The sequence below is a fragment of the Gymnoscopelus microlampas genome (genome assembly GCF_963454915.1).
Source record: "Gymnoscopelus microlampas genome assembly, chromosome: 23".
NCBI lineage: Eukaryota > Metazoa > Chordata > Actinopteri > Myctophiformes > Myctophidae > Gymnoscopelus > Gymnoscopelus microlampas.
The window spans coordinates 19,589,599-19,661,687 of record NC_139960.1 but is presented as its reverse complement, the minus strand read 5'-3'; the positions used below and the strand labels follow the sequence as shown (position 1 = coordinate 19,661,687).

The window sequence follows — 72,089 nt, the reverse complement described above, 5'->3', positions numbered from 1 at the left end:
AGTTCAATTCAAAGTTTCAAATTAAATGGTGCATTTATCTATAGTACCTTTAACCAAAGCACTTTGTAATGTGCATTACATTCACCAACATACTTAGCAGGGGGAGAGATAGAGAGATGAGGGATGAAGAGACAGAGAGAGGGATAGATAGAGAGACTCGTATAATTTACATCATTTGTGAACGCTTGACATAAATCATACGAGGCGCATATGACGCAATGGCAGCAGCATTCTTTGTTTCATGTTCTCTGCATCAGTCTCAGTCCAGCATCTGTCCATTTTCTTCATTATTCTCCGGCCAAATGACGAGCATTGTACGCAAACAACGTGAAACGAAGTCCACATCACATACTGGTCATACGGTTGTATGTATCGTTTATATTATATTATTATTATTATTATTATTATTATTATTATTATGTGATGTGGATTGACGTGATGAAGCTTTACTCGCAAATGACGGCACAAATAACGAGTAACTATACGTGATGCACATGCCGACATCCGTCAAACACCTTCACATCACATACTGGTCATATGCGATGTGGATTGGCGTGATTAAGCTTTACCGCAAATGACGCAACGCAAAATCAATTGTGCCAATATTTGTCAGCAATACAGCAACAGCATGAATGACATTAGTACACAACACTATGAATGACATTAGTACACAATATACAACACTATGAATGACATTAATACACAACATACAACACAAGCAACAGGAATAACCAAAGTCATTAACCCTTTAAGACCTGAAGCCGATTCTACATGTCTCCTAAATCCCAACAGTTTTCTGAAAAACATAATTTTCTATATCAGTGGTTCTCAAACTTATTCATGTCAAGGACCCCCAAAATGATATGTATTTGGCCGCGGACACCCATCAAAATATTTTGTTCCAGGGACCCCCCTCCCCCCCGCAGAAGCAAAGATTTGAGTTAAAAAATATTTGCTTTAAATATATATATTCAAAGATTTGCACACATTTTCACGAATTTTCAAAAACAACAGATCTACAAGCTCATAGCGCGGCACTCTGTGCTGCGCTATGAGCTTGCATATCTGCTATTTTTGAATAGCCAAAGTGTAAAATAAAGCTTTTTAGCTCAAATCTAAAAATGACACAGTTCCAGGTCTTAATGGGTTAAATGCATATGATATGAATGATGGCCCTACATCTCTCCCTGTTCTGACCTACTGTAAACAACGGCGTGTACCTCGCCTAAAAGAAAAAATTGCCGACCGATGTGAATGACGAGCTATCCGCAAATGTCGTGAAATAATCACAAAATCACATAAATCCACATCACATATAACCCTAACCCTACGACCAGTAATGTGATGTTATTATTATTATTATTATTATTATTATTATTATGTGATGTGGATTGACGTGATGAAGCTTTACTCGCAAATAGCCTGAAACGGTACAACGGCAATAAAATTACGCGAAACGACACACGACGTAAAGGACGACATGCATCACATACCTCCACATATGTTCATATGTGACGTGGACTAACGTGATGATGTTTTACCCGCATATGTTGTGAAATGACACAACACATACATCACATCAATGCACATCACATACGGCCCCCGTGTACGGTCATATGTGATGTGGGCTGACGTGATGAAGACTTACCTGCATATGACGGAAGCGACGTGAAATCAAATGTAATTTTTACCCGCATGTGTTGTGAAATGACAACACATACATCACATCAATCCACATCACATACTACACTACACTACACCATGGACTTATGTGATGTGGGCTGACGTGATGAAGACTTACCTGCACGGATATGACGTGAAATCCTGAGACGCGACGCAAATCAAATTACTTAACGCAAATGACGCGAAATGCTACGAGACATAAATCACACAAACGCTGGCCGTGACCCAATAATAAAAAAAAATGGTCCAGTCCCTTACATATTCTTCACGAATGACGGGCATTGAACGCAAACGACGCAAACCGCTGGCCCGCCACCCGTTAAATGACGCAACGCAAGCGGCGCTGATAGTGCAAATTTTACAGTTAAAGCTAAAAAAATGTTTAGTTGATACTATGACAGGGCAAAAAAAAAGCTATATTTTTAACTTTATCAAAAATAGATAAAGCACAAATAGGTTTAACTATGTGAGTTTGCTATGTGACCAAGAGCCACATATACTATACCCTGTCACTATATTATACAACCTAGTATACATATACTGTACCCTGTCACTATATTATACAACCTAGTATACATATACTATACCCTGTCACTATATTATACAACCTAGTATACATCTACTGTACCCTGTCACTATATTATACAGCTTAGCGTAGGCCTACATATACTGTACCCTGTCATTACATAAACAGCCTGGATACGTATACTGTCAGTACTACGAATAGAACCAAATGGACCAGTGACGGGTCCATTTGGTTCCATTTGTAAAAAACTCAAAGACACACTAGAAGGAAAAAAAGTTATAACTTTATTCAAGCAAATAATGAAGAGAAAAGAGGGGAAGTTAAAGTATGGAGGTCAGGCAGAAACCTTGTATGTCCAAAATTGTTACTTTTTAAAATGGACACAAAATAACCTGTGTTCCAATGGATCCAATATAATTATCATGATCTTTGCGTTGTGAGCTTGTAGATCGGCTGTTTGTACTGCTTTAGTATGTGACACTGTCACACGGTATGACCAAGTAAAGAAATGTCTTTACGACAAAAAAATAATTATATATATATATATATATATATATATATATATATATATATATATATATATATATATATAGTTTCTGCCCGACAACCAATGATAGACCGTGTCACTACTTTCACTTACCTTGAACAGCAGCCACGACTCAAACAGCAGATGAAATTAAAAAAACACTAAGAAGCAAATGACACCACGCACATCATTTGCTTTCTCTTTTAGTTTGCACAGACCTACAGCATAGATGACTGTTAACACAGTGTTAATGGGGCTACATGCTACCATAATGATACCAGACATAAATCACATAGCTCCACATCACATACATTTGTACACACAAACCACTAGTGAAGAACTAGTGCAATAGACAGGCAAGAAGAAAGAAATGTGTTTGTGAAAAGAAATATAGACAAAAATAAAAAATCGATCAAATAACTCAGACACAAAAGTAAATAAAAACAAATAATCTTGTTATTGCTTTATTAAAGCAAAGAATAGAGAAAAAGAGGAGAAGTTACGACCACACATGTGATGTGGACCGATGTGATCAAAGTTTTGGGCGCAAATGACGTGAAACAATAAATAAAATCACATTAATCCACATCACAGAAAGGCACATGGTCCTATGTGATGTGGACCGACGTGATGAAGCTTTACCCACAAATGACGCGATGCAAATGACGTGAAACGATAGACGACGCAAATTACCACATACATGGTATGGTAGCATGTAGCATGTAGCCCCCTTAACAAGCAGCAGCTGCAATCAAAAGGTTCCTACCTTCCTGCCATCTTCACTTACGGACGTCTACTTCTTGTCATCTTCGTGTTCTGTAAAGACACAAAAAAGAAAACAAAAACGTTGAGTTGAGCAGGCCTTACAGGGTGACATTTTGGAAGCCAAGATGGTCTGTAGAGCCATAAGCTGGTCACTGACAGGGCTGTGTCACCATTATGGCATTTTACTTGAGTAATTGTCACAAATAATTGTGATTAAGGATTTAATTGTATTGTACATGAACATTGAACATGTTTGAAAATAAATCAACATTTTTGTAACTAGAAGAGTGGGCACCCGGGAAAAGTGGGCACTTCAATGTGTAATTGGCCATTTCTATTCCTCAAAGTAAGTAATTAAGTAACTTAAAGGAGTAGTTCACCCACAAAATGACTTATTTTCTATCAATTGCACACGCCATGAAGCCTTAATTCATGGATTTGTTTTTGTCGCATTCCTATGCCAATAATTAGATTCCCGTCTCCTACCGGCTAATGTATCTGGTAGGAGACACAAAGTAAATTATTTGTGTCTCCTACCGGAAATACACCCGGTCATCAAATGATTGGCTTAGTAATGAGACAAAAACTAAATCATGAATTCAAGGCTTCATGGGGTGTGCAATTTATAGAAAATAAGTGATTTTTTGGGTGAACTACTCCTTTAAGTACATGCTTTGAAGATGCTTGACTGGCCTACAGCCACTGTGGGCATAAAACAATACGTTTTAGGTCTGATAATGATGTACCCACCCGTACATGTTCACATCATGTATACTTTACATTACTTAAAAAGGGATAGTTCACCCAAAAACATACTTTTTTTCGATTAGTCACCCCACGGAGCCTTGAATTATGGACCGGTAGGCACAAAGGAGACTCTTTGTGTCTCCTACCGGAACCGCTGCCGGTCATCAAATTATTGGTTCAGGAATGAGACAAAAACAAAAACATATTCATGAATTCATGTCTCCATGGGGTGACTAATCCATAGGAAAAAGTGTTTTAAACCGTTGGTTCTCAAAGTGGGGTCCGGGGACCCCCAGGGGTACTTGAGGGGGTTCCAGGGGGTCCCCAGCTAAATGATGGACAGGAACCAAATGGACCCTTATGGGTCTGTAACTCAGAGAGTGTACAAATGGAACCAAATGGACCCGTTACACTCTCAGAGTTAAATTGACATTGGTTTTACAATGTGAATTGGGGTCCCAGAGGTATAAATGCCACTAGATGGGGGTCCGTAGCCTAATGCATGTCAAACTGGGGGGTCCTTGAAATGAAAATGGTTGAGAATCACTGCTAGAGAGCCGTAAAAACCTTCTCTTATTGGGGTCCCTGGCTTATCTTACCAATACCAAATGCATAGAATTTTGGGGGTCCTTGACATGAAAAAGATTGAGCACCACTGATATAGAAACATAGGTTTTTCAGAATACTGTTGAGATTTAGGAGACATGTAGAATCGGCTTCAGGTCTCAATGGGTTAAGTTCTCCTCAGCAAAGGGATGCTAGGGTTCAAGTGGTTAATGTAAAAAAAGATTTGGCGGACCCCCTGTAGTAACTCTGGGTCCCGGACCCCCTGTTGAAGACCCCTGCTTTAAGAACATTTTGCAAATTCTTCATTTGCTTTACATTTTGGGAGAAACATTGCCAATTTAGCAAAGAGGTGCCGTCTATTCCTGTATCAAACACCATGTTCAAGTAAAGTATAAAAATAAAAATAAAAAAAAAACATCACCACGTCCAAATGTAAATAACAACCGTTTGTTTATGAACAGAGCAACTCTGTTCATGAACTAACAGCAGTGATTTACTTTGGATGTTTGACATGTGATGGACACTATGGACACATCTTTTGCCAGGTCACCAATTTCTCCATAACACTGGAGGAGGCAGAATGTTGAGGGTTGGGATTCGGCTTGAAAATAAAACCACAGACGTCTTGGTTCAGCTCTCAGCCGCTAGACCAGTGGCTCTCAAAGTGATGTCTGATACCAGTCATCAGTTACCATGAGTATAAACCCTAGGGTTTATACTAGACCGGTCACAATTATTACGCAATAGCCTAATTGCAATTATTTGAATTTGCAATTATGTTTTGCATAATCGTCATAATCATTACCATGTTAATAATGTTCATATATTTTCAAACATTTTGTGGAAATAGCAGATCTACCAGCTCAAAACGTGTTGCGATGCGACACGTTCTGAGCTTGTAGATTGGCTATTTCCACTCTGCTAATCCCACTATGAATGTATTTGTTGTAATTAAATGATGTATATTTATGTGTCATATCTACCTTGTGCAACTTTTGTTTACGAAGCCCTAAAAGCCAAAAATAAATTACATTTGTATTCATAATGTTCCCATGCTCAACGTCAAACACAATTAAATCTTTGATCGCAATCAATCATGTGACAATGAATCGTCAACTTCCATTTTGTAATGGTGACACAGCCCTAGTTTATAATGGCCAGCAGTGGTGGAAGAAAATACTGATTTGTTTTTACTTAAGTAAAAGTATCACTACTGCAATGTAGAAATACTCTGTTACAAGTTAAAGTCCAGAATTCAAAATTCACTTGAGTAAAAGTACAAAGGTACAGGTATCAAAATGTACTTGAAGTACCAAAAATAAAAAGTACTCATTATGTAGAATATCCTGTTTCAAAAGTTTTCAAAATATATTAAAATCTTTTAAAAATAGCCGATCTACAAGCTCACAATGCGTCGCATCGCATTGTGAGCTTGTAGATCGGCTAATTTCAAATGGCCAAAATGTATATAGGGCTGAAGTGGTTAATAATTGTTTTTCTTAATTATAGTAAAAATCTACAAAGTAACTAAAATAAAGTTTTCAAATAAATGTAGTGAAGTAATAAGTACAATATTTGGATCCGAGATGTAGTGGAGTAAAAGTAAAAGTATTGAAATTTGGAAATACTCAAGGAAAGTACAAATCCCTTGAAATTGCACTTAATACAGTACTCAAGTAAATGCACCTAGTTACTTTCCACCACTGCTGGCCAGGTGTGATCCAGGTACGTACCGTGTGGGGCCTCCCGCCGCGTAGTTGAAGATAGCTGGTATTAATAGAGCCGCGTAGGTTGTATGGCACCACGTCCCGAGCACCGTACGCCTTGTATCTCAAACGGAGAACGTTCGTTGGCACCGTTATACGTTTCAGCTCTCAGGGCCTCGTTGTTGCGTCAACGCCATCGAGGTTCCATCTTCAAGCCCCTTGTCCTGAGTTACAGACACTCTATTACCAGCTATCTCCTGATGACTCCATCCATCCTTTGAACCTTCCCTGAAGCATTCATACAGTGAGTCAAACGCTGAGTCATAGCTAGGAGCCATGACTCAGCGTTTTTAACTCACTGTATGAAGTAGATTTAGTCCACTCTGCAGAAGGTCACATGATTAACCTGCAAGACACAGATATATACCAACATTAAATTTAATATATTGTATAATAATAACAATAATAATAGAAAATACAGTTTTTAAGTAGGCTATAGTGCAGGGGTGATACAACTTTGATGGTGTATAGGGCCACTATATTTCCACACTCACTCCAGAGGGACACATTGCATATTATTGTTACTGTCGGGCAGACGCCTCTTATCTCCATATTTTTACTTTTTTTGTAAATTAAATTTGTCATTCTAGTATGTCACACAAAAGTAGCAAAAAATAGCTGATCTACAAGCTCAAAGCGCGTCGCACCGCGACGCGTTTTGAGCTTGTAGATCAGCTATTTTGGAATTGGAATCCTGACAGTTTTTTTTTAAATTTAATTTCAAACGGATTTGCTTATAATTAAGTTAACTTTATGAACTTAAATACAAATACATTGGATATAAAGTCATTGAACTAATAATATAGACTGGAGTAATTAAAGCGGGTCATGATTGCATGTTTGGAATTGGAACAGCTGAAATCAATAACATATATCACTATTAACCTGCGGGCCGCATTAAGTTAAGGTGAGGGCCGCGTGTGGCCCCCGGGCCGCCAGTTGCCCATGTATGCTATAGTGTTAACCCTTTAAGACCGGGAACGCGTCAGTGTAAACACTTTAACCATTATCTTACACTTTGGCTATTCAAAAATAGCAGATCTACAAGCTCACCGAGTGCGGCGCTATGAGCCTGCATATCTGCTATTTTTTTTAAAATTGTGAACATTTCTGAATTTCTTTTACTCAAATGTTTGCTTCCGGGGGTTCCCTGGAACAAATATACATATCATTTTGGGTGGTCCTTGTCCTTGACAGGAAAAAGTTTGATTATAGCAACATACGTTTTTTTCAAAAAACTTATGATTTAGAACATTGGTTCTCAAAGTGGGGTCCGGGGACCCCCAGGGGTACTTGAGGGGGTTCCAGGGGGTCCCCAGCTAAATGATGGACAGGGACCAAATGGACCCTTATGGGTCTGTAACTCTGAGAGTGTACAAATGGAACCAAATGGACCCGTTAGGGTCCATTTGGTTCCATTTGTACACTCATCTAAATTAACATTGATTTTACAATATGAATTGGGGTCCCAGAGACATGCATGCCATTAAATGGGGGTCTGTAGCCCTAATGCATGTCAAACTGGGGGTCTTTGAAATTTAAAATGGTTGAAAATCACTGCTAGAGAGCCGTAAAAATCTTCTATTATGGGGGTCCCTGGCTTATCTTTTCAAATGGGGGTCCGCGGGCTAATAAATGTCTATTTGGGGGTCCTTGGCACAAAAAAGTTTGAGAACCACTGATTTAGAAGACATTTGTAGAATCCCCCCAGAAGCAAATATTAGTGTTAAAAATGTTCGCTTTAAAAAAACATATTGAAAAATGTGGACACATTTTCAAGTAGTACCATCAACAGTAGCAGATCTACAAGCTTGAAACGTGGCACAAAGCAACACGTTTTGAGCTTGTAGATCTGCTACTTTTGCCATTTTTTAAATCCTGAAAAGTAACAGTTTGGGACATTCTATGGTTTCCTCCCGATAGAGACGATATAATAGTTTCATCTTAGCCTTAGATCAAGACTCAGATTTCTTATCGATTTTGATATCGATATTTAGTTTAGATTACTTATTATCCTGCCTGAGTGTTATTTATCTTATGTTACAATTTAGCTCAGTTTAATCTCTATCCTTAGGCTTTTACATTTGTTTTGTTCTAGATATTTCATGAAAAGTATGAAATGTGAAAAGTGCTGTACAAATAAAATGACATTATTATCATTATCCTATCTTTTACATCCTTAACACTCTCCAAAAATAGTGTTTGTTAGTTGGTTCCATGTTAAAGTCTCAAACATCTTGATAAATGTATGTTACTCTAAATATAACGTGTTTATCCCAAAGCCACAGATGTTATCCCACCATACAGACCCTTTATGTTCGGTAATATTCCGCATTATTCGATAAATAAATGTTTCAATCTGGTCTGTCTGAACATCACTGTATATATCATTCAATGGGTGTAAGTGGCGCTGTTGCAGGTGAACACCGGTATTACACCCCATGTAATCCAGGAAATACAATGACGTTCATCCACAGAGGGGATTAAAACACTTCTTTATTAATCTATACTGAACATTAACTGAACACCAACACCCCGTATGTACGGATAACATCTGTGGCTTTAAGATAATCACTTTATATTTACAATGCATACATAAGTATAGACGCACGAGCCTTAAACACAGAACCACAAACGATTTGGTAAAGTGGCTGTTGCAGCAGGTAAATGTCCATGTAAATGTGGAACTAGAACGGCGTTCAGACGCACACGGGACTAAGACGCGTCTTTATTAAACTCTACGTAATATTACGGAACACAACAGACCCGTATGGACGGGTAACATCCGTGTCTTTGTGTTTAAACACTTTATATGTTGGATTGGGTTCATTTATGAGGATTTATGATCCGTTTAAAACTACCAACAAACATCAGACTCGATCACCATAAATAATACAATCCCTGACGGGCCGTCTTGATCCAAGACTAAAGTAGATTTATAAACACACATGAACATATGGCAGGGTTAGATCTACAGAATACAAGAAGACTCACCTCAAGACAAACTCACCTCAACTGAAAAAGGAATACTCACCTCGGGGGTAGGAACAGTCACCCCGGGGGGTGGGTAAACTCACCTCAGGACCTGAGAAAACTCACCTCGGAACACTCACCCCGGGGGTAGGAACACTCACCCCGGGGGTAGGAAAACTCACCCAGAAAAACTCAATGGTGTAATGTACAGTGAGTTTTTGTTTTGTGGGTGGGTTTAACCTTTCCCCTCTACACCAAGTCTGTATGTTTAAAAAAGGCACATCTACCGGCTTGTGAGCTTTCCTTTTTCACAGAATGCTTTCATAATGAGACACGTTTAATCCATACTGGATTAAATTCTGTCTTTGAAGGTATAGAATTACCAAATTATGTTGTTCAATGATATATTTGTGTTTAAAATACACACACACACACACACACACACACACACACACACACACACACACACAAAGAGTAAGGCATCAAAATGTACCAAAAGTAATATTTCTAAAAACTAAAGTTCTCAAACAATGCATGTGTGCAATGCAATGTTCTATGCTGTTATCATTTATACCAGCAAAGTAGTAGGTAACTAAATATCCTAGGTAAAAATAGGGAAAAGTGTTTAATGCATGTTTTACAATAGTGAAATGTATATCTAATAGTAACTAAAGTTCAATAATGCTTACTATAGTGAAATGTATATCTAATAGTAACTAAAGTTCAATAATGCTTACAATAGTGAAATGTATATCTAATAGTAACTAAAGTAACTAAAGTTCAATAATGCTTACCAAAAGCTTTTCTCACAAATGTGTTCACACAGAAAACAAAACATTATACCTGTGTTTTACCTTCACTGGAGTTTTTCTTCATTTTTCTTAGTTAAGTAAGTATTTGTTTGCATTATACACATTGGAATGTTCACTTTTCTGATGAAATCTACCTTGTATTTAAAGCACTTTAATTAGCTAAATGTAATTTAACAACATACATTGACATTGGAATGTTCATTTCTCTGGGTTCCTACCTTTGTTTGTTTGTTTGTTTGTTTGATGGGGGCACAGGAGTGAAGGGGAGGAGGGGGGTTGACCACTTAACACTAATATCCCATTCCACTTAATGATTCATTGTTTGATATCTAATAGGTGGATGGGGCAAGGTGTGGAGCTGGAGACACATAGCAAATGACCATGCTATTTGCTATTTGCATTCCTTGTTCACTTTTCTGATGAAATCTACCTTTCATTCATTCCGTGAAAATGGAAAGCTCACATTATGAAAGCATTCTGTGAAAATGGAAAGCTCACAAGCCGGTAGATCTACCTTTTTACCTTTTCTGATGAAATCTACCTTGTATTTAAAGCACTATTTAAAGCACTTTATTAATTCTATACCTTCAAAGAAAGAATTTAATCCAGATATGGATTAATCCAGATATGGATTAAACATCATTATGAAAGCATTCTGTGAAAATGGAAAGCTCACATTATGAAAGCATTCTGTGAAAATGGAAAGCTCACAAGCCGGTAGATCTACCTTTTTTTAAACATTGGGGTGAGTATTCCTACCTCTGAGGTGAGTCTTCCGAGGTGAGTTTTCTCAGGTCATGGGGTGAGTGTTCCTACCCCCCGAAAATCTTGGGGGTGAGTATTCCTACCTCTGAGGTGAGTCTTCCGGGGTGAGTATTCCTACCTCTGAGGTGAGTTGGTTTTGAGGTGAGTCTTCTTGATACCGATCTACAAACCCCCACACAGTGAGTGTTTAAACTTTAGATATAAATCAAACATTACCTTCAGCAGAGCGGCGCGACATTGTGCAAGCTAAAATGTTTGAAAGCAGACGTAGTGCTGCATGGGTCTGTTTTAAATCCGTATTCACATCCGGTTTAAAGCCCCGCCTACTGGATCCGGTGCGTTGAACACGTTCAAACGAACGTCACATGGACAAACCATTTGCGTTTTCTGACCGGATCTTCATCCTGCAGAGTGAATAGATCCCCACAGACTGCTTTTTACTCATCAACACTAAATCATCTTCACCTGTGCAGAGCAGCGGTGTAAAGTAACTAAGTACATGTACTCCTGTACTTACGTACAATTTTGAGGTATTTGTACTTTATTTGAGTATTTTCAATACTTTTACTTCTACTCCACTACATCTCAGAGGCAAATATTGTACTTTTACTTCACCACAATTACTTGAAAGCTTTAGTTACTAGTTACTTTATAGATGTTTAATATGATTACAAAACATGCATTAACCACTACAGTCCTATGCATACTTAGGCTATTGGAAATCTACAAGCTCACAATGCGTTGTGAGCTTGTAGATCTGCTGTTTTCAAAGCATTTTTACACATTTGGAAACTTGTGAAATGGGATATTCTGCAAAATGAGTACTTTTACTTTCAGCACTTAAGTATATTTTAATGTGAATACTTTTGTACTTTGCATATGTGAATCGTGTATATTTACATATTTGAATAAATTGTCTATTTAAAACCAGTATGTTTTAAAACAAAAAAAAAATCGATTCAATTTAAAATACAGCATCACAATCATTTTAACCACTTTATCCATATTTTATACTTTGGCCATTCAAAAATATCAGATCTACAAGCTCACAGCGCGTCACTTCGAGGCGGCGCAGCGAGCTTGTGCATCTGATATTTTTAAAAATGTTTGAAACATCTTGAAAATGTTTGGAACATTTTGAATGATGTTGAATTTCTTAACATAACTTTTCTCTTCTGGGGGTCCCCTGGGCTGGCACTAAATATTTTTCAGATGGGGGCCCCTGGGCCAGGGGGTCCCTAGGGGTCCGTGGCCATAAAGCATACGTTAATGTGGGGGTCTCTACTGATTTATAGCATCCATAACTAGACGCGTCGCAATTCTGGGAAATTGCAAAGTGTGGTTGCGCCGACCGTATCACGACTCGAGGGATACGCCGGGAGGAATACCGTCGGAGGCCGTGCGACGTGCCATTCGAATCGGGTGCCGATCGGATCCTGCCTTCGTGATACCGTATCACGAAGGCGAATTAAATACTTTTTTCAACTCGTTGGATAGATTTTATTGTGCGCTAGAACTTAAAATATCTGAGAGAATGGCGGAAAACCTTTACTTTTTGGATACGATGTGCAGAAAGGGGTAAGAAACATGTGAAGTGGAAAATGTGCGACAATGTCCTGCTAAAACGGCACCGAGAAACGAGGAACCTCATCTCGGAGCTATACAGCGGAGGGAGAGGTTCCGTAGGGGCTATCTAACTTGTTGACTGATTGGTCTTTATGACGGTCCATCACTTTTCCAAGCATATGATTGGTTGGACGTCCTGTGATGTGTGTGTGCTTAGCCAATTTTAGAGGGAGTGGTTTTGGTGTGTCTGAAGGACTCACATAGTGTATTTAAACGGGAGTATTACGTGACAATCGTAGCACTTAGTGCATAAGTGATGAATGAGGCTATTATATTACTATATTTAGGCTATTTTGTCTTCACCCAAATGTATTGAGAAAGTAGCCTAAGTTAATGTGCCTCATGTTTAATATGTAATAGTGAGCAGTATAGCATTCATGTGCAATGGGCTTCCATAACATTTCTGGAGCAGGTAAGTTATTTGGAAGTAGGCCTACAGTTTGTCAGAAATTAGACTAATAATCAGCGAATATTGATATACAACGAGCATGCATTCTCCTTTCATGACGTTAGCATGGACTGTCTGGTGTACAATTTACGGTACAGTTCTGTAGTAATGAGAAGTAATTTGTTCCTAATAACAACATAATAATTCTTATTAAGCAAAAAGGTATAGGCAGAAGTATAATGTGTCATGACGTTAGCACGGAATAGCTGGTGTACAACTTACGGTACAGTTCTGTAGTAATGAGAGGTAGTTTGTTCCTAATAACAACATAATAATTTGTATTAAGCAAAAAAGGTAGGAAGAATATAATGTGTCATGAAGTTTGCCCGGAATGGCTGATGTACAATATACGGTACAGTTCTGTTGTAATTATATGTAAAGTTTGATTGATTGATGTACTTTATTTAGTAAGACATGAGAACAACAGTACATGGAAGTACAAATTCACATTCCGAGGTCTACTAAACTGGAATACTCATAAAAGCACTGAGCTTGTTTCAAATGAGTTCCCCATGCACACAAATCATGGTGACATATAAGAGACAGACAGTTATACACAACTACTATAGAATGTCATACAATCAGTTTACAGGTTACTGGTATAAAGAGTGAGAAATATGTACAAAAGAAGAAGGAGAGGGGGGGGGGGGGGTAGGTAAGGTTAGGACTTAGACAGGGGCCATTTTCCAATTGCAGCCTCCTGAAGGTGTATCTTTAGGGCAGTTTTGAAGGAGAGTAGGGTTTTACACTCCTTTACTCCTTTTGGTAGGGCGTTCCACATTTTTGAGGAATAGCATGAGAACGAGTTACTTCCCTTTGTTGAGCCAAAAAAGGGTTGGACAAGGTTTGTGGAGCTGCCTCTGGTAGCTCCACAAACCTTGTCCAACCCTTTTTTAACTTGAAGTAAGTGGAAATAACATTAAATAAAGGCCTAATAAAGAACACATTTGTTCTAACGAAACCCTTACAGTAGACTAATAGTAGCCTAACATCACATCGTGTAGTTAGTAGTTGCGGGGTTCTTATTAGGCTTTGTTAGGTCTTATTAGGCTTTATTAGCCTCTAGGAATTATGTTCCATAATTAGAGTATAACTGTGTTTGTTTCTGTCTAATAGCAGAGAACACCATTTCTAATAACACATTTTATTACTTTTCATTAATTTTCTAATTAGAACATAATTAAGGGATAATAGTGGACAATAAGGGTATAACAACGTTTGTTTCTTAATAATAAAAAAACATTATTGCTAATAAGAAACACATTATTTGTAATAACGGCTTATTATGTCAAATTAGTGTACCGTAAATTGTGCTGCGACCCTCTGTCCTCTAGCCTGAGCCATCAGACCCTAGCAAAGTGAGCAGGGGTTAAATGAGTTGTAGCTGTAAGACCAAGAAGTAGCCTTACCAGTTTGTTTTGGGATGGCTAAAACAAATAAGTGTATGAATAAACAAGATCCAATCATATAGTTGTAAATGTAAATACACCGGATTTAGCAAAGATGCTAATTTGTGCTGAGTTAATCTTCTTTAATAGGATCAAAGATCTGATCCAGCAGGCACAGTTGGGTTTGTAATAGGCCTAAATCAGTCAATTCTGTGTGCAATGTTTTATAGTTCAGCTGTATGCAAAGACAGAGATGTAGGCCTACTAATCAGAGGGGTTCTCTTTGCAATATCATTAATAAAGTTTGCATAACCTTGATGCTTGCGCTGTAGCCTGAAACAGTAAACCACACCATGTTTACACTAAAACTTCATTTAATATATCTCTTAGGTCAGAGAGACCTCGTGTGTAAAGTGTATAAAGTAGTAATAACCAGACATTTTTTAGCCGGAAAAGAAGAAAGTAGTCTATATGGTAGATGGGATGTATAATTTTGTACAAGTTTTATGAATCACACACTTCTAGAGGCCAAGAAGAAATTCACGAACTGTAATATTACACTGCAATTAAAATGTATTCAAATATTTGAAAATAGTTGATCTACAAGCTCACAATGCATTGTGAGCTTGTACAAATGGCCGAAATGTATATAGGGTTGAAGTGGTTATTGTATGTTTTGTAATAATAATCAAAATCTACAAAGTAACTATAACTAAAGTTTCTAAATAATTGTAGTGGAGTAAAGGCCTACACTATTTGCCTCTGAGATATAGTGGAGTAGAGGTAAAAGTACTGAAAATTGGAAATACTCCAGTTAAGTAAAACAAAAACAAAACCTCCTAATTGTACTTAAGTACAGTAGCCTACTTGAGTTAATTTACTTAGTTACTTTACACCACTGGTGTGTGCTACTATTTTCTAACACTAGAGGGCCTCACACGCCACCATATCACGAGGACTGCAACGGTATGCAGCACTTCTACAGCTCAGTGCAGGGTGGAATTCAGTGTTGCCATGTCCGCTTATTATAAGCGACTTTGTGCTAGTTTTTCTGTAAACGTTTCTTGTGGTAGTGGAGGGTTGCAGGTGTTTTGGCGCGTGTCTCTAAAGTGTTTTGCTTATTTGGGCTTGTTTTTAAAGTGTAGTTGTTTATTTGGGCTTGTTTCTAAAGTGTTTTGCTTATTTGGGCTTGTTTTTAAAGTGTAGTTGTATATTTGGGCTTGTTTCTAAAGTGTTTTGCTTATTTGGGCTTGTTCCTAAAGTGTAGTTGTTTATTTGGGCTTGTTTCTAAAGTGTTTTGCTTATTTGGGCTTGTTTTTAAAGTGTAGTTGTTTATTTGGGCTTGTTTCTGAAGTGTTTTGCTTATTTGGGCTTGTTTTTAAAGTGTAGTTGTTCATGTGGGCTTGTTTCTAAAGTGTTTTGTTTATTTGGGCTTGTTCCTAAAGTGTAGTTGTTCATTTGGACTTGTTTCTAAAGTGCAGTAGTTTCTTATTTGGGCTTGTTTCCTCATGTTCCCCATTTTTTCCCAAAAATGTCTTCAATATTTTTTTTATTAAATAGCTCGACGCATGTGAGCTTGTAGATTGGCTGACCTCAAATGTCACCAGACCTGTCGACCCAAGACAGGTCGACCCGGACCGGTCGACCCGCTGTCGACCCGCTTGGACCCGACAACTCGACCCAAATTCGACCCGGACCGAGAGAGAGAGAGAGAGAGAGAGAGAGAGAGAGAGAGAGAGAGAGAGAGAGAGAGAGAGAGAGACACAGACAGACACAGACAGAGACAGACAGACAGACAGACACAGAGAGAGAGAGAGAGAGAGAGAGAGGGAAAGAGACATAATAATAATAATATGTACATTGATTTACCAAAGAATTATTATTTGTCTGTCAAGGCTTTCAAGCAAGCACAGCCATTGAGATAGACACCTCCTTACCTCAAGCCCTATTGTCTTCTTGATGTGATAAGGCTTTCAAGCACAGCCATTAGACACCTCCTTACCTCAGCTCTAAATCCTTACAGTGTGTCTATTATCAATTGGTTCAGCCTGGCGATCCTCAATCTGTGTTGTCTGACAATTATTCTTGCACTCACTTTATTCTCCCCTTTTCAGGTAAAGTGCAAAGTTGCCATGTTATAATACGTTTCTATGAATGCTTTAGCTTCAAGACTGTATTGGTGTGGGACTGTTGGTGTTTTTGTTGCACTCGTTACAAAGCTAATGGAGGCTAATGGAAGCTAAAGGGAGCCACCCAGAGGCCGTTTACAGAACATCATAAAGTGACGTTCAGTCTACACATTAGCAGCAGCTCAGTCAGTGTTGTCGTATATGAGATGCAAATATTATAATTGGGATTTCATTTATATTGCATATTTCATCTTACTTACATTTTGTTTACAAGGTGAATATGTATGCTACACAGCATATGACCGTGTCCTTGTTTAAGGAAGGATAGGCTATCATAAATGTTTAGCTTCAGCCTATTTCCTTTTGATCACCTCAAACACTGATGGATGTAAGACTTGTATACATGTATGCTTGTACTGTCACAGCATAGCAGAGTAAGACCTGTCCTAGGGGTTTTGTGAATAATCACATGAAGTATAAAAGTCTGATATATAAGAAGTTATAGTTATAATGGTAATGCCTTTATTGATTGTATGCTGTGCTTTGAATACACTATATTATTTGTATGTGTTATGGAAATGATTATTTTGTCATTCAGTCATAAAGTGACGTTCAGTCTACACATTAGCAGCAGCTCTGTGTTGTCTGACAATTATTCTTGCACTCTATTTCCTTTTCATCACCTCAAACACTGATGGAAAGTAACTAGTAAATATAGCTGCAAGCAGCGATAATACGGGGCCAGTGAATAGAGAGAGAGAGGGAGACATGGAAACGGAATAGATTGAAGAGAGAGAGAGTGACATGGAAACAATAGATTGATGAGAGAGAGAGAGATGGAAACATAATGGTTTGATTGGACATCTCAACCTACTGTCATTAACAGGATTCGAACTCTCAACCTTCAGACTAATAGGCTGCAACACTACCTATAGTGCTATAGCTTTGTCCAGGCTGATATTGTCTGTTGAAGATCATAAACTCTTGCCTTCTTTCATGAACCAAGCCCCTGTTTCACTAACACTAAGATCACTCGTTCACAAACCATTTACCAATGAAGAAATTGTACATCTCCTCAGAACCAAAACTAGTGAAAGTAGCCGATCTACAAGCTCACAAACCATGAAAAGTTGTGAGATTGTAGATCAGCTATTTTCAGATAAAGTATGTCATACGTTGAAAAAACGTATTCTCAAATAAGCTATTTCAGATTATCTTTACCATTTGCACATGTATTCATTGATACAGTCATGTTGTTTGCAATTCAACTTAAATTAAGTCTGCATCAAGTGAGGCTTGAACTGGCGACCTTGAGATTGTGAGGCATTCATTTAAGGGACACGCCATTGGCCCAACAGATAAGTAATTGTGAAAAAGGAGATGACACAGATGATACAGTTTCACGCGAATAGCTGAAAAATCCTGGGTTTAAGTGTTTTTCAAACTGCTCAAAATTGCGGACAATCTAAGGGCGGAGCTTACTGGTCAAAGTGATAGATGTGTTCCTCATGAGTCAAGGCACATGTGTAAGCAAGTTTCACGACTTTCGGCCAAACCAGGCATGACTTATGCCTTTTTAAAGTCTGCCTTTTCAAAAAATTGCTATAGCGCCCCCTTTTGGCCAATTGGAGTGAGATTGGTTTCAGTGATATTTGGAATGACCCTGTACATTTCTGCAAAGTTTCAAAGAAATGTGAGTCTGCATGTATGTTTTAGGCACAGATGAATAATTTTCATAAAACTGTAATAGTTCAAATCTATCTCCTCCTGGGATTTTTGAGCAATCTGCACGAAACGTTTAACACTTGAACTTTGGACCACTGCCTACAAAAATTTCCAATGGATTTTCCATAAGTGAAAAAATGCAGAAGTTAGGAGCCAATGACTGTTTTACATATAATTCAAAATGGTGGGCGATCTAAAGGTCAGAGGTCAAAAGTCAGACCACAAAAGTTGTCGGGCATGAAGAGACGCATGTGTGTATCGAAGTTTCATGGTTGTAGGTCAAACAGGGCATGAGTTGTACCTGTTCAAAGTTAGCACTTTCAATTGAGTGCTATAGTGCCACCCTTTGACGAATGAGTGTGAGAATTATTTCTTGGTAGTTTTTCATGAGCATCTACCATATGGCTGAGTTTCGTAAAAAGCGTATGCACGGTTAAGCCAGAACTGGCAAAAACAAGTATTTTTCAAACTGCTCAAAATTGCGAAAAATCTAAGGGCGGAGCTTAATGGTCAAATCGATACGTGTGTTCCTCATGAGTCAAGGCACATGTGTAAGCAAGTTTCACGACTTTCGGCCAAACGAGGCATGACTTATGCCTGTTTAAAGTCTGCCTTTTCAAAAAATTGCTATAGCGCCCCCTTTTGGCCAATTGGAGTAAGATTGGTTTCAGTGATATTTGGAATGACCCTGTACATTTCTGCAAAGTTTCAAAGAAATGTGAGTCTGCATGTATGTTTTAGGCACAGATGAATAATTTTCATAAAACTGTAATAGTTAAAATCTATCTCCTCCTGGGATTTTTGAGCAATCTGCACGAAACGTTTAACACTTGAACTTTGGACCACTGCCTACAAAAATTTCCAACGGATTTTCCATAAGTGAAAAAATGCAGAAGTTAGGAGCCAATGACTGTTTTTCATATAATTCAAAATGGTGGGAGATCTAAAGGTCAGAGGTCAAAAGTCAGAGTGTGAAAGTTGTTCATCATGAGGAGACGCATGTGTGTATTGAAGTTTCATGGCTGTAGGTCAAACAGGGCATGAGTTGTACCTGTTCAAAGTTTGCATTTTCAATTGAGTGCTATAGCGCCACCTTTTGACGAAAGATTGTGAGAATTATTTCTTGATAGTTTTTCATGACAATCTACCATATGGCCGGGTTTCGTAAAAAGCGACAGCACGGTTAAGCCAGAACTAAGATTAGCCTTGAATTGAGAGGGAGCGAAAAACAATTCGTAATATAGCTGCAAGCAGCGATAATACGGGGCCAGTGAATAGAGAGAGAGAGAGAGACATGGAAACGGAATAGATTGAAGAGAGAGAGAGTGACATGGAAACAATAGATTGATGAGAGAGAGAGATGGAAACATAATGGTTTGATTGGACATCTCAACCTACTGCCATTAACAGGATTCGAACTCTTAACCTTCAGACTAATAGGCTGCAACACTACCTATAGTGCTATAGCTTTGTCCAGGCTGATATTGTCTGTCGAAGATCATAAACTCTCGCCTTCTTTCATGAACCAAGCCCCTGTTTCACTAACACTAAGATCACTTGTTCACAAACCATTTACCAATGAAGAAATTGTACATCACCTCAGAACCAAAACTAGTGAAAGTAGCCGATCTACAAGCTCACAAACCATGAAAAGTTGTGAGATTGTAGATCAACTATTTTCAGAATGAAGTATGTCATACGTTGAAAAAACGTACTCTCAAATAAGCATTTCAGGTTATCTTTACCATTTGCACATGTATTCATTGATACAGTCATGTTGTTTGCAATTCAACTTTAATTAAGTCTGCATCAAGTGAGGCTTGAACTGGCGACTTCGAGATTGTGAGGCATTCATTTAAGGGAGACGCCATTGGCCCAACAGGCAAGTAACTGTGAAAAAGGAGATCACACAGATGATACAGTTTCACGCAAATAGCTGAAAAATCCTGGGTTTAAGTGTTTTTCAAACTGCTCAAAATTGCGGACAATCTAAGGGCGGAGCTTACTGGTCAAAGCGATAGATGTGTTCCTCATGAGTCAAGGCACATGTGTAAGCAAGTTTCACGGCTTTCGGCCAAACAAGGCATGACTTATGCCTGTTTAAAGTATGCCTTTTCAAAAAATTGCTATAGCGCCCCCTTTTGGCCAATTGGAGTCAGATTGGTTTCAGTGATATTTGGAATGACCCTGTACATTTCTGCCAAGTTTCAAAGAAATGTGAGTCTGCATGAATGTTTTAGGCACAGATGAATAATTTTCATAAAACTGTAATAGTTAAAATCTATCTCCTCCTGGGATTTTTGAGCAATCTGCACGAAACATTTTACACATGAACTTTGGACCACTGCCTACAAAATTTCCAACGGATTTTCCATAAGTGAAAAAATGCAGAAGTTAGGAGCCAATGACTGTTTTTCATATAATTCAAAATGGTGGGCGATCTAAAGGTCAGAGGTCAAAAGTCAGACCACGAAAGTTGTCGGGCATGAAGAGACGCATGTGTGTATCGAAGTTTCATGGTTGTAGGTCAAACAGGGCATGAGTTGTACCTGTTCAAAGTTGGCACTTTCAATTGAGTGCTATAGCGCCACCCTTTGACGAATGAGTGTGAGAATTATTTCTTGGTAGTTTTTCATGAGCATCTACCATATGGCCGAGTTTCGTAAAAAGCGTATGCACGGTTAAGCCAGAACTGGCAAAAACAAGTATTTTTCAAACTGCTCAAAATTGCGGAAAATCTAAGGGCGGAGCTTAATGGTCAAATCGATACGTGTGTTCCTCATGAGTCAAGGCACATGTGTAAGCAAGTTTCACGACTTTCGGCCAAACGAGGCATGACTTATGCCTGTTTAAAGTCTGCCTTTTCAAAAAATTGCTATAGCGCCCCCTTTTGGCCAATTGGAGTAAGATTGGTTTCAGTGATATTTGGAATGACCCTGTACATTTCTGCAAAGTTTCAAAGAAATGTGAGTCTGCATGTATGTTTTAGGCACAGATGAATAATTTTCTTTAAACTGTAATAGTTAAAATCTATCTCCTCCTGGGATTTTTGAGCAATCTGCACGAAACGTTTAGCACTTGAACCTTGGACCACTGCCTACAAAAATTTCCAACGGATTTTCCATAAGTGAAAAAATGCAGAAGTTAGGAGCCAATGACTGTTTTTCATATAATTCAAAATGGTGGGAGATCTAAAGGTCAGAGGTCAAAAGTCAGAGGGTGAAAGTTGTTCAGCATGAGGAGACGCATATGTGTATCCAAGTTTCATGGCTGTAGGTCAAACAGGGCATGAGTTGTACCTGGTCAAAGTTGGCATTTTCAATTGAGTGCTATAGCGCCACCTTTGGACGGAAGATTGTGAGAATTATTTTTTGATCGTTTTTCATGACCATCTACCATATGGCCGAGTTTCGTAAAAAGCGACAGCGCGGTTCAGCCAGAACTGCGAAAAGTGGCAGAAGAAGAAGTGACAGAATAATGCGAATAACAATACGTGTCCAGAGCAGAGCTCTGGCCCCGTAACTACAGTTACTATAGGCTTTTTTGGTTGGTTATATCATTTTAGTTGACCTTGTAACAGTAAACTCATGTACTGTACTGGTACCTTTTCCTGTGCAAACTTCAATCAATCTAAAGGATCTGGTATTTCTATTATTGGCATATCTTTTTAATGTTAATAATGAGAGCTATACATTTAAGGAAGGATAGGCTATCATAAATGTTTAGCTTCAGCCTATTTCCTTTTCATCACCTCAAACACTGATGGATGTAAGACTTGTATACATGCTTAATGTCCCTTTAAAGTTAAAACTGTATATAGAATGCAGATATATGCAGAGAAACACAGAGACACTGGCCATCAACAACATCAATCATATTCCTAAGGCTAGCACCCATCATCAGCACCATCATTCATCCCCATAGCTTGATGGATGTAAGACTTGTATACATGCTTAATGTCCATTTAAAGTTAAAACTGTATATAGAATGCAGCTATATGCAGAGAAACACAGAGACACAGGCCATCAACAACATCAATCACATTCCTAAGGCTATCAGCCATCATCAGCACCATCATTCATCCCCATAGCTTGATGGATGTAAGACTTGTATACATGCTTAATGTCCCTTTAAAGTTCTTTTGACAAGATCATTTCAAGATTAGAATTGTTAACCACATTTTTACAACTGAGGGAAAAAGGTTTGATTGGCCCATACTCATTGTGCTTGAGAATGGAGGTTTCCCAGTGATGAGCAATGGTCATCTGATGCTTTTTAGCCAGTGATTTTGTTATGTTTTTGAATTTTTTAAAATAATCTTTAAACATCTTGTGTTTAGCTTCAAACCTCATACACCACATATGTAGTAATGGGCCAATTTTCCTTATAGCAGATGGATAATGGATCATAAAGTGATGCTTCAGTATTACATTTCTGTGTGGATACAAATGCTTAAATAGTGTGTGGTGCTCCAAAATCAAATGCTTTAAATATGTTGTCATGCCTAGAGTGAGAGAAGGTGAAAACACTATGTTCATTATTTGAGGTAGCAACAGTAACAAATTCCAGTTTTTGTTCCCTGCAGGAGTAATGTCACCAAACAACAGTGGGATGTTTTTCACAAGACACAATGTCTGAATAGAATTCAAACCAATGCCATTGCCAGCACTCTCCAAAATAATCTTTGTGGGACGGTTCTTTCGTTCTAAAAATCCATAATCAAATGAATAAATCCTGCAAAGTAAATCCTGTTCTGAAATAGTGTTGTGTGAGATATCCAAAAAGCAACTTCATTTCGTACTGAGTAAAATGTGTGTTGCTGAGGTGAACACGATGCCACACGGGGTCGGACTGGCAAGAGCGGACAGCGAGGTCTAGCCTGGTCTCCTTTCTCTTTTTTATTCCCCCATTTTTTGTATATAACTATTTTTGATAGTTTGATAGTATGACTGAAATAGTGCACATTCGATCAGACTCAGCCTTTTTGTAATATACTACTATTTTTGACCTTTTTTTCAATCATTGAAATTGTTTTGATAGTATGACTGAAATAGTGCACAAAGACTCAGCCTTTTTGTAATATACATTTTATTTCACATTTTTTTGTATATACTACTATTTTTGACCTTTTTTTCAATCATTGAAATTGTTTTGATAGTATGACTGAAATAGTGCACAAAGACTCAGCCTTTTTGTAATATACATTTTATTTCACATTTTTTTGTATATACTACTATTTTTGACCTTTTTTTCAATCATTGAAATTGTTTCACACTGCCCTGTTTTGTCAAATAAAAGAACAGTTACTTTAATTCATTTCACCTCTTGTGTTGTGTTTAATGATGGCAACTAGTGTAGATCTGCTACTTTCAAATGATTTTAGAGGAGAGGAGGACAAAACAGGCTTACAATATTTACTCTTAAATATACTATAACACTTCTTAAAAAAAAGTATGCAACTGGGGGAGCATGCTTACAATATTTACTCTTAAATATACTATAAATATACTCAGGACCTCCCTCACCGTCACCTTGTACCTTGTACTCTACTACCCTCTAGGGGTTACACAGAGCTACTACTTCAGACAACCAGACCCGGTCGATCTGGGTCGAGCTGTCTCAAAATCGCGGCTGGTCGACCTGTCTTGGGTCGACATGTCTGGTGACCTTTTCAAATAGCCAATGTATCATGTTTAAAAGGCGAAGGGGCCGGCTCGCTTCTTTTGGGCTTGTTTTCATAGACCATGCAGGTTCCTTGTTGTTTTCATGGGCTTATTTTCATGGACCTGGTTGCTTGTTTCTCTCGCAACATCTGGCAACGCTGGTGGGAATTGGCTCCACGCTCCTGTATATTTGGACGGATCTCTCCGTCTTGAATGATCATTGACAGTTCAGTCCAGCTGCCGTTCAGTCCGTCCGTCTGCTCCGAGTCCGGTCATTGTTGTGGTCACTAGGAGGTCAGGTGTGTCCACTTGCACAGCTGTCTCTGCATCTAGGCGCGTCTGACTGAAGGTCAAGCACACCATCGTCTGACCACCAGTGTCAACTTCTGTATCCCTGCGTTCAGCAATCGGGTTCATTCAATCGTTTCTGGTGAGTAAATAGAGGCGACGCATGTTTAGGCTTAGCTCTGGTCCAGAGCGTTAGTGAGTTCTCTCTAAACGCTCTGCTTAGGCGCGCTGCTCTGCACGTAGACTGAAAATTCAAGCCGTGCGAGGTCTCCGTCTTTAGTCGAAATAAACAAAACTACTTCGCTGCTCACCGAAACAAAGGCTGTTTTGTGTTGTTGAAAGTCTATTCTCCCGGGTGGGAAGACTCTCAGGACCCCACCTTCTCTGTATAGTACACTTTTTGTTGGGCAGAAAATAAAATATGTCCGCAAGATGGAAATGATTTGATTTATTCCACTGCGCCCTCTACAAAGCTGGTCAATGGTAATTTATATTGACCAGATCTGTAGAGGGCGCAGTGGAGTAAATACAATAATTTCCGTCTGGCGGACATATTTTATTTATTTTTTATTTTCTACCCAAAAGTGATTTTTTCAGAAACGGTGGGGTCCTGAGAGGCTTCCCACCCTGGAGAATAGACTTTCAACAACGCAAAACTGCCTTTGTTTCGGTGAGTAGCGAAGTGGTTTTGTTTCTTTTTTACTAAAGTCGGAGACGTCGCACGGCAGTGGAATTGTGGCTCTATGAGCAGAGCAGCGCGCCTGGCAGAGCGTTAGAGAGAACTCACTGACGCTCTGGACCAGAGCTACGCATGTTTAGGCTACAGGTCTGTGTTTAGAGATCATCATCACTACAAAGTTGATAACACTGTTGCTTCCACGAGATGTTTTCCTACTTGTAGCCTATACTAGGTCTAGTCTCTGACAATAGCCTACACATATTACCTTAAAGGCTCACCAAAGTTTATCTGTTAATGTTATCCCGTTGGAAAATGAAATGGAAATCAAATCAACAAGGCAATTTGACTTCATTGCATTACTGCGTGATGTTCACATGATCATCTACTGTCTACTCCTATTAGCATAGTATTTTTCTTCTTCTTTTGCAATAGCCTACACAAAGAGCAGCCTTTGCTATTTAATTTGTTATAAATTATCGTTACATTTGAGCAGGGTTCTTGTCGTGGCATTCAAGCCGTCGATCGTATGCCTTCTTGTGCGTGTTGGTGTTGCGTAATAGACCAATTATTTGTTTACTAACATTGAGACTGGACGCACAGCACATGCAATCAATTCTCAACCTGTTGTTTTGGGGGTGCGCTGGTTTCAGCACACCGCACAACCCCCGTGTGTTGGCTGGTGAGGCGCGTCCTAGCGAGACCTGACAGAATGGGTTTCTTTTGCAACCAGTATGACGCTTGCAACCAGTGTGACGTCGTCTGTTAAGGGGTCTATAGTCTTGATCTCTCAGCAAAGTAGGGGTCAGACATTCAGAGTAGGAGTCACTCAGGGAGAGGTGCGACTGCGAGGAGACCTGAGATTGTGGGAGCATTTTGTCTGTCCCTCCCCAGATGCAGTTTCAGGGCAGTGGGATAACCTGCTGAAAATGCTAATTTTAAAGACTTGTATGGATGGCACTGTGTTTTGTTACGTTAACTCTTAAAAAGTATGATTTTAATTTGTATTCGTTGAACCATGCATTTATTGAATGGGATGGTGTTTAAGAGCGGAATAAACAAACGTGACATCTAAGAGAATCCACCAAACTAAAGGTTATTGTCCAGTTGTCCCCCCGCCCCTTCTTCAGAGGACAGGCAGGCTGTGGTCTGTGAATGTCTTTCTATAGCGTGTGGTGCACCGTGCAGCCGGGTCCTCCCAGGGTTTGGAGCTGGTAGCTCTGTAATCTGTCCCTGAACCACATGCAGCACCACCCATATTCCTTCTGCATGCCGCTGACTCAACACAGGAAAATGACACAAAGCAGTGCATGGGCACACACAGAACGTTAGTTTTGGTGTGGAAAGAAAAATAAATGTGCTCAGTTTGGGTGTTGTTGGACAGTGTCCAGGTAGAACCGTAGTATAGGCTTTTGGTTACACCAGACCAGTGTCCCCCGAAACGCCAGAGGATTCATTCCACACAAACCAAGCTGGGTCTTTGTGTTTTGTTCCAGGTTCTGGACAGGTCCATTTTTAATGCCTCAGGTTTTGTGTTTTTCCAGCTGAACTGTAATTTATTTTTTATTGCCCCCTAGCAGCATGTGAGCACAGATTTAATCACAAGACCAATGTTTGCACCAGGAAGGCGTACAATAGTTTATGCTGTGCATGTCATGATGTAAGCGCTAGAAAATGAATTTAAACAGATGCAATGAGCGTATACTGTAGTATATACATAGCATGCACTACTTATTGGCAACTTGTTCTAAACACAGATGCCCGTGAAAGCCTTTTATGGAATTTTGGATATGTAGGTAGAAACAGAACCATCTTACGGGGCTCATGAGGTTCTCTGCTTTGGAGTAATCGCAAGTCATCTCAAATTATGTCACATTCCAGATGGCCTAAAATGCGGGCTGATGTTTGATATGGAAGCACACGCACGCTAGCACACACACACACACACACACACACACACACACACACACACACACACACACACACACACACACACACACACACACACACACACACACACACACACACACACACACACACACACACACACACACCACTTTGTACAAGCTAACCGTGGAGGAGTGTGTACAGTATGTATTAGTGTGTGTGTGCCTGTGTTGCAACTTTGTCACTCGTCAAAAATAACTAGTTTTAAACTGAAAAACACGTAAGATTGTGCAATACATTTTTTCCTTTTTGCTATGAAATATATATATTTCAGTGGTGTTAAAAAGCCACATCCAGATGTGTTAAACTTTGTCGCCGTGATGCAGGCTCTGACTGATCTCTCCGGACCACTTAACAGCCACTTAACTCACTCCATCTCAGGCCTCATGGAAGCCATTCATCTGATGAGCTCCCCTTCAGGTGACTTCATTAGATGACGGAGGACGAGGGGTATAGACTTGAATTAAGTCCATAAATGGCAAAAGGCCAGAGGAATGATGGCAGTAGAATACTGTAGTCCTGTACCGTTGGAAACAGATTCCTCTCCATGTCTCTCTGGTTCTGTGTGGGTGGGAGATGAATTACTGTGTCATTGTGTGTGTGTGTGTGTGTGTGTGTGTGTGTGTGTGTGTGTGTGTGTGTGTGTGTGTGTGTGTGTGTGTGTGTGTGTGTGTGTGTGTGTGTGTGTGTGTGTGTGTGTGTGTGTGTGTGTTCGCGCGCGCAGATCTTTTTAGTCAGTTGTTCTGCCAGCTTCCTTGACAAGAGAGAGCCTGTTGAGACTAAAAGATTTTAATTCTAATTGATAGAGTGAAAGAAAAAAAGCGATATAGTCTGTTTTTTTTCGTTTGTTTCGGGGCATGGGGGTGGGGGGGTAGAGAGAGACAGACAGCCAGGCAAAGTTCAGAAATCCTGTCACTGGAAGGTCATGTTCAAAACCTAACTGCAAGATGTCCCAGGCTCCTGGCACTGCTCTGTGATCCCAGCATGGATGGAGAGGTGAGAGAGAGAGAGAGAGAGAGAGAGAGAGAGAGAGAGAGAGAGAGAGAGAGAGAGAGAGAGAGAGAGAGAGAGAGAGAGAGAGAGAGAGAGAGAGAGAGAGAGAGAGAATAGCTGGAGAGGAAGAGAGAGAGAGAGAGAGAGAGAGAGAGAGAGAGAGAGAGAGAGAGAGAGAGAGAGAGAGAGAGAGAGAGAGAGAGAGAGAGAGAGAGAGAGAGAGAGAGAGAGAGAGAGAGAGAGAGAAAGCAAGGATGTAGAGGTGGAGAGAGAGAGGGCGTGGATGGTTTGGCAGAGAGAAAGAGAGATGACCTCATCCATGTTGACTGAGGCACTCGTTTGCCACTTGAGCCCCAGCGGGGAGGTTTAGGACGGGGCACATGCGGGACGTGTACGACCATGCCATATATGGGTACGTGTGTTGGTGGTAAAATAGAAAGGATGGGAGAAATAACTGTGTGTGTGTGTGTGTGTGTGTGTGTGTGTGTGTGTGTGTGTGTGTGTGTGTGTGTGTGTGTGTGTGTGTGTGTGTGTGTGTGTGTGTGTGTGTGTGTGTGTGTGTGACGATGAGGATGACTGCTTGGATGTACGCCACCTCATAACTTCAGCCAGTGTGAAGTCCGGTTTACATGAAGTCTGGGTCATGTTTCTGACACCTTCTTGGCCCCATACAAGTTTTGTGGAACCGTGGCAGCGTCAACTTGTTGTTGTGGGAAATGTTCCTAATTTTTCCAAGGAAAACAATTATATTTACTTGATTTACTAGGATATACAGTGTTGTTTTTTTTGGGGTCACCTCTCTGCCTGCCTGCCATTATTTCGCAGTCTGCCTCTGACACACAGGCGCATGCATATACACACAAAATCACATGCGCTCACTAACACTATAGGATCCTAATGCCTCCCAAAAGCCTGCCTCAGCAACAAAGGAGCGTGAGTCACGGCAATGATGCGGTTGGCGGTTGCCCCCGGTAACACCGTGAACAACATTCTCGGCCTCTTCCATCACTCTAGTAGGTGTGAGCCTGCAGCCCCACTTGCACTTATTATATAGCGGACAAAAATAATATATACCACCCCCTTCTCTCACTCCTGCTCCTCTTGTCTTTCAGTATAAAATGAACACTCCACTACTGTGTTGCTCACTCATTCTCTTTTGGTCTTCAATGCTTCTGTCTCTTTCCCCTGCTCCCCCATCTCCCTCTGCCTCCTACTCTCCCTCCCTTAGCCTCTTTTCCTCTCTCCCAGGCTTTCTTCCACAGCCTCCTCCTCTCTCTCTTCCTCTCCCTCAGCCTCCTCCATCCCTCTCTTCCTCCTCATCCCTCTCTCTTGCTCTCACTGCTCCAGAGAGATGAAGTGCTTGTCAGAGTTCATTAGAGGTTCATAGAGGTTTGACTCTGAGCCAATATGAGCTTCCAACACCATTTTGTTATCTTCAAAGATAGAAGTGCAGTGGAGTTGGTATTGTCTATTATCACACTCAATATGATCACGATTTCAGGCTAGAAAGCAAAGCTACCAAGGGCTTTATTTTTGACACAAAATGTGTTATTAAACACAAAATCCCGTTCAGATCAGATCCCAGTGATATGCTGTTCCAATTCAGTCCTAAACATGTAGCTTGTTTCTCATTTCTGTATATATTATTAATTCATTAGTTTAAAGGTAATTTTTGTTGGTTAAAATAAGTGTTAAATAGTTCTATAGTCTGATAGTAATCATTGCTATAGATTGTTGTTCAGTAACAGGAGTCTCCATGTCGCTCCAGCTCTTTAGTAAACAGAAAATGCATTTTTAGGTTGGGTTACCAATTGTATCCAATCAGGGTAAGAGAACTCAGACAGGATACAGATTGAACAAGTGAAATTGGAAGTGATGACACAAGATTGGAACTGGAACAATATAAACTGATAAATAAACTGATAAATGTGTACTCTTCTGATTGGCTGTGTAGCTGCCCTCGGTTTATGAATGATGACAAAGATGGATGGTCTCAACGGGTGTTTTTATTATCACTTCTTGCACAGTAGAAGCATTGTCGAACACCGTGAAAACTATAAAATGGAGAATAGAATAAATATTACTACAAATACAATAATTCATCATTTCATAGTTTCACATCAAACAATAAAATCTGTGCATTTCAATCAATAACTTTCCAATTAAATTCAGCTCAACTTATTCAATTCAACAATAAAATGTTCAATTATAATGCAGTGATTCAATAGTTAATTCATTTAAACTGCAAACAAACAAAACCCAGAGCAAACAAGGAACAAAGCACCATAACCCAAAGACAATACTAAACAAATACAATTAATTAACTCACACATAAAACAAACCCAAACAAATAAACAATGCTGTACCTCACTCCGCTAACCGGGGGTGCTAGGTTGCAAGCCACCTTGGAACTTTAAACTTCAATTGGGTTCACCAAACAAACAGGCACAGCATGCGACAGCAGGAACTGTGGACAACAAACCATTTCACTCAAACTGAATACTTTTTAACATTACTTAATCATTCGAGTGAATGTTGCATACAACAAACAAACATTTCATACCTTGCTGCGCCTCAAACAAACACATGATGTGTCTCTCCACCTCTCACTCTGGCTTTCAATGTGTGACTGAGCTGCTCTGTTAAGCTAGCAGGCCTCAGTTATACGGGCTCAGGGGCAGCAACAGGATGTTACAAAATAAAGTGACAGGAAGTGTCAAAATAAAGGTAAATCAAATAAACAACAAAAACAAATAACTTCAAATAAATAAATAATTGAAGTAAAAAATGACCAAGTGTCACGGACAGTTACAGGCTGAAATGTTGCAACCCACCTGAAAATGTATTTTCTGTTTATTAAAGAGCTGGAGAGACATGGAGACTCCTGTTACTGAACAAACACTCTATAGCAGTGATTATAGAATATAGTGCTTTAACCTTTAAACAAAAAGCTTTTTTGTTTTAACCCAAAAATATCACTAACCCTACCTTTAAAGCTTCAACAAAAAACAGTGCAATGTTAGACAGCAAAAAAAGTCTTCATTTGAGAGGATACAAATGGACCCCAACAGGATTGTACTGTGTACCACAGCAGCAGCTCTTTGCCTGATGGTCTTTTGCGTGTTTGTGTCCCCAGACGGCATCTCCTCCTTTGTGGACAGACTGGCTGAGGATGGGCTGTTGATCTCTGAACAGCCCCAGGACCTGTCTGTCAACACTGTGACCGGCTCACAGAGCATCGCTCGCTTCCGCTGCTGTCATGGCGAAGAGCGCAGAGGTGAAGCTGGCTGTTTTTGGCAGAGCGGGGGTTGGCAAATCAGGTAGGAATTTAAATACTTGTGTATTTTCCTCATCTAGGTAAGCCTTCTGCCATAGGGTACAGCAGAGCGTATATAAAGCCTGGCCTCATCTGGCACCAAGTATGTTATCTTCAGTAGCTTAACTAGATAACACGTAACATATGTTTCTCAGTGACCGCAAAATCAAGACAGATTGCTCTCCGTAGCAATCAGCTGTGCTGAAAGACATACCGTGGAATCTCTTTCACATTTTAAGAGGTCCATTATTTTAACCCTTTCAGTCCGGGGACGCATCTCTGTCATTTTTAGATTTATTTGGCTATTTTTTTTTTTATCGTGAAAATGTGTGCAACTCTTTGAATATCTTTTTTTCTGTAGCGCACATTTTTAACTGTGTTACAACTTCTGGGGGGTCCCTGGAACAAAATATTTTGAGATGGGGGTCTGCGGCCAAAATTCATATAATGTTTGGTGGTCCTTGACATGAAACAGTTTGAGAACCACTGATTATAGCAACATAAAAAAAAAACAACTAGGATTTAGAAGACATTTGTAGAACACCGAATCCCCCAGAAGCAAAGATTTGAGTTAAAAATCCAAATTTTTGAGATTTTTCAAAAAAAATAGCAGATCTGCTATTTTTTAATGGCCAAATAAATCTAAAAAATATAGATTCTTTCCCGGTCTTAATGGGTTAATACCTGCGGAGGTCAAAGCAGGGACTGTACTTGAGACTGTAAGAAGATACCAGAGGAATTCACTATAATCCACAGTACGAGAGAGAGATTACTCATAAAGCATGCCAGCCACCTGGGTGATGTCATTCAAATGTCCCAAACCACCGCACAGCACAGTGCACAACACAGCAGCTTTTCATTTAGCTTTCTTTAAAGTGCTTTAGTTTCTCTTTAACAGACCAAAAATCACAAGAGGAATCCTTTAACAGATAAACCACGAAGACAGCAAAGGTCATCATGAATTGCATTTTTGTCCTTTACACAATTTGTTCAGTAAAACTCCATCTAAGCCTATTTTAAAACCAGTGGCAAGTGGTGTACAACGTCCTAGCGCTGTTTGTCAGGAAACGATAACCCACCCGCCTCTTCAAGTCTGCTTTGAAGAGGGAGATAAGTTCACAAGATGCCATTTTGAACTTCAGCATTTATGCTCAGTGTATTTTCTTAGCTTAAATTTCCCAGTGACATATGTGTGTGTGTGTGTGTGTGTGTGTGTGTGTGTGTGTGTGTGTGTGTGTGTGTGTGTGTGTGTGTGTGTGTGTGTGTGTGTGTGTGTCCACACACACACACACACACACACACACACACACACCACGCAAAGGTCATTTTTGTGCTGCAAATTCATTTCATTTGAATATTGAAGTTTAATAGTTACAGTAGGGTTTGCTCATATAATAAACAAGCGGTTTTCAAATCTAGGGGCAGCACGGTGGCTTGTGGGCCTTTTGTTTATACTTTACCCCTTTTGGTGTAGTTTTGTTAACTACTGTGTGAGCTCCACAGCCGACAAGACAGAATGAAGCAGAAGCAGCATTGCAGCATTGTGTCTCGCTGTGCGTCCATGCCATGGTGTACAGTCGGTGAGCACATGATGAACATGCACGCAGAGCTGCAGATGGACTGAACTTGTATACAAGAGGATGTTACCCAGCCACGCCCCCACCCCCTCAGTCTCTACTACATCCACACACAGCTAGCAGCAGCAAGGGTTGGCGGTGGTCAGGAATCAAATTAATAAATGTCTCAACTGTTTATCAGATTCTGTCAGAAAGATTCAGGGCTAGTGGAAAAACATTCCTAGCTAAAGCCCCCAGAAGCCTGATGTTGACGATGTCACTGGAAAAAACTCAACTCAGATTTGATTTGGTAAAAGCCCAGACCAATAACAGTTTTTTAACGTTTTTTTAAAAAAATACATTAAAAAAAAACACTAAAGATATCACTAATGTATCTCTAGTCTACAGTAGTTTAACCTACAGACCGAGCACTGCCATACTGGCATGGACTTTTGATGATGGGAATGGGCAGAGCTGTAGACTTTACTTAAGAATCGAGACTGATTTAAGCAATAATTAGAGAATGAATGTCCATTCAATAACTAGTTTGTCACTTTTGACAATGTGAGAGGCTTTTCTGTTTATTCTGGACAATCAAGGACTAGAAAAACATATCTAAGAAAACCAAACACATTACACCAATTCTCTGATCTCTGCTTTGGCTTTCAGTGAGTCATATAATGAAAATGTCTTAATATCGGAGATTGGTGATCTTTAATCACTCAGTGGTTTAGGCCCAAACTATGTCTGACTTGCTTTCACAATAATATCGGAGATTGGTGATCTGATCTTTAATCACTCAGTGGTTTAGGCCCAAAATACGTCTGACTTGCTTTCACATTATGAACCCTTGAGAAATCTCAGTGGGGCTATTATATATTATGCCACACATAGTTGGAACAAACTATCAGACGATCTGAGGCTCACACCAACTCAGACCAACTTGATAGGCCCATATATAGTCATGTCACTATGACTCAGACATATATAGACATATATCTACATTCATACATTAAATCCTATTTCAACATTTAATGTTTTTTCGTAAATTAAGGCCATACTTCGCACAAAAGTAGTGAAAATTGCCGATCTACAAGCTCACAATGCGTCACGATGCAATGCGTTGTGAGCTTGTATATTCACAATTTATTTATGTTTATTAAATAATAATAACAAAGGAAAGGTTTTGGACATGCAAGGTTTCCACACACACACACACACACACACACACACACACACACACACACACACACACACACACACACACACACACACACACACACACACACACACACACACACACACACACACACACACACACACACACACACACACACACACACACACACACACACACACACAGAGCTGATTTCTTTTAGTCCCCTTTCCTTCAAGGGGCCTTGCCTTTTGCCCGGCCGCAGTTGTAAATAAAAAAATGTTCTTGATCATGTCTTGCCAGGTTAAATAAAGGTTATAAAAACTATATATATATACTATATACACATACAGTATACTATATACATGAGACTGTAAGGGACACTGGACTATCTGCACTGCATATGGTTCTGAGTTTGGACAGTCTTCTCAGAGGGTACAACTAGTGTTGATTTTGACAGCAAATCTTTATCCAGTTTTAGTCATAGTCTTTTGAATCAAATTCCTCTTAGTTTTAGTCATATTTTAGTCATCTGAAATGTTTTACTGTTAGTCTAGTTTTTCGACTAACATGTTTTTTTGGCAGGCCTTGATGGCGTCGTAGTGGCTGATTCTACACTTGGTTGCATGCTGAAAATAGCAGATCTACAAGCTCACAAGCTTGTAGATCTGCTATTTTCAGAGTGCAACACCAGAGCGCAACCAAGCATAAAATGACTTGACTAGTTCTACTGGATCTCTTCTCCACTAGTCCCTCACTAACAGCTTAGTCTAGTTTTTATTTGTTGACGAAACTGTCAATATATTTAGTCTTAGTTTTAGTCATCGTAGCATAGTTTTTATTTTGTTTTTATTTAGTTTTCGTCAGTGAAAAAAGGTTGTCAACGAACATTTTTCTTCATAGTTTTAGTCGACGAAATAAACACTGGGTACAACTGAAAATGCTAGCGTGCAGTGTTCAAACCATCTCATACTGTAGGCTTCTAGCCTAGCCCTAGGTAGTGGTATGAGCTAAGTACAGTTTGTACTCTGGTTAAAGCCAGAGTACACAGTGATGATGAGACCTTGTACAACAGTGGCAATGTGTCTCCGATGATGGTTTTCCCTTTAGACAGCCAGCTCTGCAGCTGAAAGGAGGAAGTCGTAATTACATCACAGAGGTCGAGACTTTTCATTCACATCTTTGATCCCTTATCTGAGCCTGAGGGCTGCAGTGAAGAGGAAGATATCGGAAAATTGGTCACTGGTGCTGGCAGCTAAAGACAGGAGGTGATAGTCAGTGTGATGCAGTCACACCATGGATGGAGATTAGGTTAATTCCACTATTAGAATATGTACCAGGTTAATGATTACACACATTACCAGGTTAACATCAAATTGGTGAACTTTTCCATCAAATTAATGCCACCATATGTATCAGCCAGGTAAATATCAATATCATTACATTCTAGTTCAACATCACCATAGATTACAACATGTCAGTCCGTGTCCCTTTTATGCCCATATATGGAGATTCCTGATGTCATCAGTATATGCCCATATATGGGCATGCCCCCTTTTGTGCCCATATATGGAGCTGACTCTAGGTTTGTTTATGGTTATGCTGTCATAGTGACGTGGCCGTGGTTTGTTTATGGCTGAGTCAGAATGACGTCAGAGGTCCGCCGGCCCGCCCTCCCATTAGCCACTTTTAATATACGTAGGATAACACAATGCACCATATTATTGTGATATCATATATGAAAATACGATGGTGTGTACACATCTACAACACCCGTATGGATATTATCCATACGGGTGTTGTAGATATGTATCTTGTACATACTGTAATTTGCTATATGATGTTGTCATATCCTCTGCAATATGCATAAATACACAATCACATAAGGAATATTCCTCTTTTCCCAAGTTGAGACTCTTCACTAAACGTATTCATATGTTTCCATCATTATTTGCAAACCATCAGCATCACATTCACGTTCCAGATGGAATGTTTCCGTCTTGATCTGGGCATGTGTTTCTGTGTCTAGCGGGGGATATGATATTAATGGGGTTGTGTTTTTGTTGGAGAACAGGAGCGTAGCAGTGCAATAGCACCGAGCATGCACAACCGGAGGCTGTTTTGTGTTTTGCAGGGCCGTTAAGAGACCAAGCACAGGGGAAACATTTACTGTCATAATCAGGGTAATTGTCTTGGAGAGGCAGAGGACTCACGGGGTGACTTGGCCGGAGGATGAGACCACGGTAGGGTTTGCGCGGCTGGTTTTGATTGTTTGACCTCCTCTCACACCGAGCCATCCAGGGTAATAAAGAACAGTATTGTATTGTACAGAGTCTCAGTCTATTGACTTCAGTGTTGCCTTTTCCAGTATCGTTCAGGCTTTCAGCTTATTGGCTCACCAGAGAGATACTGGAAAAGGCAAAATAACTGTGCAAGTATCTCCAGTTCTTTTTTCCTTCCCTTCTCTTATGCACACTTACACGCATGTACAAACGCACAACCAACAGATACATACATCACAGACACAAACCATGTTTGTTTTTTGGATTTTGGTGGTTGATGAAATGCTTTCCGTATGATTTCCTATGATAGCTTCCAGTGTTGATTTCGTCGACTAAAACTATGACGAAAAATGTTCGTCGACCTTTTTTTCACTGACTAAAACGTAATAAAAACAAAAAAAGCGAATCTATGATGACTAAAACGGAGACTAAATATGTTGACAATTTCGTCAACAAATAAAAACTAGACTAAAATGTTAGTGAGGGACTAGAGATCCAGTAGAACTAAGAGACGCTTGGGTGTTGCGCTCTGAAAATAGCAGATCTATAAGCTCACAACGCGTCACGCTGCGACACGTTGTGAGCTTGTAGATCGGCTATTTTCAGCATGCAACCAAGTGTAAAATCAGCCATTACGATGCCATCAAGGCGCCGCCTAAATACATTTTAGTTGACTAAATCAACTGTAGATGTAATCGACTAAAATCTGATGATATTTAGTCGACTAAAACTAGACTAACAGTAAAACATTTCAGATGACTAAAATACGACTGAAACTAAATGGAATTTTATTCAAAAGACTATGACTAAAACTAAATCAAAATATGCTGTCAAAATCTCAACACTGATAGCTTCCTCACACATCCTTTACCTCCCCTTCTCCGACAGCAAGACAAAAAGATAATAATGAGGGCGTGTACATGCCCAGTCCTCCCCCAGCAGAAATACAGCTGTTTATGGTTTCCAAACGCCTGCACAAGACCATGAATCAGCTTAATACTCAAGAGCCATGTAAACAGTCATTCAGAGCTGGTCAAGACGAATCAAAACCCCACACTTATCATCTTTCAGGTGCTCTTAGGACACATATGAGACCCAAATATAAATATGCATCCACCAGGATGCCCTACGAGATCCAGTTATCTTAATGTGACGCACCACTGCCTTCACCCGAAGCACAAAGCAACCTTTTCCACAAGAGCTAGTGCGGTACGATCATTGGTGGACTTTTATGTTTCAGTTGAATAGATATGAAATGCAGGTTAAGCCAAAATTATAGAACATCTCATTCGAATGAAATGAGACATAGATACTTACAGCACTACTTAAGAAAGTACTTAAGAAAGTTCCTAAAAGATGGAATAACATCTCATTAGCGTGAAAGCAGTCTGCTTCAACCATCAGGGGATACTTGGTGGTACATACTTAAAACAGGGTCCAAAAAGATGGAAGTAGAAGGCACACTTCTAAAGATGTAGTTTATGGTGCACACTCCCAAAAGTAATGCTTAGGGATACGTTAACTATACGAGAGGGATTTGAACTCCTGGAGAGTATATGTAGGCGATTTTTATGGGGGGCATGGGGGGCACTTGCCCCTGGGGGTTTAAAAAAAAAAAAAAAAATATATATATATATATATATATATATATATATATAGGAAATGTATATGCATATATAGCTTATATTATGTACACATATATGGATATATATGTAAATATATGTAGAGACATACTGTATTATGCAGGCGGACAATTCTGAATATGTCACATATGAGAAACATATATGTTGCATGTATAAAAAATATATATATTTCCTTTGCCCCCCCCTGGTGATAGGCAAAAATCGCCTATGCTGACGTACTATACTGACGAGTATTTTGCATACAAAAATCCATTCAGCTCCTCCTAGATCTAAACCAGACGGAACAATTAATGGGATGGTGAGGCATTAATTGATATCGCTGCAGCTGTTTGAGTTGCGAGGCACATCTTTGGCCTTTGACAGTGCAGCCGAGCGAGAAAGCCCCCAGGATGTGTGTTGGCATGCTTTCTGTAGGCCGCACTGGATGTGTGGGCATAAGCTATGACTCATCTAGAGCATTATGCACTAATCAGCGTGTTGCAGATTGCACACTGCGTTCCTTTGATAAGATAACTAGAAAGGTTCACAAGGTGTTTTTTTTTATTGGGAAACTGGAACAATTATGGAACAATGAGGGTTTATGTGGACAAAAGGCGTAACCAAGGGTGTGTGTAAAGTCTCTGTTTTATTTGCACCGTCTGTGTTGGAGGAGTCATGTAGCATGGTGCTTTCGCATGACTGAAAGCTGCAGTTTTGCAAAGTGTTCAGAAGCCAGACAGATGGATACTTCATTGGGCATGCAGAGCCTGTCTAATATTCAATTAGAAATGTTATGACGTGGTCCACCCCCTTAAAAAGCTCAATAGAGCTAAAAACACTATTCATTAACCGTGCATAATGAGAGGAGATTGAACCGGTAATAGAATAAATCAACTTTGCGTTTGATATGGTTGTGCATTATGAAAATTAATTTATGGCCTGCACAAGTGATTCTTACTGATGTGATTCATACAGGCGCTATGAGTCTGAAGGCTCAGAGATTGCTCTATAGTCTAAAAAGTCTAACACTGCTTTTCCTCTTGCTTGTTCTGTAATGTAAATGACGTTGTGCCAGTTTGAATCAGATCCAAACTGTCTCCACCTGCTATATCATTTTATATCCCAATTGTGTTTGAGGTAACTGATACAGGTTATGAAATGACTAGGGATGTAACACTATACCTTAAAACACGGTTACATCCCTAGAAATGACACATATTTTCGCTGGCAGGCAGAATTGCCACGTTCACCTCCTTTGTTCCGTCAGAGCTGGGCTCTCCGTAATGGCTTTTTCTCTCATCTGCATGATTACTGACTAGAGTTGTGCAACAGAGGGCGGGGGTGTATAGGAGGAGATGGACATTTATTTAGTCAAAAGAGTACAAAACAAAAGGAGCGCCGACAGGAAATGAATAATGTTCGAGGAGACTGAGAGTGTGCTATAGGTGACAGGGGAATGGTTTACTTTGACCAGCCATTCAACAGCTGAATGAACAGCCTCTGAATTGCAGTGCAGAGAAAATATAGCCATTACAAGGGAAATCAATTTCTCAGGTGATAAAAGCTTGAATTGTGTGTTTGTATCAAACAGCAACGCTGCATCTAATGATCATAATCAACACCTTGGTAGTTGGTACTTGCTACACACCATAAACACTCAGGTTTTATTGAATTTTCAGAGTACCTGGATTCCATCAGCATATACAGCCCCCCACCCCTTTCTTTTTTCCACCCACTTGCTGAACGCATTTTATCTCCACCTCAGAGCATCCTATTGTCCACTCACCTTATCTATTAGAGGTTTTCTAAAGGCCATCCGCCTCATTTAGAATCCTCCCTCCCAATGCTTCTATTGACCTGGCAATTCATCCAGCCATTGCGCTGCCCACACACAAAAAATATGTCACAGGCAGGTTGGGCTCCACTCGTGCATTTCTTACTCCTCCTATTGCATTATTTTTAGATCCACAAGCGCCTCAGTCCCCCAAGGCATTGTCCATCCCTCACCCACGCTCTGTGGGTTTTTAATACCGCCGTGATCCTCGGTCGGCAAAGTGAGTCATCGTTAGTAATCTCCCGACAGCTCTTCCATTGCCAGCGTAGTCTGGGGATAAAAATGTCTTAATGCATCCATTAAGCATTTCCCCGTTTTCTCTCGAGACGTAGCTTATTTTTAACCCATTAATACCTGAGGCGATTCTTTAAAATGTTTTCTAAATCCTAACAGTTTTTTGAAAAAAAAAAAAAAAAAGTTTCAAGATTTTTCAAAAATAGCAGATCTACAAGCTCATAGCGCGGCACTCGGTGCCGCGCTATGAGCTTGTATATCTGCTATTTTTGAATAGCCAAAGATATCTAAAGTTACACAGATGCGTTCCAGGTCTTAATTAATAAAGAAAGTGTTATTGACGTTATTGTCATGCCCATGGATGGTCAAATTGGCATGAACACAGGCATAATTCCTCTGGCTCAAGTTGTATTTTTTACCGTTCAACGCATGTGTTGCTAACGCTATACGCCATAAATGCTCAGTTTTATGGGTGTATGATGGTGTTGTACAGCGACAGTGGCTGATGCGACACGTGAGATTGTAGATCTGCTATTTTCCCTATTTATGAAATAAAATGGGGACACCACCAGGTTGAAAGTGGTTAACATTAACACTCAAGATTAGAGAGTGACCCAGTGACCTGCTACTTCCACCTACAGCGTTTCAGCCTAGCGGGGTTACTACACATGGGGCCGCGTGGAGGGCCATTGTTAAGGTGACTAAATTATAAGGGAGAATGGATGCCATATCAGAAACGTAATGCCCTTCCCAGGGCCCTGCTCCACACACAACCCCCAGCCTCAGTCTTTTGCACCTTTTTAGAGATGTGTGAAATCATAGCCTCCCTGCTGTCCCACTTTGCAGCGCCGCAGGCCCCTGAGGCGAGAGAGCCCCTCCCATGCCCAGCCCCCTCGTTGCGTCTGGGTTCACGTGACACGTTCAAAGTGTAGCCACGCTTTGTCGTACCTGCTTCTGGGAACTCTCCGTCAGTCAAAGTAAACTCGATATACAGTGACCTGCTTCCGTCAAACAAAAAGATATCCATATTAACCCATTCAAATTGGGAACGCATCTGTGTAACCACCTAAACCATTATTTCATACTTTGGCTATTTAAAAACAGCAGATATAGCTACCGAGTGCCGCGCTATGAGCTTGTAGAGCTGTGCAATTTGTGCAAGTCTTTGAATATACATATTTTTAAAGGAAAAAAACTTTGCTTCTGGGGGTCCCTGGAACAAAATATTTTCAGATGGGGGGGGGGGGGGGGGGGGGGGGGGGGTCCGCAGCCAAATACATATCATTTTGGAGGTCCTTGACATGAAAAAGTTTGAGAACCATTGACATAGTAACACGTTTTTCAGCAAACTGTTAGGATTTAAATGACATTTTGTTGAATCGGAACCTCAGTCCTTAATGGGTTAATGGTTTGTGGGCAAGGTGGAGTGTACAGTATTATTGTTGTCATACTGAACTCAATCTGCAAGGAGATGCATTTATAGCGCCTTTCTCCAATAGTGCTTTACATTTAGCATTATAGTCACCCATTCAAACATACATTCACACACCGACGGCAGAGGTAACCATGCAAGGCACCAACCTGCTCATAGACGTTATGTGTCTTCCTCAAAAACGTTGGTTCTCAAAGTGGGGTCCGGGGACCCCCAGGGGTCCTTGAGGGTCCCCAGAAAAAGTAGTTAATGTAACATCACAATCATTTTAACCACGTTATCAATTTATACGTTGGCTATTCAAAAAATAGCAGATCTACAAGCTCACAGCGCGTCACTTCACTTCTTTCTTTTTTTTTGAAAAATGTTTCAGATGGGGGTCCGTAGCCAAATATATATAATTTTGGGGGTCTTTGACATGAAAAAGTTTGAGAACCACTGCTCAAGAACATTCGAATCGGGAACCATCCGATTCCAAGATGGACACTGTTACCTCCTGAGCCACTGCCGCCCCCAAGTTTTACCCTAACCTAAGATTTGGTGGGGTTCAAAACCTTCTCGACTTGCTTTATCTGGTCACATGGAGTATCCTACCATTAACCCTTTCAATTCAGGAACGCATGTGTCATTTTAGATTTCTTTGGCTATTCAAAAATAGCAGATCTACAAGCTCGTAGCATGGCACCAAGTGCAAAACTTTTAATATATATTTGTAACTGTCAAATGTCTCAACAAATGTTTTCATTTTTCTGAAAAACTATTATTGCTATATATCAGTGGTGCTCAAACTTTTTCTTGTCAAGGACCCCTAAAATCATTATGTTTTTGGCCGCCGACCCCCATCAAAATATGTTGTTCCAGGGACCCCCCAGAAGCAATGATTTGAGTTAAAAATGGTGTTTAAAAAAAAGAAGCTATGTATTCAACACAAATGTTAAAGATTTTTCAAAAATAGCCCAAAGTATAAAATAATGGTTATAGCTAAAAAAAATCTAAAATGACTCAGCTATGCGTTCCCAGATTGAATGGGTTAAATTGAGCTCTTCTCCAAACACGCGCTTGTGAGACGGGGAAGATGACGCCAGAGGCGTGCCGCTTGATAGATGTCAACCATTAGTATATATAGACCACTGCGGTATAGTCACCGCAGTGACTACTGGCAAGGAGGCAAGATCGACTCTGTGAGTTTATGATCACAGGATTTATGGGTTTACTTTGATGTAACGTTGTTAATAGATATCACCCAATTCATCTGTAAAGTTTCCAATTTCATCAGAGTGCCATTCAGTTTCTTCTGTCATTCTTCAGATGAAACCAGTAGGCATTAGCACCAGTATAAAAGATTCCAAGAATGTCTTTATTAGCATTTAGCACCAGTATAAAATATTCCGATGAAGCTATTTGTGGTTGTGGCAAAACGCTTTTAGCGTTACTGACTTGGATTCAGTGGTGTAACAAAGTACATTTACTCAAGTACTGTACTTAAGTACAATTTTGAGTTACTTTTACTTTACTGGAGTATATTTCCGTGTTGTTGTGAAGCTGTCAGTCACACTGGAACGTCTCTGTCTCTCACTGCCTGCAGTGTGAAGTTGAGGTCAGACAATCACACTGTGTCGATGTGTTGACGATATAAATTATAAAACATACATTAACCTCTTTAGCCCTATTTTATACCGAGGCTATTTGAAAATAGCAGATCTACAAGCGTGTGAGCTTGTAGATCTTCTATTTTCAAATATTTTCGTACTTTTTCTTTTGGTACTTTAGTACATTTTGATACCAATACTTGTGATCTTTTACTCAAGTCAATTTTGAGTACTTCTAAATTGCAGTATTGAGTACTTTTTCCACCACTGCTTGGAGAGTCATTGTTTCGATATCTTTAGAGTCAAGAAAAGGAGAGACTGGCTGCATTGCTTGATGTTGGTTTAATTGTAGTCTGATTGATGTTGGAGGCTGTGCCCTGGGGCAGGGAAACCAATCAAGCAGCCAAACTGCCATTTTGTCAAGCGGAATAGTATTTACTGCACGCTAAAACAAACAGAAATTTAAAATGATAGCCTGTGCCAGGACTTGACTGAAGGCATCTCTCACAGTCACTGGTATTTAGAATGAGGCATTAACTTTCACCACCAGTGTGCTGTCATGGGACACACTGTGATTCATGGCATTGTTAAATGAAATAAAGCATTACGCTTATCTACAGTGTTGTGACATTATGCCATGGTTTAAAGCAATGGCTGTAATTTATCAGTTCTATTTTAAACAATGCAAAGCTACTGATGGTACTGGTGTGTAATAGAAGAAAAGAAATATGTAACATTCATGCCAACCGTTCAGCACTAAATATTTTCTTTTCACTTTACTATTTTAAAACATTACTTTTTAATTATCTCATGGTATAGTTAGAACTGGGGCTTTGTTTTCGTGATTAAGTCGCCCCAAAGCATATTGTTTTCGAACTGGAGTTTGTGTCATGAATATATCCACATGAATGTGAATATTACACAGTGATAAAGATACACAATTTGTATTCAGAACGAGGTTTATTTTTCACCACAAATGATAGCATCAGCCAGTATGATTGAACGATCTAGGCATCAACTATATGAATTATATCGCTGATGCATTTTGTGATAGAAAGGGGTTAAATGACCTGACGTTCTCAGAATAACAATGTCACTCATTATTTCTCTGAAAATACATTTATTTGCACATTTACTCAGCAGAGTTCTTGAGCTGGTAATGGGCAGACAGACATGCAGAAGAAAAGTGCAGAGTCATGCAAAAATATTGCTCTCATAGCTAGGCTATATAACTAGCTAATTGGGCAATGCTGCAACATGATGTAACCTGATCTAGTAGGAAGGGGCTGAGAGGATGGGAATGACTGACTCTGTCCCATTTAGAAAAATAATATTTTGGCACAAGGAGGACATTGGATATTGCCTCGGGCCCTGTGGAGACTCCCCACAGTCCCTATTGCACACTTAGCTACTTGTATTTAGAAGTATGGTCAAGTGTCCATCAAACAATCCCCGAGGGGCTTTGTGGGGGAAATACAGACATGCCCCGGAGAGTGTCTGGTGGTGAAAGGAACTCTGGGAAACCTCCAGCCAGACGCTGAGACTGGGTCACAGAGACTTGACCTCCTGTTCACAGGATGTAGTAAGAGTATTTTTGCAGCTAATTTGTTTACAGCTCATCCAAGACTTGCTTTCTTTATAGCCTTGTTTTGTACAGCGACTGTCAGCATCTAGAAAAGTGCTGTACAAATTGCATGTATTATTGTTGTTATTATAAGGGTTGCTTCTACAGTATCACCACTGAAGCACACAAACAATTATTCTGGTTATCAAGTTGTTATGAAGAATGAAGATGTTAAATAGAAAGGTCTCCAAATCCATATTTTAATACATTACTCCCCTATTTGAGACTTTGAGTTTATTTTGTAAACTGGATTAGTATACCATTTCTTCAAATCCAGTTTTATCCACATACAGAGCAGATTAGCTTGCTCCTAAATCACATATAAATAACCACTGCATGAAGCGGCATGATCCACAAGGCCTTTTACAGCATATCCGGAGAGAAATGATCAATTTGACAGCTTTCAAATTTTCATAATTTTTCTTTATTTAGGGAACAATGTTTCCATCCAAATTCTAAGCACAGATTGTTCTCGTCTGTCAACACGGTTACTTGGCAACACAGCGGTGATCCTGTGCATCTGCACCGGCAGAAATGTCATAAAACCATAAACTGCATATCCAGCTAATGATTCACCTACTGTAGGAGCCTGGAAACCATGTGAACATACCCCGCCACCAGACGTGCAACTATTCAACAGCTCCTATGACACCAATAACCAAAATTAAGTTACATAAATAGTCTAAATCAGATATATAAAAATTCCACTACTGAACTCGTTTCCTGCAGAGGGACCATTCATTCGGCTGAAGTTAACGAGGGTTCATCTTTAAATCCAACCAATTCATTTAGCAAAGCCAAATTGTGTGATATGATATGATATGACAACAAAACAATGACCCAAAGACTTCACTGCGTCAGTACAGCCCGGAGACAAGTCTATTTCCCAGCCAGTTAAAGTGGTGATTTTGTTGCCCAGGAAGGCAGATGAGAACCAAAGTAGCCATGGGTGTCCGTCTGTGGTCTACACAGGGATCAATAGTGTCTGTTCAATGAGCAACATAGCACCACCACAGAACAAGACCCTGGGTGCCACTAATTGCACTTGCTTTGTTTGTTATTAGTCCAACATAAAGCCTTTTTAATAATTAGTTCACCTTGAGCAAAAGGAGATTATGGCCATTGCCTCCCATTGGATTGTGCTGATTTTGATGGTCATCATATCAACACGTCACACATGTGTCTTGTTTAACCACATTACCCCTGGCATCCCAATTATTTTTTATAGTGAAAATAACAGAGCTACAAGCTCACAACGCATCACAATGCTTGTAGAATAGATGGCTATTTTTGCAATTTGTTGTAAGACATGTCTATGGGGCTTAAGTGGTTAATGCCTATACTGTTATGTACTGTATGTTGAGTGGCCATTTAGGCTAAAAGGGAGATAGAAAAGATGACAAAATATGTGCTGCTGTTCTGCTTTGAGGACACTCAAAAGACTAATTGAAAGTTGCACGACACAGATCGCCTGCTTGAACACACTTAAAGCACATTAGAAAATGTGCGTCTTGCCAAGATGCCGGGGCAAAGTAAACAAAGCAAGGACTTGAAAGGCATGATGTTACAGGCATTCTTCAACCAATGACAGAAGGCTTTGCCTGAAGAAGTGCACAGTCATTTTGTCGCTGTGTGGGTAGAAAAACTGTTACTTTTCAGGAAATGGAGACAAAAAGGTCATTATTATTTAGTCACAAGCTCTTATTAATGCTCTTATTAAACATGTTTAACCACTTTCAAAATAAAATGTATTAATTAAAATAACTAATCTACAAGCTCACAACACGTCACAATGCGACGCGTTGTGAGCTTGTCAATCTGCTATTTTCACTATTTTTGCGCAACACTGTCACACAATTAAGTATAAAATAGGGCATTGATTTATGAAAGAAAACATAAAAAGATGAAATATGGAGATACAAGGTTTCTGGCCAGCAGCAACAATTTATTTTTAGGAACCATCCTAAAACCTAAATATTTAATTTCTCTGAATGATCTTTTGAACGAAATGAGGATCTAGCACTCAGCTATCAAAACCCTTAAATCAAAGATATGACTTGACTTTTGTATGAACATTGTCAACATTTTCTGTGTCATTTTAGATTTCTTTGGCTATTCAAAAATAGCAGATATACAAGCTCATAGCGCGGCACCGAGTGCCACGCTCGTGAAGAATTGGTGCAAATCTTTGAATATATGTTGTTTAAAGCAAACATTTTCAACTCAAATCTTTGCTTCCGGGGATGCACAGAACAAAATATTTTGAGATGGGGGTCCGCAGCCAAATACATATCATTGTGGGGTCCTTGACATAAAAATATTTGAGGACCACTGACATAGAAACATACGGTTTTCAGAAAACTGTTCACTTTACTATTTTAAAACATGACTTTTTGATTATCTCATGGTATAGTTAGAACTGGGGCTTTGTTTTCGTGATTAAGATAACCCTAACCTAACCCTAATATTATTATTCGGGGCGACTATTTTGTAGAATCGGCTTCAGGTCTTAATGGGTTAAATGTGGTACTGTAAGAGACATCCTCTTTGACATAATAGCTTTTCCTTTTCCTTGTAGTGGCTGATTCTGGGCAGAAAACAGGCCTGGCCAAGATGACTTTCTTTCCCGTCCCGTTTTATAACGCAGTGGCACTGTCTCTCTCTGGACGTGAGGAAACGGATACCTCAAGTGAACCTCTTGGGCCCGTTGGAAGTCACTCAGGCACATGACAGATCCTGTAGAGAGAACATTATGCGGGGCTGAAAACATAAACAGGCCTAGGTCTAGTGTTAGCAAAATACACAACAAACACACTGAGGAGCAACAAGCTCTTGCTTGCCCTTGGACACGGCTACTTGTTCGCTTTTTGACTAAAGAATATTTTTTTTACCTATTTTCCATTCTCAAGATGAACTTAGCTCACTCTGGGTTAGTAATGGAGTTTAGGGGAGGTCCGGGTTTTGAGAAATGAGCTCGTCTTTGTGGCTTTTGTGTCGACATTATGGGACCTTGTGTGGCGATCTGTTGACAGCTTTCACAGGCTACGCTACGTCCCATTAGCTTTGCCTTTTTGGGTGGATAATGGAGGACCATGGGAGTCAAGACGTGGACGACTGATAAATGACCTTGCAAGTGAGACTAGCGGGCAAGGGCTTGTCTCTACCTGTCATCCTCCACCTTAATGAGCGTTAGGTGGAAGCTGAGTGCTGTGGAGGATGTGTTGAATGCTGTTGTGAAAACCCAGACCTGCACCTTTTCCAGTTCCAGTGGGTTTGGAGGGTAGCAATTCTACTCCTGGGTATCGAAATTGAATTACACTGTGGTAATGGGTTTTTAATTACGGGGCACTGATAATAAATCATTATAATGTAGTGAAGTAGGCACAGAGGGAGTGCGTGGCCTATTAACAAGAAACATAATCAGCAGGAAGAGCAGATAGCCTATTTGCTTCTATTGTGTCATTAGAGCAAAAATACAGCAATCCAAGGGAAAGGCATCTGTTTGATTTGATATTCATTTTATCAGACATTCCCCCCTCCTATATACACCCATTGTAACTTCAAACTCAATTTTAACCATGTTAGACGGATTGAATACATACGTCCCTGAATCTGGTGTGGTGACTAATATTGTCCTTTTAATGCGTGAGGGGGCTGTGTATTTTCAATTCCATTTTTCTTTTATTGTCGACGCCAGGCCGAAAGGCATGGCAGAGACTATGTTTTGCACCCTGTGTGTGTGTGTGTGTGTGTGTGTGTGTGTGTGTGTGTGTGTGTGTGTGTGTGGTTCCATCTGTGGACAGCTAATCTCTGGCACCATTGGCTTGATTGCAACAAAACTGTGCACACACACTCCCTGGATGCCAGAGCAGAACCTCTGCCCCAAATGTTTCACATGGGCCTGTCATAGTGCCACCAGGAGGCTGATTTTTTGCAAAACTAATTTTTTGACAGTACTCCTACAGATTTTGTCCAAACATCACACAAATCGGTACAGAGTATCTCTATAGTCATTAAACTAAACTGTTTTTTCAGATTTTTCATATTCCATCATGATTGGCTAAGATTGGCTTGGCAAAGTTCGCAGGAGTGCTTTGTTTTGAACAAAATGCCTCAAATCATGAACACAGCGTGCGATTTCCGTGAAATTTTGCACGCACATTCCTACTAAGCTGAGGAAGAAATGCCCGGGACCCAAAGTAGTGAAAAGAGCAGATCTACAAGCTCACGTGTCACTTCGTGCCGCGTTATGAGCTTGCAGATCTGCTATTTTCTTAAATGTTAGTTTTTTTATCTATAGAAATTATTAGATTTTTGGATTTTATTCATGAAATAATTGCATGAATTGTTTTTAATTGATGAAAAGTTGTGATTTTATTTTGTTTAAACTTAAAACAAAAAAAAAACTTAATGTGTAGATATTGTTTTAAAGAGGTGGTGCCATGGTTTTGCACTTTTTCTGTTTTTCATGTATCTATGAGGTTGATAGAACTTCATTAAGCCCCCTGGTGGTGTTTTTATAGTGTTTTATGTCTTCTCTGACTATTTTGAGTTCCTACCTGGAGGCTGAAACCTTGAGGGTCAAACGTGCCAATAGAAAAACAGCCCTTTAGTGACAAAATATACCCTCCCCCTCATTATCATAACACAACAGGTGTGGGCATGAGGAGGAGGAGGGACTAGGACAGGTGGGTGGTGCTAAGGTGGTGGAGGAGGTGCTAAGGTGAGAACCAGGTACTGGTTCTCAGGAAAGTGGATATTTACTCCCGCGACCCATACAAATTGTTCCGTGACCCAAACATGGGTCCCCAGTCCCGACCCACTGTTTGGGAAAGAGTGCTGTGTGAAGGGTAACTTTATGAGCTTGTTGACCAGATGTTTTGTCTAGCAGGCATTCAGAGATGTCGTGCCTGCTATTCAAATGAGATGCGTGTTGGACCATTTTCCTGGGGTCCCTAATCATGCATCTGCACTAACAGCCTGTAATCATTTAGAAGTCGTTGTGAAGAGATTTACTGTACGTCTTGGTAACATGACTTCTTACTTGCTGCATTGTACTCCCTGCATTCTTTTTGTACCAGTGGCAACCCCTGAATGTAACTACTGCGTTATTTTCCAGTGCAAGGTTGCTTCTAACTGCACTACTTTAAGTTTGTTTTGCTTTGGGCTGCCATAGTCTAGACTCTACTGGGCGAGCATTAAGTCTGGATGGAGAGAAAGCGGAAGTTGCCCCAGGAGAGAGCTGGCTTTGTTTTGAAACGACAGCTTGTTATTATAATTCCACCACATACCACCACAATGGAGCGTTAAATATATCCTTGATTGAATCAGCGTTCCAAGTTGTATTACATTGACCGCAGGTGATTTACTCATTATCGGTCATAATCAAAACAAATCCAATCTTCTGAGGAGCTAATCAAATTGTTTATCTTCTCAGTTATTGCTATGCTGTTTTGTATTGTTCTATTAATGGGTTCTCTCTCTCTCTCACTCTCACTCTCTCTCTCTCTCTCTCAATCTATAGCTTTGGTGGTGAGATTACTAACAAGACGCTTCATCTGGGAATATGATCCAACACTCGGTAAGAAAGACCCGTCCTCTGACTACTCGCATACAGCACTTCTATATTAATGAGGTTGAAGCAGAACTAGATATCCAAAAAGCGAACGTATTTCAGCACCGGAACCCTGGTTCCACAGTACTTTTTCATCCCTTATCACGGCATCATATTTGAGTAGTGATTTGGTGCTGACGCAAATGTGAACAACTTAAAGTTGATATCGCTCTTATTATCATTCAACAACAGGATAGATTACCGTCATTCACCATATTATCATACGGTTTCATTTCCTGTCTGGGACTGTCTGGCAGATAAGGCCTATTGTCGACTGCTAAAGCACAGCCTAGTCAGTGATTTAAAGTGGAGGATAAAGTATAAAGTACAGCAGCCTCATATAGGAATCATTCACACCAGAAATCTAAGTATTACGTTTCCTGGCATACACCACTGTATGCCTGGGTCTCTGGAGGTTGAATGTACTGTAGGGACTAATATGTTAATACATCATTGCAACTTGACTCCAAAGACTTTAAGCACAAAGAGAGTGGGTCATTTTGGGGGTACCGGTCTGACATTTAAACCAGTGGGTTTCAACCTTTTTCATGCCAGGGACCCCCTAGAAGCAAAGATTTGAGGTTAAAATGTTCGCTTTAAAATATATACATATTAAAGGCCTACATATTAAAGATCTACAAGCTCATATGAGCCATGAGCTTGTATATCTGCTATTTTTGAATAGCCAAAGCTAAGTGGTTAAAATGACGCTATGTTAACTCATTTTGCTGGGGACCCCCTGGTACCCCCCCCCGCCCAACAACAGAGAACAGCAAGGATGAAATCAAAATTCTTACTTCAGGGTTCAGGGTAATCGTTCTGTTAATACGGAGAGATTCATGTTTTATTTATAGACTTATAAAACAAATTGCATCCTTGACCACATTACAGAATGCTTCTACTTGAATTCCGATGGTCAAGTTCTTTCAGTGTATCTGTGTGTGTTTTGAAGTGTTTTCTGTACAAGTTCAATCACTTTGGTCTTAAATCCGAACAGTAATGTCTCTAGTCTCTGTACAGTTACTGCCTTATCCACTTCAGCAATTGACAGGGTTGACTGCATCTTTTCTTTCTTTCTTTTTCCTTTATTTATTCAGGGAAGCCCATTGAGAGCAAGCTCTTTTTTTCAAGGACGCCCTGATAACAACATATAAAATACATACAAAATGAGAAACAATATGAGCGAATTATTTAAAAAGCGCATGAGCGAATAAGAGCTCTGTCTATAGCTATAACAATGCCACACACATCAGGGCTATTGAAAAGCTTGATCCAATACATTCATTCCAGCAGGAAGTTATATAATATGGACAATCTAATATTGTCTATAACCCTGTCCTGTTTGTGCTACTTTAGTCCACCCCCTACAGGGAGGCTTTGATCATGTGCAGTGTAGCAGTTTATACCATCAGGAAAGCAGATGACTTAACTTTGAAGATCAAGCCTTGTGAACAAAACAAGGCTTTTGTTCGTCTGACCAAAAATCTCCTATGACTGGCCTGAGTCTTTGTAACCACGGCTTAACCAGACTCGATCTAAGCGCATGCGTGCAAGCTACTTTGGCGCTAATGAGGAAAGTTGGTTGTGTTTTAGAAAATTGATTTTGTGGGCATCCGAATGGTGCAGGGGTAAAGTTCCTGCTCATCACCATGGAGACTATAGGGTTCGATTCCTCCGCAGTGCCTCCAGCTTGGCAGGGTCCTCCAAGGAACACCATAGACCAATTATTTGTTTACCAACATTGAGACTGGACGCACAGGTGATTGTTTCATGCAATCAATTCCCAACATATTGTTTCGGGGTGCGCTGGTTTCAGCTCATTCAACCTCGTCTTGTGTGTTGGCTAGTGAGGCGCGTCCTACCGAGACATGACAGAATGGGTTTCATTTGGTGCCGGCCTGCGCGCGCATACTGGTTCTTATCAGTGTGACGTCGTCTGTTAAGGGGTCTATAGCGGGCAGGGGGAGGGTGTTCTCTGTCGCAGCACTAGAGCCTCCTACAGGTTGGTTGGGGCACCTGTTTAGCAGGGAACATAACTGTGAAGGATAAGCGTGTTCCTCTGTTACAACTTCCCAGTGAAACTCTGCACTGTCAGTTGAAAGAAGTGGATGATGGCAACTCCATGTGTATCGAAGGAGACCTAGTAGTGGTCTACAGAGTAGACCAGTGGTTTTCAACCATTTTCAAATCAAGGTCCATCATTTATTCGGCATTTGAGCCACGGACCACCTTTTGACCAAGATTTAGACTCTCAGACCTATTTTGTTATTGTTGGATACAATTTTGTCCACAATTCCATGCTGTACTGATGTTGGTATGATTAGGAGAGATAACAGGCAAACGTTGACTTCTAGACTTCTTGTATATTAAGTAATGCAGATGTTTAACAATAATTGAACTCTTGAGAGCGTAAAATGAAACCAAATGGACCCGCAAGGGTCCATTTGGTTTCATTTTACGCGCTCAAGAGTTAAAGATCTTTAATGGGTCCATTTGGTTACCAACTCTCCATAATTTAGCTTGGGACCACCTGGAACCCCCTCAAGGACCACTGGTGGTCCCCGGACCACTGGTTGAGAACCACTGGTGTAGACAACACTCTCCCTAACACCAAACAGTAGGGGTTGGCAGTGACAGGGACTTTAAAAAAACACGTAGGGAATTGGCAATGAGTACTTTGGAGTGAAAATTAAAAAAAACAACTGTTGATACAATTATCTGTAACTGCTGATTGGTTTGTTGCTGCTACTGATGAGTGAAATAGGAGCATATTATGCATACGGTTATCCTAATCATTTGTTCTAGTGTAGTGGATAGGCAACTCAAATACTTTGAGTTCACGTTTATGTTTGTGCCTGTGAGAATACCTCATAAATAGGGCTATTTTATACACACAATACACATTCACACACATTATTGCATTATCCTTGACCTCAAACTAGAACCAGGAGGATGCTATTATTTGTGCCTCAATAGGAAACATGTGCGCTATGTAAAGCCAGTTTATTTTTTCCTACATAATTTACATTTGCACAACAAAACAACAACAAGCCATAGGAATACATTTGAAACTAAAAAGGCGCAGTAGTTCAAACTGTTGTGATTTCTCGAGTTCTGTGTTCCTAGAAAAGGGAATCATGAGAGATTAGTCTGCACCTAATAAAATACATTGGTAAGAAGAAGATCTGTGTTCTCCCGTTTTTCCCTCTTAGAATTACATTTGAACTTGGTCCTTTTTAGACTAAAAGAGACAGATACTGTTGATGGCACTGCAGAACAGAAACTTTATGGAGCACTTTATCACAACCACATGATACATGAGATACGAGAGACAAGATACTATGACGACTGAATTTCCCTCTGGATTAATAAAGGTCTATCCTATCCTATCCTAGTATCCTATCATATACTGTACTGCAGGGGTCTTCAACAGGGGGTCCGGGACCCCTAGGGGGTCCTCAGAGTTACTACAGGGGGTCCGCCAAAACTTTGTGTGAGATGATTTATTTTTTACCTTAACCACTTGAACCCTAGCATCCCTTTTCTGAGGAGAACTTTAGCCAAAAATAGCAGATCTATAAGCTCACAAGAGCTATAGGTGTAGAGGGAAAAAAAGAGCAGACTAAGTAAACAAAAAAAGTTTAATCTGAAACACAATTTTATACAATATAGAGGGGGTCCCTGCTTCATCTCTCTCTCAGCTAGGGGGTCCTTGGCCTGAAAACGTTGAAGACCCCTGCTGTACAGTGTTATGTTTTGTTATTCAACAAGTGGTTGAATAATAGGAAACACATTTCCTTTTCTGAGATAGATAACGAGTTAAAGGACCATGCACAGTACCAGCATCAATACATATCATTGTCTACTCACAGCTTCAGCTTGACTCAAGGTTTAGATTTCTTATTTGTTTACATTGGTAATTGTTATAAGTCATATACACGTTTGAATTAGCATTTTAAAATGGACTAAAACTCAGCAATTACGCAACTTTCTCAAAATGTAGCAGCATATTTTGTGTGTTGGACTAACTATCTCAAGTAGGTTTCTAGTCTCTGAAATTAACATAATCCCGTGGAATCCTCAAAAAGAGCAGTAGGCCTTGAGGGCAGCCATTGACAAATAAGCCCCCATTTCCAGTTTAAAGACACATGGGTCGGCTATATGACACTTTCTCTTTCTTCCCCCTGGTGTGTAAACAGTTTCCAAGCATTGAGGGATGAATTACTAGCTGCCAGGAAAATGACTGGTCTTGTTCTTGTGTAAGAGCCGTAGATAGATAGGTTAGGACAGGAGGGTTAAATCATCTCACTGTCCACCCAGTTTGTACCAAACACAGAGGTGCATGGGGCTCTGGGGGGGGGGGCAGGCAGCTGATGGAATGATGGCTCCTGAAATAGGCTCTCTCTCGGGCCTTTGGGTGTGAGGCGCTAATCCTCAGAGACCTGCTTCAAGCCTCCGGCTAAAAGACTATAAATCTACACCACTCTCTCTCTGCCTCAGGCTTCCCATGACATGTCATGGATGGCAGGGACGATCGATTTATGTCCCAGAGAGCTGAGTTAACAACACGCAGAGCTAGGGGCCCCGGTAGGTCTTCGCTACCTTTTAGAGATGCTAGTTTCACAGAAACCGCACGGTTTGTTGAGGAATGGCTGCAGAACATGGCCATGAGTTTACATGCTGGAACAGCATGCAAAAGGATAGATTCAGAAACTCTGCAAGATTTCAAACCGAAATCTGTCTTTACAAGGAGGCTTGAATTCAGGCAGCTTTTGGGCTCTCTGTGAGGTGTTTACACAGATGGGATTTTTTTTTTAAGAGGGCAATCTAGCTAAATACCCCCTGGCTGTCCTGTCCAGGGTGAAAACAATAGGGGTCACGACCAGAGTTCACACCTGTGTTCCTGTGTCCAGGTGTAAGCAGCTCGTATCCTGCTGTTAAAACGGCTCAGAGGTAAAGGTCAGGCCATTTCAACATAGCAGGAATCACTTACGACCAGCTTGGTCAAACTATTGGAATAACTGACATTTTAGATACCAAAATACCTGAAACAACAAAACTGTTCCAAATATTTACATAATGAGGTGTAGTTTTATTTCTAGCAGTAGCAGTGGTCACTATATAAAAACAAACAAAAAAATATATATATAATAAATGTTTTTGGACTGTTGCAGAATCGACATATCGCCATCAAGCAAACATTGACGATGAAATTGTAAGCATGGAGATACTGGACACTGCAGGGCAGGTAAGCACAGCTGCCAAACAATTACACAAACAAGTTGTATTATTATTTTATTTTTTTACTCTTGTTTGTGTACTCACACAACGCACACACAACGCACCTAGTACGTGTCGATAAAGCGACCTTGTTATCTGAAACGAGGTCAATGTCTCACTGTGAATGAAGGCCTGTATGAATGAGGCATCAGCTTCACTCTATGAATAGTTTTGATGCGAAATACCTCCAGCAAGTTTCGTATCATTCATTCGTCACACAGAGACCTTTAGACTATTAAGACTTTTTCCCTGTGCTGACCCCAGTTTGTATTGTACGGCAGACATGGATCGTCAGCCGTAGCAGTTCTCGTTTTGTGCTAAATTGGTAGCAGTGTATGAGCCATGAGCGGACACCTAGTGTCTGCGGCTGCCACAGAGCGTAGGTGTTCCGCAGGCAGCAGTCAATTTCCACAGCAGCACTTCCAGTCAAGTCATCCCTCTCTCATTACATTGTATTCTATTTTTAAGCTTGCATTAAGAACAGAAGGGGCTTGAGTGTTTCCAGACATGCCCATCTGAGATGCCGAGCACTGATCTAGTGCTGTAAAATTCTGACTGTGGTTACATATGTACACGTCTCAAAGTTGAATTAACACTGAGGAGGATTTTACGGTGTGGAAAACAAAACAAAAGTGACAACACTACAAATAATAACCCCCAAATTGGATTAAGACCGAGTACTAATGCTATCTTGATTTGTGGAGAGTGGAGTCGTCTTTGTAGCTCATAAATTCCAGGTTCAGAAGTCGGTCAGGTATACAGATGTCAAACATAACTTTGTGATATGTTGTGGAATGCAGCTTTTTTTTCTCTTTTCTTTTCTTTTTTACTCGTTATTCCTCTGCCAATAACTATGAGATCAGACTCCCTCAGCCTCCCTCCAGTCAGGTTTTTAGATTTAAAGTTCCGACACACGACCAGTTAAGCCCTGTTACCTCCAGACTGGCTGCTTCAACATGATCATATTAGAAGCAGCTGCTTAAGATTTCACACTAGTGTTCAGGTGGTTAGAGGGCTTTCTTTAAACGTGTGGCTTTACCAGGTATGAGAGGGAGTGGGGACAGGCTTTTCTGAGACAAGAATTTATAGCAAATCACAACTCGGTGGAAAACTTTACAAAGGAATGATGGCATGCTCTAATAACGTTATAGGTCAATAAACTGACAATACACACACAGGTGCAGAAAAGCAACCTTCTAGCAGGGTGCAAAAACTAGGAACTATAGCATCTCTACCAAGTTAGCAGTCCCTCAACAATAACAACAGCCTGGACATCTTGACTTGTTTACCGATTTTAAGCGCCATTCCCACCGGGCACGATAACTATTAAGATAACTATAACTATATCCTTCACCATTGTATTTTCTTTATAGTCAGTGTGAACTCTGGACTTAGAACGATTTCTAAAACTATATTTTTATTAGGAGTGTAACGATACATAACAGCGATTCGATACGCATCACGATACATGGTTGACGATAAGATACATGGACGATATTGGTTCATTCATGGCGATACGATACGATTCAATGATTTAAAATTGATACAGTAACTATTTAACAAAATAAATGTATCTGTTTGAAACGTGTGGTTAGGGCAGGTTTCTTAAGGGAAAATGTACTATTATCATGGATATAAATAAGTAAACACAGTGATTCTCTGGCAAATACATGGACATTGTATTTGAACACATATGGACAAAGCCGCACCTTGACATGAACACAGAGATTACACACATTTAGTGTAGCGATATGGAATGGAAAAGCAATTCAACCCCTTTCTCTCTTTTTTCTTCTTAAAATTGCTAAATACAACACACAAAAAGTATGGATAAAATTGATTATTTGCATTGAAAAACGATTCGATACAAAGTCAAACGATACAACATTTTGCTGTTTGCATATCCATATAGTAGATTGTTGAAAATTAATTACGATTTAAAAAAAAAAATCGAGTTACTATATCGTTACACCTCAAATTTTTATAGTTATAGTGCTCAGTGTGAATGACCCTTAAAGGAGGAGTTCACCCAAAAAATGATTTATTTTCTATCAATTTCCACACCCCATGAAGCCTTGAATACATGGATTTATTTTTGTTTTTGTCGCATTAATAAGGCAATAATTTGATGCCCGGGTGTATTTCCGGTAGGAGACACAAAATTTGTGTCTCCTACCGGATACATTAGCCGGTAGGAGACAGGAATCAAATTATTAGCTTAGGAATGGGACAAAAACACAATGAGGTGTGCAATTGATAGAAAATAAGTCATTTTTTGGGTGAACTACTCCTTTAACACTTTTCAATGATACCTACTTATTTACCAATGAACAGTTTAAATCAGGGGTCTTCAACGTTTTCAGGCTAAGGACCCCCTAGCTGAGAGGGAGATGAAGCAGGGACCGCCTACTTTAAAGTTTTTTTTTTACTTAGTCTGCTCTTTTTTCCCTCTACACCTATAACCTCTTTGCAAAAAATAGCCGATCTACTGCGAGGCGTTGAGAGCTTGTAGATCTGCTATTTTTGGCTAATGTTCCCCTCAGAAAAGGAATTCTAGGGTTCAAGTGGTTAATGTAAAAAAAACTAAATCCTACCTCACAAAGATTTGGCGGACCCCCTATAGTAGCTCTGAGGACCCCCTGTTGAAGACCCCTGGTTTAAATAATAAATACTTAAAGGTCCTTAGATCACGCCTAGCAATTAAGGGTGATCAGGTTTCGCTGTCCACGCTCCTAGACTCTGGAATGCCTTACCTGAGGCTATCCAACCAGCTGATTCTGTATCGTCTTTTAAATCCCCTCTAAAAGACTGTTCAGATAAGCCTCTCCGTAAATCACCTTATGGTGCATTATCTCTTGAATCTCTCTTGGTTTTCATTCTTGTTGTTTTAGCTGTTTAGCATGTGTTAACATGCACTTTTAAATTGTGTGATTTATTTGTATTAAATTGTGTCCACTTTTGTGAAGCACTTTGTAACTTCTGTTTAAAAAAGTGCAATATAGGGGCGCCCGCTGGCCTAGTGGTCCAGCCGCATATCACTTACGCTGGTAATCCAGCTTGACAGTAGCTCCAGGCTTTTATTTTCCTTCGCGTTTTGCTCAAAAATAAGAGCCTGGACCAGCCTGTTGTCGTTCCTGGAATGGGAAGTGTTTAATTTCCCCAACCAACCAGAGTGCAGTGGGCGTCGCTCCAAATTTTGTGACGTCAGGGCTCTCAATGCTGCCCATTGGGGGAGGAGGAGGGGCATCGGGCGGGGCGGGGGTTGACGGACAGATCGGTGAACTAATGGGATTTCGCAGAATCTTTCTCCCGAGATTTTGAACCCGGCCCTCTAGACCAGATATCAGACGCGCTAGGGTAGCCTAGCTTGACAGCGGGACGCGGGTTCGATTCCCGATCAACAGGTTCAACTCCCGATTGATTTTTACCAATCAACAGGGTATAATGATAACTAATAGCTCACTGGGTCTTTTGTTGGTTCATGAGCAGTGGTGTAAAGTAACTAAGTACGTTTACCCAAGTACTGTACTTAAGTACAATCTTTAGGTATTTTTAGCGGTGCCAACCGCTCTACGTTTGACTCTGTCCGTCCGTCCGTCCGTCCGTCCTTCCGTCCGTCCGTCCGTCGTCCGTATGAGCCCGGGATGAGCACGGCAAAGAAGAAACACATACAAACACACGCGCACACACACACACGGACGTGGAGACTGCCTATGCCATCTCTCCTCTCATTGCCCACACGTACCACTGGTTATCAAAGAGGGGTCCAGGGACCCCCAGCGTATGTTATGTCCGAGCACGGGATGAGCACGGGATTTGAAACAGCTATAACTCCAGTGTGCAGCATGCCACCAAGTCCAAGTTTGGTATGTGGACTTAGACCACCAATAGGGACGAGCATGAATTGCTGAAGTTATCAAAGAGGGGTCCAGGGACCCCCAGCGCATGTTATGTCCGTCCGCCCGTATGAGCACGGGATGAGCACGGGATTTTAAACAGCTATAACTCCAGTTTGCAGCATGCCACCAAGTCCACATTTGGTATGTGGACTTAGACCACCAATAGGGACGAGCATGAATTGCTGAAGCCCCGCCCCAGGGTTCCAGGGACCCCCAGCGTATGTTATGTCCGTCCGCCCGTATGAGCACGGGATGAGCACAGGATTTTAAACAGCTATAACTCCAGTTTGCAGCATGCCACCAAGTCCAAATTTGGTATGTGGACTTAGACCACCAATAGGGACGAGCATTAATTGCTGAAGCCCCGCCCCCTCTGTCTTCCCATTGGCTGGCCTTTAAACAGCCATAACTCAAGTTCGCAGCATGCTACGGAGTACAAATTTTGTACATGGACTAAAACCACCAATAGGGACGAAGTGCAATTACTTAAGCCCCGCCCCCTCTGTCTGCCCATTGGCTGGGCTTTAAACAGCCATTATTCCAGTTTGCAGCATGCTACCAAGCACAAATTTGGTAAGTGGACTCAGACGACCAATAGGGACGAACTGAAATGAGTTAAGCCCCGCCCCAAAGGCACCGCTTCCTTCACACAGGGTGTCATTTTTACTTTACTGGAGTATTTCCAATTTCCATTACTTTTACTTCTACTCCACTACATCTCAGAGGCAAATATTGTACTTTTACTCCACTACAAGTATTTGAAAACTTTAGCTACTAGTTACTTTTGAGATATACATTATTATATTATAAAACATACATTAACCACTTTAGCCTTATTTTATACATAGGCTATTTTCAAATAATTTAGTACTTTTACTTTTGGTACTTTTAAGTACATTTTTATACCAATACTTTTGTACTTTTACTTGTAACAGTATTTCTATATTGCAGTATTGATACTTTTACTTAAGTAAAATATCTGAGTACTTTTTCCACCACTGTATCATGAGACACACACACGTCTTCTCTGCGTCTGCTCTTACCTTTTCATAGGAAGACGTCCAGCAGCGGGAGGGTCACATGCGCTGGGGCGACGGCTTCGTCATCGTCTACGACATCACGGACCGGGGCAGCTTCGAGGAGCTGGCGCCGCTGAGGAGCCTCCTGGAGGAGGTGAAGAAGCCCAAGAACGTGCCTCTGGTCCTGGTGGGCAACAAGGCCGACCTGGACCACGTCCGACAGGTCGGCACGGAGGAAGGGGAGCGACTGGCGGCCGAGATGGCCTGCGCCTTCTACGAGTGTTCGGCGTGCGCCGACGAGGGCGGCGCCGTGGCGGAGGCCTTCCACGAGCTGTGCCGCGAGGTGAGGCGCCGCAAGGCCGTCCAGGGCAAGACCAGACGCCGGAGTTCCACCACGCACGTCAAGCAGGCCATCAACAAGATGCTGACCAAGATCAGCAGCTAGGGGGGGGGGGGACACACACGCCATCGTCCTTTGAGCAGCGGAAGAACAAAGATAGATAATATAAATGTTTTCAAAAATGATGTTTAGAACAATTTATTGGCTCCAGATTACATTACATTACATTACAGTCATTTAGCAGACGCATTTATCCAATGCGACGCATTTATCCAAAGCATTAAAAATGGTAAATGGTGCATTTATATAGCGCTTTTATCCAAAGCGTTTTACATAGATTGTGCATTACATTCACCCATTCACACACGCATTCATACACCGATGGCGGAGGAAACCATGCAAGGCACCAACCTGCTCATCGGGAGCAATTAGGGGTTCAGCGTCTTGCTCAAGGACACTTCGCCATTAACTCTGGGGGAGGCCGGGTTCGAACTGGGAACCTCACCGTTTCCATCCGGCCAGCTCTACTCGCAACTCCACCCCTGAGCCACTGCCGCCAGACGGATTCATTGACATGGGAAAGAGTTACATACTGGTCATTTTCCAACGCAAAAGGTCACAAGCACAAAGGGGACCGTTTGCTCCTTTCCAAACATTCTGGCCTTTGGGGGAGTGAAAGGATTTGGGAGCCAACCAGGACAACTGCTTGTCAAAATGTTTGGCCTGATTCTGTGCATTATTAGTCTGGGAACCTGTGACAAACTAGGTGATTAATTTTTTTGTGATTTGCAGGGGGTGTCTGTTGCATTTCTAACACCATCAACGTCAATAAATCAACCGAAATGCAGTCTAAATATGATGCATGCTCAGTGAACTATAACGCATGCAAGAATCCAAACTTCATTTATCACTGACGTCAGACAAACAAGTTATAGTCTCTTCGCTGTGGCTTTGTTTGTAGGGGAATGCTTTGATATGCTTCAGGCGTGTGTACTTGTTCTCAGAGCTGTGGTCGAGAATTGATTTGTCGAGGCGTAAACAGAATGAATTATTGTTGCATTATATCTTTGTGCTGTCAGAAAATCTGTTAGCCGTCCACTTATGTGTGGACCCTAGAGAAATGCCATGAGCTGGGATGCTTGGCCTCCAGTACACCATGATTCATCCAATTCATTAAAAGTTCTTGTTTTGGTACATCAAACAATGTCCCCCACAGACTCTGGCTCCAACAGAAGACCATGCCTGACCATCTTTGTCCAGGGCATGGCTCAAGCTTATCTCTTTTTCATCAAGGAACAAAGATAAATAGTGAGACCAATATGCCGAGGATTATGAATCAATGTGTTCACTGTGTTATGTTAAGGCTATGGAGGGAAATATTCGCAATCCATCATACACACCGTATCATACACATTCCAGAGATGTTCTTTACTGATGTTAACATACCTTTAATACTGTCTGTAAACTACCGATGAAATATTGCCTTAACCACTGTTGTGTTCAAGGCATGTACAGAGTCCAAAGGCAGAGGACTGTAGCCGTTAAAATGAGATTATTTCTGTTATTCTGTAGGCCTTGTGTAGCCTACCTGACCTGTCGCTGCATGACTCTGTAATTGTGGCGGATGAAATAAAGCAGCTGTACACTTGTAATTAAAGAAACAAAATACATCATACTATCCAACGAATGTTTTTTTTGAGGAGTCAAATGTCATCAAGATTCAAAGATTTTATTTGTCACATGCTTGAGTAATGAATTAAATGCTGGTGTGGCAGTCTGGCAGACTCCGCCATACTGTGCTAACAATGTCCAACATGTGGGCCTAAAAAGGCATACAAGTTACAGTATAAATACTAGAAAAAGTGCTCCTCGGAGCACAAGTCTCCGCCAGCAGACTTGTGTTGGGAATGTTCTAATTCTTATGTTCTAATTCTTACAAAAAATAGAACATGTTACTGTGTCATAGTAACATGACACAAGTGTCCTATCCGTCTGTATAACTGTCCTATCCGTCCTGTCTGTATAAGTGTCCTATCCGTCCTGTCTGTATAACTGTCCTATCCGTCCTGTCTGTATAAGTGTCCTATCCGTCCTGTCTGTATAAGTGTCCTATCCATCCTGTCTGTGTAAGTGTCCTATCCGTCCTGTCTGTGTAAGTGTCCTATCCAATTGTTACAGTATCCGCCATTTCTCAGCCATTTCGTGATTATTCCTGTCTTACCTCACTTTGAAAGAGGCACAGACTCTTTCAAAGTGACACATGTATTTATAGGCCGCTATACGTCACTAGCCAATCAGATCACACTATTTCACCGTATTGTCACGTGTCACGTGAGGCTTGACCAATGTTAGCTTGTTTCACGGAAAGTGAAAACAATGTCTCCTGGCGGAGACAACAAGTAAAGTACTAAGTAGTAATAAAGTGTAGAGCATTTAAGTAAACTTGACAAGTGTACAGTCATTGCTGTAGTGCAGGGATCACCACCATGAGAGCTTATGGTGGACATTCTATGCAGCGGGAGGGTCACATGCGCTGGGGCCCCAAATATTCGGATACAATATTATGTATCCGAATATTTTCAAAAAGCATTGAAATGTTAAAACTAGCGTTTTTAAGAAGGGGGAGTATTGACCATACCGTATAATACAATTTTGAATTGCTCCTTCGCTGCGAGGCGTTGTGAGCTTAATGTAAAAAAGTAATAATCCTATCACACAAAGATTTGGCGGACCCCCTGTAGTAACTCTGAGGACCCCCTGTTGAAGACCCCTGCCTTAGAGGTAAAACCAATGTTCACATTGCAGGACTGATGTGAAGGCTTACAGTCAACTACAGAAATGCACCATCTCACCATGGTGTGATTTAACATGGGGGTCTCTGACGAGCAGAAAAACAAATGTCCATTTCCCATGTAGTTTGCTTCCAGCTATTTCTGCAAATGTTCAAATGGCGTGACCATATTAGGCACTTTCTGTAAATTGTTTTTTTTTTAATTTCCAATGGGTTCCTGAGGCTCATAACTGTACTGTAGCTGCAGGGAGAGAATAGTAATGAATCTATTTCATTCTGTTTGGGTGGTACACAGAGGCGAGGCCAGGCCATCTGGGCAGAGAATTACAGGAGAAAAATGTCCCAAAATAACTCGGAGAAAGAACCACAGCAGCCCCAGGGCTCGTCCCTGACCAGTATACGACTCAGACGAGGGTTCTGTCTGACTTTATGTCAATAAAATGAAAATAGCACCATGTTTGATTTATATCTCTCTCAAAAACACATACTGGTTGATGTCTTAAGCTGTATAGAGTCCTGTGGGTATTCAGGATTCTATGAGAATAACTAACTATGCCAGTGCCTCCAAAGACATCCCTCTGGTCCAGTGACAAGTCTCAGTAATCCCAATGGTGTTTATTTCACATGGAGAGAAGTGCTGACAAGTATCCCATTCCCATGATGCTCACAGACAACGATTTGCGCGTACTCGCTAACATCTGAGCATGCATACATGGCAGTATGGCGATGTCTGTTGTCACCTGAGCTCTCTGAACAAGTCAAATGGCTATAAACTGCAAACATAATCATGTTGAACACAAACACAGCTTTAGATCTGGTAAAACTATCCAGTGTTGATTTCGTCGACTAAAACTATGACGAAAAATGTTTGTCGGCTACCTTTTTCACAACGCGTCGCGCTGCGACGCGTTGTGAGCTTGTAGATCGGCTGTTTTCAGCATGCAACCAAGTGTAAAATGAGCCATTACGACGCCATCAAGGCACAGACACAATACATTTTAGTCGACTAAATCAACTGTAGATTTAGTCGACTATAATCTTATGATATTTAGTCGACTAAAACTAGACAAAAACTAAAACATTTCAGATGACTAAAATATGACTAAAACTAAATGGAATTTTAGTCAAAAGACTATGACTAAAAATGAATCAAACTTTGCTGTCAAACTCAACACTACTATCAGCAGATTCTTTGAACAAATTCATATTGCCTACAGATGGCAATTTTCTCTTGGTGTTTTTCCTGGTAAGGCAGGCAGCCAGGCAGGTGGGCAGTTTATTATTTGCACATCATCACCCTTCAGGGACACCGCGGCTCCCCACTAGTGCCGCGGTGACCCCCTGCTGTGCTTACCCAAGGTCTACACACTACGCTCCCAGGAGTCGAAGCCGCAGGCAGCACATAATATGTCTCTGGCAGGGAATAGCTGCAGAATCTTTATGCATGTTGGCACACACACATGGGCGAAAGTGCAAACACAGATTTGCACTCACGTGCACCCTATCCACTCATATCTCCAAACTGGCTTACACTGTGGGCTACCTACCCATGAAACTGTTTAAATCAGGGGTTTTCAACCAGTGGTCCTTGAGGGAGTGACAGGGGGTCCCCAGCGGAATTAGTTAACATAGCGTCACAATCATTTTAACCGCTTAGCTTTGGCTATTCAAAAATAGCAGATATACAAGCTCATAGCGCGGCACCGAGTGCCGCGCTATGAGCTTGTAGATCTGCTATTTTTTGAAAAACCTTGAAAAGGTGTGCATATCTTTGAATATTTATATATTTTTTAAGCAAACATTAACTGATATCTTTGCTTTTGGCGGTCCCTGGCACAAAACATTTTCAAGTGGTGGTCCGCAGCCGAATGTATAACAATTTAGGGGTCCTTGGCATGAAAAAGGTTGAAAACCACTGGTTTAAATCAATTACACATGACCTTCACTGGTTTTCAATCGTGCACTACACAGCGCTGTGCACGGCCACTCTTGTGTGATAGATTATTCAGCTTAACACTGAGCGTTCATTGATCATCTCTCTGGTGATGCGGCAGTGATATATTCAGAAATAAGGGTTACAGGGCAAAAGAAAATCGTTCCCATCTCCCCTAGCACAAGCAGGGCTCCCATACATCCTGTTTAGATATGCATCCATGAGGAAAAGAACCTTGCAGTTCTTTCAGTGCCCTCAGCCCTGCCATAAATAACCATTGAAAAGCATTACAGCAGACACAAGGACTACAGTGAAAACAGTATATAACACTTTTTCATGGGGACAAACCATGGAGCAAATCAATGAGAATCAATCGTTAGATTCTACTTGAGTGTGTGTCAGTGTGAGAGGGCAAGGAGACAGAAAAATATTGGTCGACCACATTTTTTCACTGACGAAAACTAAATAAGAATTAAATAAAAACTAAGCTATGATGACTAAGACTAAATATATTGAAAATTTCGTCAACAAATAAAAAACATAGACTAAAATGTTAGTGAGGGACTAGTGGAGAAGAGATCCAGTAGAACTAAAAGACAAGTCATTTTATGTTTGGTTGCGCTCGGGTGTTGCACTCTGAAAATAGCCGATCTACAAGCTCACAACGCGCTGCGACGCGTTGTGAGCTTGTAGATCTGCTATTTTCAGCATTCAACCAAGTGTAAAATCAGCCATTATGACGCCATCAAGGCACCGCCAAAGTCGACTAAATCAACTGTAGATTTAGTCGACTATAATCTTATGATATTTAGTCGACTAAAACTAGACAAAAACTAAAACATTTCAGATGCCTAAAATATGACTAAAACTAAATGGAATTTCATTCAAAATACTACGACTAAAACTAAATACAAATTTGCTGCCAAAAATCAACACTACAAGGATACACAGTGTGGATGTATTCTTGAGAAACTTTCCCTTCTGAGAAGATGAAAAAGACAAAGTAAAACATTTTGGATCTGTTATCTGTAAGGGGAGGAAATGAAAGAACGACGCGGAGGGCCAAAGTTCTCTCAGTAAACAGGCACTCTCCTGGAGACCGAGCCTCTACCATTTTTCAGTCCATGCTAAAATGAACACTCTCCCGCGAGAGGCATGGCAACACAGAGCCCGCTGACAAGCTGTTTAAAATAAGGCCCATACAGCATGATGAACATCTTCTCAACTGGTAATTAGTACAGTAAACAAACCATTCATAGTTGAGGGCGAGGCAGCTATAGGCCCACAGACATGTTATTTAGCTGTTAAACGTGATAGACGGCACAAGCTCTCACAAAAAAACATCACCGATGTCAGTCTTCCAAGCCCTAAAAAAAAATAAACCACATTCTTGACGTTACTTCCTACTGTTCATCTTTCCATTCCCCCCTTGCTCTATGAAGCATTGCAGTTACCATGACAACCAAGGCCTCTCCCTGTTGTAAAGAATATGCATGCGCACACGCACGCACGCACGCACGCACGCACGCACGCACGCACGCACACACACACACACACACACACACACACACACACACACACACACACACACACACACACACACACACACACACACACACACACACACACACACACACACACACACACACACACACACACACACACACACACACATTGATATATATTTGGCCGCGGACCCCCATCTGAAAATATGTTGTGCCAGGGACTCCCAGAAGCACAGATTTGTGTTAAAACGTTCGCTTTAAAAGAAATGTATTCAAAGATTTGCACGAATCTTCACCATTTTTCAAAAATAGCAGATCTACAAGCTCATAGCGCGGCACTCGGTGCCGCGCTATGAGCTTGTAGATCTGCCGTTTTTGAATAGCCAAAGTATAAAAGGTTACAATTATTGTGATGCTATTCACACATTTTGCTGGGGACCCCCTGGAACCCCCTCAAGGACCCCCTGAACCAGGACTTTGAGAACCATGTGGCCTATTGTACAGAGGCTGGGAGAAATCCTCTGACAGACTGAGAGAGCAGACACCTTGTACTGTTATGTATTTTTGAGTGCCGCTATTATTATGACTAATTATGGCGGCCTTTTATAGACTGTAGCTGAGCACTCACAGCCAATCAAAGGAAGGGCACTTGCAGCTCCACATCCTAACGCACACACACACACACACACACACACACACACACACACACACACACACACTTTTACTTGTAACAGAGTATTTCTACATTGCGGTATTGATACTTTTACTTAAGTAAAACATTTGAGTACTTATTCCACCACTGTCTATGACAATTGCTTTAACAAAGGTCTCGAATCCCACGTAGCTAAACTCGAAAAAGAGAAAAACATGCTAAGAAACAAGGTTAATGGCATGCTCCTGTTAGCAGAAAAAAGCTACCTCGATGACAAAATTGAGGAAAATCAAAGCAAACCACGAGAGCTTTGGAAGCTACTCAACAACCAACAAGGCTGCAGCAAGAAATTGAAAACCAGGTTTGTAAGCATAAGCCTCAAGGTGAATGACACTCTCACGTTTGGTTGTACCAAACGTGAAGTGAGTAAAATCCTCAACATATTCTTTACGACCGTGGCCTCAGAACTGGTTGAAAAACTACCCCCTCACTCTGGGAGACATGGTAAAGAGTATGTTGACTCATTTTACGAAAAAAAAAGGTGTACTCAAAGATGATTTTAAACTCTCCCCTGTGACAACAGATGAGGTGTTTAAAAAATGTAGTACACTTCAACAACACAGAGCCACTGGACTCGACAACATCCCTGCCAAATTTATAAAAGACTCAGCCGCCTCCATTGCTCCAATCATTACTCACATAATAAACCTCTCCATCATACAGGGACGGGTCCCTAACGACTTCAAAAGAGCAAGGGTGACCCCTCTGTACAAAAAAGGAAACCAATTAGACCCAATTAGACTCGGCTCTGCTGGTCTCGGACAGGGACAGGCTGCAGGTTGAGAAAACTCTCAGCACTGAACTCAACAAGATCTGCATCTGGCCCTCCGACAACAAACTTTCATTACACCTGGGGAAAACTGAATCCATCCTCTTTGGGTCCAGTCCTAACCTTAGCAAGGCTGAGAGTTTCACGATCAAAGTGGGTGATGATGTTATCACAAGAAAGGAGGAAATTACCTACCTGGGTTCCATCTTGGAGGCAAACCTCTCCGGTAACAAAAACGCCGAAAGAGTGATCAAAAAGGTCAACCAAACAACACGCTATTTGTGGAGGATTGATCGTCTAGTCAGTAAGAATACTCTGAAGATCCTTGCAGGGGCCCTCATACAAGGTCATTATGATTATGCATGCACTTCATGGTATCACAACACCTCCAAGGCCTTAAAAACAAGGCTCCAAACATCCCAAAACAAACTTGTAAGGCTACTTCTTGGCCTCAATCACAAAACCCATCTAACCCCTGCTCATTTTGCTAGGATTGGATGGCTTAGGGTTGAGGACAGAGTACAGCAACTTGCTATGGGCCTCGTCTTCAAGATACACCACAACATTGGGATCCCCCTGTATTTGTCAAAATACTTCCAAAATGTTAATGAAGTCCATGATCATAACACCAGAGGCAGCTCCACAAATCATGTTCAACACAGATTTGGCTCAGCAAAGGGAATGAACTTGTTCTCATGCTATTCATCAAAAATGTGGAATGCCCTACCAAAAGGAGTAAAGGAGTGTAAAACCCTACTCACTTTCAAAACTGCCCTAAAAATACACCTTCAGGAGGCTGCGATACAAAAATGGCCCCTGTCCAAGTTCTAACCTACCCCCACCCCCTCTCTCTTTCTTCTTTTCTACATATTTTTCACTCTTCATACCAGTAACCTGTAAGCTGATTGTATGACATTCTGTATAGTAGTGTGTATATCTGTCTGTCTCTTCTATGTCATCATGATTTGTGTGCATGGGGATCTCATCTTAAACAAGCTCAGTGCTTAATGAGTTTTCCAGTTTAGTAGACCTTGTATTGTGAATTTGTACTTCCATGTACTGTTATGTACTGTCATGTACTATTCTCATGTCTTACTAAATAAAGTACATCAATCAATCAATCAATCAATCAATCAATCACACACACACACACACACACACACACACACACACACACACACACACACACACACACACACACACACACACACACACACACACACACACACACACACACACACACACACACACACACACACACACACACACACACGTGACTCGACAAAGCCTTCAGTTCCCACTGCCACAATCATTCATTCATTCATTCAACACATGAATCAAAAAACAAGTTAGATATTAACTTCATATCTAGGCTCTCATGTTTGAAACCCGTCAATCATCATCATCATCCTGTTTGTTGACAGACAGCTTATCAATCAGGCTCATCATAGAGCAGAATGACTGTTTCCTATGAAAGACGTACTGATTGCATCTTTTTTCTCCTTCTTGTTGTTGTTTTCAGATAAAGAACTTTGATAGCAACCAGCCAGATCCGGGAGTTGCGTTTGAATCCCATGGCAACGCTGCAAGAAACATTGTTTTGATAGCAGTAGAGTTAAAGCCCATATTTTAAAATGATGGTGCATTGGCAAATCACCTTTGCCAAACACACACACTTGTGCTCACGCACGTGCAGTGGTGTACAATAACTAAGTACATTTGCTAAGTACCGTACTTAAAGTACAATTTTGAGGTATTTTTAGCGGCGCTGCGGATCCTGCTCTATACCTGACTTCGTCCGTGTTCACCGTCAACGCTCTGATTGGTCAGACCCGTCAACGTTCTGATTGGTCAGACCCGTCAACGTTCTGATGGGTCAGACCCGTCAACGTTCTGATTGGTCAGACCCGTCAACAAAGTGATTGGTCAAGCTTCACGTGACACATGGCTATAAACACATTATAAACACATATCGATGACAAAATGTATCAAAGGCGCCGCTACCTTCACACAGGGTGTGATTTTTTACTTTACTGGAGTATTTCCAATTTTCAGTACTTTTACTTCTACTCCATTATATCTCAGAGGCAAATATAGTACTTTTACTCAACTACAATTATTTGAAAACTTTAGTTACTAGGACTTTACTTTTTAGATTTAGATTATTATCACAAGACATACATTACCCTATACCTTTTTCAGCTATTTGAAAATAGCCGATCTACAAGTTCACAATGCATTGCAATGCCACGCATTAGTGAGCTTGTAAATCTGCTATTTTCAAATGATTTTTATACATTTAAAAACTTGAAATGTATGGGACATTCTGCATAATGAGTATAGCCTACTTTCTACTTTTGGTAGGCCTACTTCAAGACAAGTACATTTTGATTGCTTTGTACTTTTACTCAAGTAAATTTTACTTGGACTTTTACCTGACTTTTACTTGTAACAGAGTATTTCTACATTGCGGTATTGATACTTTTACTTAAGTAAAACATTTGAGTACTTATTCCACCACTGTCTATGACATAATATGGGGAATATATGGAATAAACAGAAGCGGCATGGATTTGTTTTGTTTTAGGGGACAGCGTCCCCTAGTGGCTGACACTACAGATGATGCAGTTTAACAACACCTAATGCACGGTACAATGATAAAAGTAACTTATATCTTTAAAAAATATATCATACTTTACCGATTTTGTTTTTCTGCACTCATACCAGGATATCACAGAGTACGTACTTGCTGGGAAGCTTGTCTGTCTGCCACTTACTGGCATAGGGGACTGAAAACAGGCAGGGACCTGTGGCAGATGGAAGACTAGATATAAGCCTATACCCATCTAGACTAGAGAATGCAAGTGTAAGGTCATATCATATCAGCAGCTGATTACCATCAAGGGCCTGGTGGTGTTTTGGAATGCAACACATTCCACAAGCAAATGTCGACCTGTACGTGAAGTACGTGACACAGGGCCCAGGTTGGAAGTGCATGGGTACGCAGTACGTGCATCTGGTTCATAGACAGGCAGGGACGTGCACAGATAGACTCTAGGTGGTGCTAGAGCACCTGCCCTTTGCCCTCTTGACCAGAAGTGCCCTTTTGAAAAAAAGAAGAAAAAAACTGTTTTTTTTTCCCAGTTTGCAGCAGGGGTCTTCAACAGGGGGTCCGGGACCCCTAGGGGGTCCTCAGAGTTACTACAGGGGGTCCGCCAAATCTTTATGTGATATGATTTTTCTTTTTACCATAACCACTCGAAACCTAGCATCCCTTTTCTGAGGAGAACTTTAGCCAAAAATAGCAGATCTACAAGCCCACAACGCCTCGCAGCGCGAGGCGTTGTGGGCTTGTAGATCGGCTATTTTTGGCAAAGAGGTATAGGTGTAGAGGGAAAAAAGAGCAGACCAAGTAAACAAAAACATATGATTTACTTGAGCACCTGCCCCTCAAAATGTCTGTGCACGCCACTGTAGACAGGCATTTATTACACAGCTGAAAGCAATATTTTCTGGGTTTTAACTTTTAAGGGTTCACATCTGAACGTGTTTAATATCACATCTCAGAC

General features: G+C 40.6%; 1 protein-coding gene across 2 annotated transcripts; it reads left to right on the top strand.

Annotated features, from left to right (window-relative positions):
* Positions 1–24,329: 24,329 nt before the first annotated feature.
* On the top strand, positions 24,330–62,488 carry rerg (RAS-like, estrogen-regulated, growth inhibitor). Of its 2 annotated transcripts, XM_084049451.1 has the most exons (5): positions 24,330–24,539; positions 31,150–31,333; positions 50,183–50,239; positions 55,447–55,520; positions 60,505–62,488. In XM_084049451.1, the coding sequence occupies exons 2-5, from the start codon at positions 31,273–31,275 to the stop codon at positions 60,913–60,915; spliced, it is 603 nt and encodes a 200-aa protein (XP_083905577.1). In that variant the 5' UTR covers positions 24,330–24,539; positions 31,150–31,272; the 3' UTR covers positions 60,916–62,488. The 2 variants fall into 2 exon arrangements, with proteins under 2 accessions (XP_083905577.1, XP_083905578.1); XM_084049452.1 differs by lacking the exon at positions 50,183–50,239.
* The last annotated feature ends 9,601 nt before the right edge of the window (positions 62,489–72,089 follow it).

Bases quoted from the DNA above. Each gene is read 5' to 3' on its own strand.
- rerg (XM_084049451.1), top strand. From the start codon at position 31,273: ATGGCGAAGAGCGCAGAGGTGAAGCTGGCTGTTTTTGGCAGAGCGGGG. The intron at 31,334-50,182 runs GTAGGAATTTAA...CTCAATCTATAG, and splicing joins AGCGGGGGTTGGCAAATCAG to CTTTGGTGGTGAGATTACTA. The intron at 55,521-60,504 runs GTAAGCACAGCT...ACCTTTTCATAG, and splicing joins TACTGGACACTGCAGGGCAG to GAAGACGTCCAGCAGCGGGA.